The sequence below is a fragment of the Zalophus californianus genome, chromosome 7 (assembly GCF_009762305.2).
Source record: "Zalophus californianus isolate mZalCal1 chromosome 7, mZalCal1.pri.v2, whole genome shotgun sequence".
Lineage (NCBI taxonomy): Eukaryota > Metazoa > Chordata > Mammalia > Carnivora > Otariidae > Zalophus > Zalophus californianus.
The window spans coordinates 2,381,880-2,452,878 of record NC_045601.1 but is presented as its reverse complement, the minus strand read 5'-3'; the positions used below and the strand labels follow the sequence as shown (position 1 = coordinate 2,452,878).

At 50.3% G+C, this 70,999-nt stretch overlaps 3 protein-coding genes across 3 annotated transcripts in view; 1 reads left to right on the top strand and 2 right to left on the bottom strand.

The window, feature by feature from the left end:
* LOC113926806 (centromere protein J-like) overlaps window positions 1-15,291 on the top strand; it is a 26,220-nt gene extending 10,929 nt beyond the window's left edge. The window contains exons 8-11 of the mRNA XM_027602132.2: window positions 1,991-2,075; window positions 13,091-13,208; window positions 14,018-14,229; window positions 14,825-15,291. Of these exons, the coding sequence (XP_027457933.2) occupies window positions 1,991-2,075; window positions 13,091-13,208; window positions 14,018-14,229; window positions 14,825-14,859 (450 nt within the window). The 3' untranslated portion in view covers window positions 14,860-15,291. The remainder of the gene's footprint in view (window positions 1-1,990; window positions 2,076-13,090; window positions 13,209-14,017; window positions 14,230-14,824) is intronic.
* An 8,708-nt stretch (window positions 15,292-23,999) lies between these two features.
* TTLL2 (tubulin tyrosine ligase like 2) lies at window positions 24,000-37,160 on the bottom strand. Its single transcript, XM_027602131.1, is given in 4 exon segments — window positions 24,000-24,701; window positions 24,704-25,766; window positions 29,157-29,301; window positions 37,000-37,160. Coding segments are annotated over 4 exon segments (1,914 nt in total). The 3' UTR covers window positions 24,000-24,156.
* Window positions 37,161-43,094: 5,934 nt separating this feature from the next.
* On the bottom strand, window positions 43,095-65,096 carry UNC93A (unc-93 homolog A). The gene is given in 8 exon segments (XM_027603310.2): window positions 43,095-43,718; window positions 53,587-53,718; window positions 54,787-54,922; window positions 56,847-57,058; window positions 58,569-58,694; window positions 60,293-60,522; window positions 61,494-61,675; window positions 64,969-65,096. Coding segments are annotated over 8 exon segments (1,374 nt in total). The 5' UTR covers window positions 65,059-65,096; the 3' UTR covers window positions 43,095-43,452.
* Window positions 65,097-70,999: the final 5,903 nt, after the last annotated feature.

The window sequence follows — 70,999 nt, the reverse complement described above, 5'->3', positions numbered from 1 at the left end:
TCTAGTTGGCGGAGGCCAGGGCTGCGTAGGATGCCCCCCATAACAAAGAACAATGGGGTCCAAATTGTCCATTATGTTGAGGTGGGGAAAACCCCCCAGAGTTCATCACAGGGACTACATTTAGAGCACTCAGTATTGCTCCGTACGTATGAAGTACTCAGTAACTGAGAGCGGTCAAGTCTCTGGCGGTAACTGCTGAGGGCAGGCGGTACAGGTGTGAATGTGAGCCCCACAGGACGGCGGACAGAGGGCCCCTGGATGCTGGGGGGTCCGGACGCATTTGTGACCCCAGGACATGCTGCGTGTCCATGTGGCGTTAGGCTGTTAGATACGGGCAAAATAGATGCCGCAACATTTGGAGCATTTACAGGCACGACTGCCGGAGAGGAGTAGTCCGGATAATTCAGGATTTAACGTGATTCTGAAAATTTGGTTGATTTACAAAGAATCATTGTAAATGAGGCCTGGAGATAGGATAGCTTTTAGTAGATTGATAATAGTCTTTTTAGTGCAGAAACATTACCAAATTGTATTCTTTACAAACTGTACTCATTTCTTTAAAATGTCTTTTTTTTAGAATAATCAACTTCATTGTTTTGTTTGTGGTTTTGTTTGTTTTACCAAGCTTTGGGATGAGAATTCAGAGGTTCAGGGCCCTGGGGGTTCTGAATGACCCACTTGTGAGGGCAGCTGTTAGAATCCTGGTGTAGATGCAGCCCCCGCATCACTGGCCCCAGATAACCCCATGCCCCCTTGTCTGCAAGGCAGCAGAAACACGGAGAGTCCAGAAGACCCCATGTACACAGTGGACTGTTATTATGTCACCGTCCAATTGAGTCATACGTGATACTGAGCTCATCGCCTACTTCAGTACTTTAAATTCTGAACCCGGAGTCTCCTGAAGTTGTTTCTTAGCCACGTCCTTGGAAGGGAAGGCTCCGCATCTTGGTCCTTGGCACGGTCCCAGGGCAATCACGGTGGCTTGCGGAAGCGTGGTGAGGTGGGGCTCCTGCTGAGTGAGTGGGCCGTGTTCTTCTCCACCGCGGGCTCTTTGGTCTCGAGGGAAAACTGAGCCCCGGGCCTGGGGTTGCACCTAAAATTGCTCTAATGATAGAGAAATAAGCACTCTCCACTGTGCCTCACTTTTGGACAAATTATGCACACAGGAAGAAAGCCTCTGGAACAAGAGGGTGGGCCAGTCCCTCGGCTCTCAGCACGGTGCTTTATCAGACACGTCCCCGCATGTGGTCCCTGTGCCTCCTTTCCTGATAGGCAGGTGGCGTTGTCCTTGTAGGTGACCCATATGAGGTGACCAGGGCCACGCTCCTCAAACTAGGAGTTGAGTGAAATGTCTGCCTTCCAAGTTCTCACTTTGAAAACATTAGCATGAAAGATTTTTGTCTCCTTGCCCTTCTTCTGTTTAAAGTCTCCCCCCACCTGTACTGTTCAGGGCTGCTCAGCTTAGCCAAGAGGAACGCGTCCTCCTTCCCCATAACCACCCTTGTCCACAACTGCTCCTTCCCACACTCCTTCTCTACTTCGTTGGAGACCGAAGGGGTCACACTGATTTGAAACTTGACGATCCGGTGACCAGGTCCAGAGGCAGGGCTCCGTGAGTGTCTGAAGGATGCAGGAGCTTGTCTGTGTTATCTCGAGCTGCTGGTGGACACTTGGTGTGAGCTGGGCGGTTTGTGGTCGTGGGGCCCACGGCTCGTGCTCACCATGCCCGTCGTGAAATCACAGGGCCTGGGTAGGCTGCAGGTGCCCCAGGACTGTGAGGCTGGGCGGGCTTTGGGTTTCAGAGCCTAGCCAGGTGAAGGACAGGGCCTCCCCACAGTAAGTAACCTCTCAGACTAATGACCGGCCCCAGGATCTTCCCGTGGACAGGGCAGGCCTCTCCCACCTGCAGGAAGTACTTCACTAGGTTAAATCCAGGTTCAAAATGATAACACAAACAGCATCCCAACATGGGTGTTTCTGGTGCTTACAGGTTTACTATTATGCAGACGCTCAGATAATGCGCACAACCTATCCCAGCGGTTTGGACATCGTGCGGTTTCCTGACAAGCAGACAGGTGGGTGGTGCGTGGTTACATGCCGACTGAGTGAATACGAGGCGTAGCCACTTTATGTGCGAACATTAGATTTACCAGACATTGGAGCCTTTTATGCAAATTCTCCATGGCAGCAATTGTCCAGATAATTCGGGGTTTAAATTACTTAGTGAAAACCCAAGGATGCATTTGTTTTGGATTCTTATCAAGTAGCTCTGAACCCACTGCTCAGGTGTGGGGCTATAAATGCACTGAATGCCCAAGGAAATGCCATCAGAACTCGGTCTCTAGGTTTGTGCGTTCACTGTCTGCGCTGGATGGCTGAACACGATGAGCAAAATGCCGGACGAATGGCATACCACACTTAGCTTTAAAGCTGCTTTTTCTCCAAAGCTGTCGAATTCTTTCTCAAGTACTAAGAATTCCATGTTCTCGTTAAAATTTGAGATTTTTGGTTTTGTGAATTTGCTTCATCTTGTAACAGTTTAGTTTTATCCCTCATTGTGCTGAGTCCCTCTTTTTTCATATGAATGATTTTCATTCCCTGCGAGAACCCGCTCCCTAAATGGGGCGCCCTAGTTGGCGATTCTCCCATTTAGAGGCTACTCTGTTGTAGCATTCTCCTCAGCATCGCCACTGCCCCCCACCAGAATCTGAATGCGAATTTTGCCTCCGGAGTCAATTTTAGGAGAGTGCATATTGAAGTAGGTGGTATTCCCAGTGTCTCTGTGTCCGCCGTGGTCACCACCACTGTGTGTGTGTGAGATAGGACGCATTCCCTCTTCCCCAGTTGCTGCCCTCTTGGTTGAAACAGACAGAGCCCTGATCCTGGGCTGAGCTTTGTAATTCTCCAAAAGCCCGTGTACTTGGGCTGGCCTACTGCCGCGAGCAGGCCACCTCCTGACGCCTGAGCTGAGTACCTCCCAGAGCTGCCGTGTGCAGGAGGGCCTGGCTGCCAGTCTCCTTCTGGCCAAGCTGGCCTTCGCCGGGGCTGCCCCTCTGCAGGCCTTCCAGGCTGTGGGCTGTGCACACAAAGGGTGGAGTTTCGATCAGAAAATTGGACGTTTTCACAGATGTCATCCTGAGACTGGGTTGCGGCACACTCACTGACATTCACAGCCACTGCCTTGGAAAACCCACTTATTGGCAGCTCTTCGGCCAGTGACATTAGCACCGAGGATGCTTGCCGTGCAGAAGGCCGTAAGGTTTTGTTTTTGTTTCTTGTAACATGTTGTAATGAGTACATGGAGTCATTTAGTTTAACTACACAGTGGTTATAGTTTTTACACAAGTCTTATTTATAAAGTAGGTTGAAAGAATGTTCTAGAAAATGAGTATTTTTTAAAAAAAGATTTTATTTATTTATTCATCTGACAGAGAGAGAGAGGAAGAGAGCACAAGCAGGGGAGTAGTGGGCAGAGCGGCAGGCAGAGAGACGGCGCGCATGAGCAGGGGGAGCGGCGCAGGGAGAGGGAGAGGCAGACTCCCTGCTGAGCAGGGAGCCCGATGCGGGACTCGATCCCAGGACCCCGGGATCACGACCCGAGCCCAAGGCAGACGCTTAACCGACTGAGTTGCCCAGGCGCCCCTAGAAGATGAGTATTTGGGTCTGGATTTCAGTCTTTGGTTTTCTTCCTCTACTTTAAGAAGTCTAACCATCATTGCAAAACAAAACAAAACAAAACGCCTCAATGCCAAAGGAGTCACTGTTCTCTTCACCGGAGTGACGTTGGGTAGGGGGTGTATAGTCAACCCGACAGGGGTACTGTTAGTAGGAGATCATTTCAAGGGTGCTGACCTGGGGACCACAGTCGGCCCGCCGTCGACTCCTCGCTGAGTGACCCCAGGCAGGCTGACATCTTTGTCTGCGTTTCATCATCGATTATCACGCAGAGCCCCTTCCTTGCTGCTAGGCCTGCACTCCAAGTGCTAACCTTCTCTTCCAGCCTCCGCAGTGGCTGAGGGTTTACATTTTAAGTGAGTTAGCACGTTCATCAGAATGCCAAGGAGATCTGCCAACTCCAGTCTGCTGTGTGAAAATTCCTTGCAGCTGATTTCCCGTGAACTTTGGGGTGGCTTTCTGTCTTTTTGGCTCTGCAGCTTTATCTCTGCTCCCAGCCTCCCACATTCTCTACCTGGCTGTCTGCATTTGTGAAAAGCACTCTTCCCTTTGGGTTTTGTATTTTTGTGTTGTTTCCTGCCGCTTCCAGCAGCAAGAATGGTTAAATCTGGCTTTTCTTTGCACAGGAAAAAAATGTCGCTTCCTGATCTGGGGCCAGTTTGAAAATGGATCCCATGCTGGGCTGCACACTTCCTATGCAGCATTGCTAAATATCCTCCCTGACCCCTGTAAATAGTTTTGAAATTGCCTTTGGCCTGATAGGCAAGTCTGGAGAGAGGGTGAAATTCCAAAAGTGCCCCCAGCAGTGGCCAGGACAAGGGTCGAGTTTGCGAACAGCCACCAGCTGTCTCCGTTTAAAGATCAGCTTCCTTGTTTAATGCACAAGAGGGGGGCTCTTCCTTTCATTCCAAAGGCTTGTTGCTTTGCTCTCATGTCTTTAAACCACAAATGTGTTTCCTGCCGGTCAGGTGCCACACAGTGTTGTTTTTCTTTACGGATTCGTTTGGGTTGGGTCACTACTGTCCTCTGCTTTTCAAACCAAACAAACTGAAGTTTAATAAAACCAAGACTTCCCCACATGAGGGGTGGGGTCCATTTCTCCAAATCTGTAACCCACAGAATCAAAACCACCTTCAGCATGAGCCATCCTGTTAAGCCACTAGCATGCAAATGACCTCCGTTCACACCCGAGTCTCCTTTTCTCAGGACCAGGTGGTTGGTTGCACTTTCTCTCCAAAGGAAGTGGGATTAACACCCCCAGGTCAGGTGTGTCAAGTATGGTGGGTGCTGCCTGTGAATCCCCAGCAGTGGGCAGGGCAGCCTCCGGGGCCAAAGGAGCGTCCTGTTCTGTAGGGGTGGTACGGGAGTGGGTCACCATGCACCACGGGCACGACAACCCAGTTCTGTCCGGCTGGTGTGATACCGGAACAACCCAGTTCTGTCCGGCTGGTGTGATACCGGAAGTCAATCTGTCCTTTCCCCTTCTGTTTCAAGTTTGTTGATTTAACTTCCTCCTGTCAGTGGAAGGTGTATGTACCATATTCAGAAAACACGGTCTTCATGGGTCCAGTTTCTCTTCAATATCAACGTATTCCGTGCCCTGCTCCTGGTGAGCTGCAGAGAAGGGACCTTCTCTAACTGCTGGGCATCACGTTCTGCATCTGTCCATTAGTGCAGACTTCAGCTGTGCTGTTCCGTTCGGTTATTTTTTGTTCAAAATTAAGAAAGATTATAGTTTATTTTAATGTAATTTCAGACTTCCAGACTCCTGTATGCCCTTTACCCAGACTTAGTTTTTCACTTTTTGCCATATTTGCTTTATCATTCTCTCTCTGTGTGTACACATGCATACATGTACATATTATATATATATGTGTGTGTATATATATATATATATATATATATAGACAATCACATTTTCTGACCCCCTAGAGGGTAAGCCGCACATATCAATACCCCTTTCACCATTCATATGAGATCAGGGCCCACCCTACTCTAGTGTGACCTCATCCCAACTTACTTTGTCTGCAAAGACCCTATTTCCAGATGAGGTCGCATTCTGAGGCACTGAGGGTTAGTACATCAATACAGGAATTTTGGGGGAACACAGTTCCACCTATAACATATCCCTAGAATTTCTTTTTATTTATTCTGCTTGGAATATGTGGTACTTCTTACACCTATGGATTTACATTTTTTCATCCACTCTAGAAGGTTCATAGCCATGACCTTTGACGATATTGCCATTCTTCTGAATTCTCATTTCTTCTTCTGGAACTCCCGGCCCATGTCCTTCTATATCGACTTCTCTGTCTCCTTGAGCATTCCCACCTACAGAACTCAGGGCTTCCACCTGGCCCATCGCCACCCTCCCCTGCCTCTCCAGGCTCTCCATCATCTGCTCATTTCTCCTTTTGTTTGTTTAGGGAGGTGGTCCCTGGATCTTCGGTACATTTTCCACTGTGCCTCATAGACCTCTGAGGTCTAGTGTTAGGGAGTGAGAGCGGTCCCTCGAAGTTTCTAGCTAATGAAAGCTATATCCCTAGTGATTTAATAGTAAGAATCACAAGAATAGCTCTGAGTTACTGGTGCTCATTGTGTGGCCGGTGTTCTTCCAGGCGCTCTCCACCTGCACACGTAACCTTCAAAGAATCCAGTGCAATAGGTGCCCTCACTGTCCTCATCTTAGAGATGAGGAAGCCGAGAGCAGCAAGCTCAAGGTCTGTCCGCTCTCACGTATTGGCTTCCTTCGTGGTCTGGCTCCGGAGCCTGGGGTGAAATGGCTGTCCCTCAGGATCCCAGAAGTCAGGCATAGCCTAACGCCTCCTCCAGAGTGTCATGCGCATGCTCCTAGGTCTCTGGTTCATCTGTGGCTGTAGCCCCTCTCTCCTTCTTAATACCTCTTCCTTGACCAATTTTACAGAGGTCTTTGTGGTTATTATTTATTTCGAATTACTGATTTCTGGCTTTGTTGATGCGTTGTACTATAGCTTTCTTTTTTCTCTTTCACAAAGTAAAGCTTTATATTTATCATGTTTTATGTTTGACTTTATTTCCTTTTTAAATTCTTAAGGTAGAGGGGTGCCTGGGTGGTGCGGTGGATTAAGTGACCGACTCTCGGTTTTGGCTCAGGTCTTGATCTCAGGGTCGTGAGCTCAAGCGCCACATAGGGCTCTGAGCTCAGTATGGAGTCTGCTTGAGATTCTCTCTCCCTCTCCCTCTCCCTCTGCCCCTCCCTCTGGTGCTCTCTCTCTCTCTCTTTTAAAGTAAATATCTTAAAAAAGATTCTTAAGGCAGATATAAGTGCTCATTAATTTTTAGTTTTTGTTCCCTAATATGAACATTCCAGGCTATATATTCCCTCTCAGAACCTTTTTGATCATATGCCTCAAATTTTGTTAGCACTTATTTTTCTAATGCAGTTCTAAGTTTCTCTTATTTTTTACTATAGTTTGATTTTGTTAGCACTTATTTTTCTAATGCAGTTCTAAGTTTCTCTTATTTTTTACTATAGTTTGATTTTGTTTTTTGCTCATAAGTTATGTTTGAAAGTGTTTTGAAGTAGTTTCCAAATGTATGGTGTTTTAGTTTTCCTTTTGCTATTCGTATTCATTTATCTAAGTTGTGTCAAACCATAGCTTACATTATTACCTTTTCTTTGATATCTTTTGTCTTCCTTTATGGCCTAGAATATAGTCATTCTCCCCCAAATGCCCAATATGTGCTTGATAGCATGTGTATAAATCTATAAATGCCTTTAGATTAAGATTTTTAAGAGTGTGTTTTCAAGAATAGAAAACCCAGAAATGAACCTACAATTATATGGTCAATCAATCTTCAACAAAGCTAAGAAGAACATCCAATGGGAAAAGACAGTGTCTTTAACAAATGCTGTTGGGAGAAGTGGACCTTCACATGCAGAAGAATGAAACTGGACCATTTCCTTACACCATACACAAAAGTAAATTCAAAATAGATGAAAGACCTAAATGTGAGACAGGAAACCATCAAAGTCCTAGAGGAGAACACAAGAAGTAGACTCTTTGACATTGGCTGTAGTGATTTCTTATTAGATATGTCTCCTGAGGCAAGGGAAACAAAAGCAAAAATAAACTACTGGTACTATATCAAAATAAGCTTCTGCACAGTGAAGGAAACAATCAACAAAACTAAAAGGCAACCTACAGAATGGGAGAAGATATTTGCAAATGATATATCTGATAAAGGGTTAGTATCCAAAATATATAAAGAACTTATAAAACTCAACGTTCAAAAAACAAATAATCCAGTTAAAAAATGGGCAGAGGACGTGAACATTTTTCCAAAGAAGACATACAAATGGTCAGCAGACACAAGAAAAGATGCTCAACATCACTCATCATCAGGGAAATGAAATCAAAACCACTATGAGCTACCTCCTCACACCTGTCAAAATGGCTAAAGTAAAAAACACAAGAAACGACAGGTGTTGGCGGGGATGCGGAGAAAGGGGAACCCTCCTACACTGTTGGTGGGAATGCAAGCTGGTGCAACCCCTCTGGAAAACAGTATGGAGGTTCCTCAACATGTTAAAAATAGAGCTATCCTATGACCCAGCAATTGCACTACTAGGTATTTACCCAAAAAATATGAAAACATTAATTCAAAGGGATACAGTCACCCTTATGTTTATAGCAGCATTATTTACAATAGCCAGATTATGGAAGCAGCCTAAGTGTCCACAGACTGATGAATGCATATAGAAGATGAGATATATATACACAGTGGAATATTACTCAGCCATAAAAGAGAATGAGATCTTGCCATTTTCAATGACATGGATGGATGTAGAAGGTATTATGCTAAGTGAAATAAGTCAGAGTAAGACAGATACCATATGATTTCACTCGTGAAATTTAATAAACAAAACAAATGAGAAAAGGAAAATAAAAGAGACAAACCAAGAAACAAACTCTTAACTACAGAGAACGCACTCATGTTACCAGAGGGCAGGTGGCTGGGGATGGGGAAACAGGTGATGGGGAGGAAGCAGGGCACTTGTGATGAGTACCGGGTGATTTATGGAAGTAATGAATCACTATATTGTACACCCGAAACTAATAGAACACTGTGTATTAACTACCTGGAATTTAAATAAAACCCAAAAAATGCGTTTTTAAATGTTTTGTGCTCTTACTAATGTTAAAATCAGCACGAGCTATTAAATAATGAGAGTGCGGTGAAAATCTGTCATGTTGACTATGGATTTATCACAATCTGTTTGTAATGTTTCTCTGTCTTGATCGTTGGGCAGTGACGCCCACACTTAGATCTGGTGACATGGCGGTCCCACGCGGGGCCATCTGGTAGTTAGCGCTTACCGGGTCTGTCTTTCCCCATTCTTTTCCTTTGGCTATTTTAAAATCTGTGTGTTAAGGTGTGTTCTTATTGGCAACATACAAATGAAAAGCACACAATCTGAAGATAATTTTATTTAACCAGAGGGTTTACTTCATAAGTGAGGGACTTGTCAGTAGGCTTGCTCTCCTCCTGGAGAAGCCTTGCCTCTCACGCCCTCCTGCAAGCTCCTGACAGTATTTTAATTCTCCTTGTTGTTGTTGGTTTTTTTTATCCTCAAAATTCGTCATGATTATCACTGTTTATACAGTAGAGGTTTACTTTAGATTTGTTCACATTTACGTAGATTTGTTGGCTCACTCTTCGTTCGTGCACGTTTTGGTACAGCTCCCTTCAAGTGTGTTCTTCAGATGGGGCAACTGACTTGTTTCGCTTCATCTGAAAACTGCCCTTGATTTCACCTTTGCTCACAAATGATCTTTTATCGTGATGTACAATTCCACACCATTTGTTCAGTAGACCTTCATTACGTGCCTACCCTGGGCCAGCGCTGTTTTTGGGCTGGATGGACGACAGTGAACAAAACTGTAAGATGTCCCCATCTCGTTAAGTTTTATTGGAGGGAGAGAGACAACAAAGAGATAAAAATAAGTAAAATAAAAATCAACCCATATTAAAAGCTATAGAGAAAAGTGAGAAGGTAGACAATGGAGAACGGGGTGTTGTTATTTGACACCTGGCTGTTATTTCCTCTACTCTACCTATAGGCTGATCTGGGAGGCCCTCCCTGAGGAGGTGATACTTAAGGAGAGGCAGGATGAACTGAGAGGGAGCTACGTGCCTCCCAGGGGAGGAGCATTCCAGAGAGAGCAGAGCAAGTGAAATGTCTGAGGAAAATCACGGAGGCCAGCGTGGCTGGGGAGGGGTTAGAGCCATGCAGAGCAGGTGAGGTCAAAGTGTGAGGAGCCGGAGTGTGTAGGACCTGGACTCTTTATGCCGAGAGCAATCACTGGAGAATTTCAAGCAAAAGGATAACACGCAATTTTTCTCAGCCTGTGGAGGATTTAATGCTGCCCCCTGTCGCATCTGTTGGAAGCTCTGACATCCACCTAATTTCTTCCTTTGAAGGTGAATTGTTTTCTTTCTTGCTGCTTTTAGGAAATGTTGTGTCTCCAGGTCCGTTACGATAGGGGTGGTTGCAGATGGGACTGCATCTGCCGTGTTGGGGACTGTGTGCCCCTCAGGTTGAATGACTCATGTCTTCGGAAAGGTAGGGCGCCTGGCGCAGCAGAGGCCTGAAAAAATGTGAATTTCAGGGAAACAGTGAAAGATGGTCTAGTACAAGCACGTTCCATGCAATACACACGCGGGCATCCTTACGCTAGAAACCATTAGCGGTGCAACGTACCGGGGTGCCCTCGACCTCACCCGGCGCTCCTGTCCGAGTTCAGCGACGTCCTTGGCTGTCGTCCTCACCAGCGTGACCCTCCTGCATTGTCTCTCTCTGTCCCTCCAGTCACGAGTGTGGGGCCCCACCTGCGCCCTACACTCCCCAGCACTCCTCACACTACGTTTTTCTTGTCTTTGTTGAATCCTGGGTAAGTTCTTTACAATTACCGCCCGGTTCATCATTTTTCTCCTCAGCTGAATATTACATGCTCCTCAATACACCTTTTACCTTTAATTTTAAAGATTTTATTTTTTTAATTTTATTTTTATTTATTTATTTATTTATTTATTTATTTATTTTACCTTTAATTTTAAAGATTTTATTTTTTACTTCCATTTTGTTTTTTTTTCAAATTTATCTTTTTTTTTTTTTGCTAATATCACTTCTTTTTTGTTTTAAATTTCTTCCTTCAATTCTTAAAATACACGCATTGGCTGTATGGTGTGTTTCCAGTAATGAAGTACTCCCGGCATTCGTGGTGGGCCTGTGCTGGTACCCCCCCGGCGGTTCGCCCCCTCACCGTTTTCGTGGCTCCATTTGTCAGCTTGTATTGGGCGGCAGGCCCAGGGGCCCCATCCGGGTCTGTCAACCCAGAAAGCTTTGTGCTTGCTTCTGCCGGGGGCTCCTCTGGGTTGGCTTCCGGGGCTGGGGCATCCCCCGACTCCCCAGATTCCTCCAGGGGCTCAGAACGGGACAGTTTCCCCGGCGCACTCGCCTTGCCGGAGGTGGATGTTTCCTGGCTCATCCTGGTCACGGGCAGCGTGACCTCTGAGCGTGTCATCTTTAAGCAGGGATGAGCTCTGATTCCCCCTCGGAGCCACGGCGAATGCAGTCTGGACACCATCAGCACCCGGCAGCGAGACCGCTCTGGATCTATCTGCTTCTCGGAGGCCACTGTGAGGTCTGGCCTTTGCCACGAGTGTGGGAGCTCATTGAAGTGGATTTCCAGTGTTATTTTATCGAGGATCATACTTGGCAGTGGGAGTGTTTTCAGAGCGTCTGACCCGCTGCGTGCCGAGAGTCAAGGTCCTCATTAAACAGATCGTCATCGACGGCTCGAAGGGCCCCTAAGCAGGCTCTTTCCAGCTGATGCTCAGGTGTATCTGGTTGGACGTTTTACCTTCACAACCTGTCCTCTGGGCTCTGACTTGGCAAGTAAGCGGAGAGGTGGACACGAGAGCAAGTGCTTGCTTCGGCGACCTTAAGCCAGGTTTTGACAATGGAACATTACACTTGCTAGTTCCCACAGGCCATGTCAGGTGACTTATTAATGTTAGGTCAGGTCATCTGGAAGAGAAAGGTACTTTGTAGACCTGTGTGTTGTTGCTGTCCCCAAACCTTGAAGCCCTCTGAGTCTTGGCTGGTCCATGCGGATGTCTCCCACTCACCGCTTCACCCTCTCGCCTTAGAAACTCCAAGTCCTGTTATTGTCCTGGGAGGCATGTCCACATTCTCAAACCTGCTACCGATGATGGACATTTCGGGAGCAAAGTCAAAGGCCTCGTGTTCCACTCCTGCCATTTTATAGATGCAACTGTGTGTCACACACACGTTCTTGTAAAATTCATACAGATCAGCAGACTTGTGCTCAGAGTATGCACCAGGAGTCAGTGAGCTCAGTGGTGCTCACAGGAATTGTTCCGAAGGAGAGCCTCCCAGTTCCTTCTGGGCGTTCCATCAATATACCACATAACAACAAACTTTCACAGTTTTTTGCTAAAAAATATTTCAATGGGTAGAATTTTCCCTCCGTTGTAAGATTTATCTTCACATTTATTTTTCTCATGTATATTTTGTGTTGCCTCTTCCAGCAACAGCTAACAGTTAAAACAAAAAGAAGCACATGAATATTTTAAAAAAGAAAACAGAAACTAATCAATTAAGTTTAACATCTTTTCTTTTGTTCACATTCACATGCAAACAGTGATTTACACCACATGCGTGCAATAAAACCATGCCTTTGATCCTGTAATAACATTGGATAGAGCTGGGTCTCAGCATTGCACAATGAACCCTGTGGTTTTAAAGGTTCTGTCTCGTTCTCTTTTTAAATTTTTTTTATTTTAAGTAGACTCCACACCTGACGTGGGGCTCAAAGTCACAACCCTGAGATCAAGAGTTGCATGCTCTCTATTCATTGAACCAGCCAGGAGCCCCTAAGGGTCTGTCTCTTGCACAAGGTTGAAAGTCAGTGTTGTTTCTGGAGGCTACTGCGGAGGGAGGCCTGGGTCTTCACCACATTACCTGGTCTGACACCCCAAGTCACCGTGAAAAAGTAAAAGTGAAGGTCAAAGGCACATAGAAGGCCAAAGTCCCCTGCTGTGGGATTGACGATGACCTTCCACGTTGAAGGAGCCAGAGAGCATATGGAAGGAAAAGAACATTTTAGTTAAGGGGATAATTTGAGCAAAGTTGGAAGAATATAAATTTTGTGTTCTAATGAGATGGAAGATCAGTCTGCCTAGAGCAAGATATTCAACTATAAATAAAAAATGATAGAGCAGGATACAAAACCAAGTCTTGAATACCAATGCTTTATGGAGTGGGTCACTGTGAAATACGTGTGAGCAGCTGAGAGATGCAGCAGGGAGATTAGGGAGATGCATTTTTAAAACGTGTAATCCACAGAAAAATACCACCCTGATGGTTCAAAGGAAATCGTGTTTCCGGACGGGACAGTGAAACGTCTGAGTGACGGATGTGAAGAGACTGTGTTTCCTGACGGGACAGTCGTCAGGGTGGAAAGGTCAGTATGATGAGAGGTGTGTGCGGGCAACAATTTCTTTAGATTAATTAAACTTTTGTAAAAGAGTAGGTTTCTGTGTAAATGGAATAATAGAAAATAACGTCACTGACCCTGAGGTTCTGTCCATGACCCTGATCCGGTTCCTACATGAATCTAAGCGCTGACTTGCGTTCTCTCCCCTGACCTTGGTCATGCTCCCGTTGCAACCTAAAAACACTTGTGGCCTTCAGCGAATGTCCCGTCAGCTCCTGTTGGTGGAAGCCCTGGATAGCAGGATATACGGGAACAACAATTTGAGACACGCCGGGAAGGTGCTCCCAGAGCCTGCTACCTCCTGATGCCCTGTGTGAGCAGGGGAGAGAGGTGAGGCCGTCCCCACCCGGCCGGCCGCCCACGGCCCCACAGGTGCTCCTGGCCGTCGTGGTAGACTTCCAGTTGTCCCCACAGCACAGTCCGCAGGAGCTCTGCGCCACTTGAACGATTATACGTTGCGGTCCCGTCACTCCCCTGCAGTCCCTCCCCTCTCCCTCTGAGTAAAGTTCCCAGCCCTGGACCCCATGGGCAGGCCCCCCGCCCCGTCGTTCTCCCACGCTCTGCTCCTCGCCGGCCTGCGTTTCTGTCCACACCCTGAACCCACTGTGTGCCTTCCCTGCTCTGGCCTTTGCACGTTCTCTGCCGTCATCCACCGAGGTCTGGAATGAGGATCCAGGGCCGGCGCTCCTGCCATCCCGCCCCCCCCGCCCCGTGTCGCACGCGGGCAGCGCCGGCCACCATGCGGGCCACCTGACCTGCTTGCTCTCCCCTCCCAGGAACGGCGACAGAACCATTGTGTTCAGCAATGGGCAGAAGGAGATCCAAACGGCTGGGTTCGAGAGGAGGGAATACCCCGACGGTACCGTCAAGACTGTGTACTGCACGGGCTACCGGGAAACGCGGTCTGCATCCGGGGCCGTGAAGATCAGGTACCAGCCTGGAAACGTCCTCCCGGACAGACGGAGCTGGGCACCCCTCAAAACCCAAGGTTACATGTGACTTCCCAACCCCATTTTTTTTTTTTTTTTGCTAAAACAGACACAAAAAAACCAATAGTATATTCATGGCCCCAAATGGTGGAGAACACCAAAACTTTAGGACACCCCAAGTCGTCCAGAAATTGTGAAGGAAGAGATGCTGCAGACCCCAGGCTTCCTTGGTCAGGACAAGCGGTTAGAGCAACACTAGTTGGAGGACGGGGGGCTCAGCAAAGGATGAACTATGGACGCTTTGCTCATCACAAGAACCAGCTCTACCCTGTGACAGGCCCGGGGGAGGCTCAGCAGGGCCATCCCGTTGGGCCGCCCGGGTTAACAGACACCGACTCCCCTTCCTCTGCATGAAGCTTGCCTTGTGCCTGCCCCCGCCTGACCGATTGCCCTCCATGACCTCTAACCCCCATGACCTTGCCGGGTCAGATAGGAAGAGAGCTCTAGTCTCTCCAAGTGACCCATGGGGCGCCTGGCCAGGGTCAGCATGATGTGGGTCTGTCTCGGGGCCGTGGTCCCCTCCTGAGACTCAGGATCTTCTCATCTCAAGGTCAAAACAATGACCAATTATCTGCTTATTTTGTTGTTTTGTAGGCCTCCCAGAGAATAAGCAGCACGTTGGAAGTTAGTGGATTTTTATGCTCACGTGGAGAATCCCCCGATCCCAGGGAAGGAATACCTTCTTGAACAATCTTATCGCAAGATGTGGGTTTATGTATGTGTTTTTGATATGTACTCGTGTTTTTATTTGCTGGACATGAAAGATCTTAGTTTAGTAGCCGTAATTATTTGTCTACTGTGGCCACGTTACGGAGGTCGTCAGTATGTCGCTAATGCTGTTTAAAGGGACCCAGGGACAGCGTGCTCTCAGCTCTGAAGGAAAACAGAGGCACTCCCCGGGCAGCTGACCTGGACGGAGACTTTTCCTTTCCGATGACTATGGCCAGGTCACTTTTCAGATTAACAGGTAAAACTAATCTGTTACGGAAAAGCTGCTTTTGGTTTGGCTAAAAAAAAAAAAAATGAACTTGCCAATTGTTTTATGTTGAATCGGCTTATCTTGCGAATTTTCACTAAAGCAAACAGGATGCTGGGGTACGGATAAAAGGAATGGAGCTTCTGTGCGTGGACAGCGAGCAGAAACTAATGTATAATTTTGTCAGTAAACGGTGTTCAGGTGCCAGACGACGGCCTGGCTGGCGGTTTCACGACATGTCACCTGCCGAGCTCCTGAGTGGTCTGGTGTATGCAGTCAGGAATCAGAGCAGGATGGGTTCAGGGGGCCATGGGGCACAGTGGCAATCAGGACATGCTTAGGACAGCACATCCCATGCTGCAGCTGCGAGCTGCTGGATCGTATGCCAGTCCAGTTCCTCGCGCCTCCTCAAGGCTCCACGCTGCATGTGCAGTCTGACGACAGGCAGGACATTTGCAAGCAGCATATACACTTAGTTGTTCAAAATGGCAGCAGGAAGAACCCCCAGAACGACCATCGTGAGCGTCCAGGGCTGGGAAAGGGGGCGGCTTGGCCCAGGTTTTGAGGGGAAGGGCCTGATGAGGACCCAAAGGCCTCCAGGGGCAGAGGGGGATCCCTACATCATTCTGCTGTGCGAATGACACTCGGGCACCTTTTTTCCCAGGAATGCTGTGGGGGTGGGTGACACAAGACCAGTGACGGATTCCTCTCCTTTGTGGCCTGGTGTCGCCTCCCATGCAGGATCCCCGGGTGCCTCCAAGCGCTCCAGAGGAGAAGGGTCTGGGTTCAGAGCATGGCGCCCCAGCTTCAGCACACTCCAGCCCCACTGGTACCACCTGGCTCTGCCCTCCCCCCTGCCAGCGCCCTTTCCCAGCACCCTTCACCGGGACAGGCCCCTTCCCCAGGACCAGCCCCGTCTCATCCAAGGCGCCTCTCTTGTTCTTCCGAGGCCTGCACGGCCACCTCTGCTCTAGAAAGACTTCCATGATCCCCACTCCCAGCCGTGGGGCAGGTCCCCCAGTGCTCTGGCCCCCTCACCCCCTAGGCTCATCCCCAAATGCGTTCCCACCACCCACTTCCCTGTGTCCCTCCCAGGGGCCTGGAGCAAATTGGGGTGGACACCAGGCCTCCTATGTCTTTGACCCCCCCCCAACAGTGACAATAGTACCTGGAGGTTTTGGAAATTAATTCTGGCATAAATGAGCGGGTCCATAACATGACAGGTCATTATAACTCTGATTATTTTGTTGACTCTGAAAATCAGGGGCACTTTGAACGGGGAAGGCTAGTCACAAAAATTATCACTGTTTAATGCTCAGTTTATTGAAACTACTTTTTCTTGAGCACATGAAGATGGATTCTAATTAGATTAGACTTCCTTAAATAACTAAACATTCATTTATAGATTTAGTGCTGCTGATTCTTTAGAGCAAACACCCCATGCAAAAGACAAAACCCAATGATTAATGACCCTACATTTTACACACTCACACCTTAGGCCTATCCTACAGCCTGGATTAATATTTTATTAGTCCATAATTAATTTTCATGCCTTCTCAGGATTGTTACTATATTCATTTTGTCTTTAAAAATTTATTTATTTAATTGAGAGAGAGCACGTGCACAAGGAGGGGGAGGGGCAGAGGGAGAGCGAGAAGCAGGCTCTCTGCTGAGCAGGGAGCCTGATGCAGGACCCTGAGATCATGACCTGAGCCAAAGTCAGATGCTTAATCAGCTGGGCCACCCAGGCGTCCCAAGAGCAGCAGGGTTTTGAAGACAGAATCTGGAGAGCAGTGGTGCAGGGAGCTTAGAATCTGGGTGAAGCGCACCTGCTGCTAGGTACCGTCACTCAGAGCCTGAAGTGACATTTCTTCTTTAGGTTGTGGATGTATACAGCTTTTCCCAAATATACTTTGTTGTTCTGCTTTACCTTAAACAGTTCCTCTATCCACTAGAGTGTTTCCCAAAATGCCACGGGCCAGGTTTTGTGGGGGAAGGGGATGTGTCTCTCCCTCCCGTCCTGTCTGTGGCCCTGAGCTCCGTGCATGCTGTACAGCAGGGACACACATGTGTACCGTGGGGACGCACACCTGTACCTCGGGATGCACACCTCTACCTTGTGCATGCACACCTCTACCTTGGAGACACACACCTATACCGCAGGGACCCACACCTGTACCTTGGGGACGCACACCTATACCACAGGGATCCACACCTGTATCTCGGGGATGCACATCTGTACCTCAGGGATGCACACCTGTACCTCGGGGACGCACACCTGTACCTCGGGATGCACACCTCTACCTTGTGCATGCACACCTCTACCTTGGAGACACAAACCTATACCACAGGGATCCACACCTGTATCTCGGGGATGCACATCTGTACCTCAGGGATGCACACCTGTACCTCGGGGATGCACACCTGTACCTCGGGGATGCACGCCTGTACCTCGGGGATGCACGCCTGTACCTCGGGGACGCACACCTGTACCTCGGGGATGCACACCTGTACCACGGGGATGCACGCCTGTACCTCGGGGATGCACGCCTGTACCTCGGGGACGCACACCTGTACCTGGGGGATGCACACCTGTACCTCGGGGATACACACCTGTACCTTGGGGACGCACACTTGTACCGCAGGACACACACCTGTACCTGGGGGATGCACACCTGTACCACTGCAATGTGCATGGTCTCACAGGTGTGCAGGCTGCCAACCACCCAGGTGTTAATCCTAAACCCGAGAGACAGAAATTCTGAGGGGGGCCGAGCTGACTGCCTCCCATGCTATGCGAGCTGATCTTGTTTCTGTTACACTTCCACTAAACAACCATATTAGTCCGGGTTTTGTTAGTCTGTGTTTTCTTATTTAGAACTCAACACTCCACCTCCTGCTGCTGCTGAAACAAATCTCTACCAACAACAGCTTCTAGTTCCGGAAGTCAGAATTCTGAGATGGGTTGGCAGGGCTGCATCCCAGCTGGGGGCTCTCGGGGAGAACCCGCTCCCTTCCTTCCGCCAGCTTCGACAGCCTGCCTGTCCTTGGCCCGAGACACCCCTCCTCCACCTCCAGAGCCAGGGATGCAGATATGTCACATCTCTCTGACTCTGCTTCCGTTACCAGCCCTTTGCTGTGAGCTGACATCTTCACGGGCCCCAGAATTAGGATGTAGATGTCTTCGGGGGGGCAACGCTGCCGACAGCAACGCTCGATGGGAGAATACAGTTCAACAGTATTCTCTCCGTGTGAAAGGCGTATGCTGTCCTCACTGTCTGGATTCCTACACAAGTTTCTGATAAAGTGTGGTGAATCTATGAGGCTAAAAACGTCCTTAGCTCTGTCACTCGCTTGGTGGTCACCTATGTGTAGTGAGAGGCTCCGTGCCTTCCCTGTCCCTTAGCAGCTAGGCTTCTGCTGATGGCACCGTGTGCACAGTGTCAGGATTTGCTGCTGGATGCTGTCCTCCCAGCAGCTGGGTTTCCTGCCCAGAGCCCGCTACCTCCTAGCGACACCCCGGCACTGCTGAAACAGCCCTCAGCCTTCCACACGCTCACCCGCACCTGGGCTTCTCTGACCCTCGGCCACTTGTACCCCTGCAAGGACCCGTCGCCCCAAACCTGTCTCCTCTTGCCAGTGACTTTCTCCACGGGATGTGCTCCAAGGTTCTTCTTGTTGTTATTTATACAATCTTTGTTTTATTTTATCTTACTGGAATTCAGTTAGCCAACATATAGTACATCATTTGTTTCAGAGGTAGTGTTCAGTGATTCATCAGTTGCATAGAACACCCAGTGCTCATCACATCCCGTGCCCTCCTTAATGCCCACCCCCCAGTTACCCCATCCCCCACCTCCCTCCCCTCCAGCCACCCTCAGTTTGGTTTCTAGAGTTAAGAGTCTCTCGTGGTTTGTCTCCCTCTCTGATTTCTTCCCATTCAGTTTTCCCTCCCTTCCCCTGTGATCCTCTGTGCTGTTTCTTAGGTTCCACGTATGAGTGAAACCACATGATAACTGTCTTTCTCTGCTTGACTTATTTCTCTCCAGGGTTCTCAGGAACAAAAATACTCTCTCTCCTGAGAGACCTTCCTTGACATCACAAAGTACATCAGTAAATCTTGCATATCCCAAACCACACGGTCTGCCAATGTGTGCGTGTTTCCAGATCTTGAAAATGAGAAATTAAAAACATAATCTGCAGAACACCAATACAGCAATTTGAAATGTGATTCCAGCATATTTATTTCCTTTATTTTGTTTGGATATATAGATTTTATTTTTTTTTAAAGAAAAACTGACGAGGTGTTTGGTTAAATTAAAGGCAAGATAGATACTGAACCTTCCAGTGGGAATGTCGGGTCCCAGCCACCGGCTGAAGGCGGCGGTCTCGCGTGGCCCGGGAGCCCCAGCCCAGGAGCACTGGGGACCTGGGTCTGCTTCCCAGAGGCCAGTCAGCAGAGACCTATGTGAAAATGCTTGGAAAAACAAAATAAAACGGAAACATCTCTACAAACCTGAAAAAGGTCCCCATCAGCCTTGAAGGTGTCCAGGTTTTGTAGGAAGTACAGACCTGATGATAGAATATTCACTAAAACCAACCCCAAATCAGTTTTTTAATGAAAATGATATTTTAGAACTTAAATTTTTAATGAAAATTTTATTTTAGAACTTAAATTTCTTGTAAATGAATCGTGTCCTTTATTTTGGGAAGCCGCACCGGAGAGGAGGAAGGGGGCGCCCCCTCTTTGTGATACCTGTGTTCTTTACCGCCGCACAAGCCAGCCTGCTGACCTCTTGCTGTCGGCCCTCGGAAAGTTCTGGTGTCTTCGCTTGTTAACAGGCGCAGTCTGCTTGTTTAGGCTTCGGAGTCCTTCCATGTTTCTGCAAGGTGGCAGCGCCGCAGAGCCAGGGGCCGGGCCAGCCACCAGAGCCGTGCCCAGAGCCAGGGGCCCCACGGCCAGCCCCACTGCCCAGGACCCTCACCGCCAGATTCCTCCCAGTTTGCCAGCTCAGAAGTGGGAACGGGGGTGACTACGAGGGTCTCCGGAATGCCCATTCACCCCAGTTAAGGCACTGATCTGTTCTGCACGCAGCTCTGGGTCGACAGACACCCGTCACAATATGCCAATGGCTAGGAAGGCCCGGCTCCGAGCTCCCCACACACTCACACTCCCGGGGTTGGGGGTCTGCTGGGCTCCTCCTCCTCCCGAAGCCCAGGGCCGTCCTCCGGGAGCGGCTGTGGGTGAACATGGCGCAGAGCACCCGAGGTATAGGAGGGTCCAGGAAGCTCCAGGAGGCCAGACCTCTTGTGTAGCCCTGACTGGTGCCGAAAGCCGCTGCTTGTCTGTGTTCTTCCTGTCCTATCCGGTCCTGACCAAGGGTGGAATCCTAGGCCGACGCTTCTGTAACTTTCTCCTGCAGCAGATGCTACCCAACATCTGGTGTTCACCTGTGGCCTCAGGGCGCATCGAGGCCTCAGGGACTACTCCAGGCCTCAGTCTCCCTGCAACTCCCCACCCTTCCATTTTCACAGGCGAACGCTGCCTGTGTCTGCCGAGCACCCCTTCTTCCGAGAACTGTACCTCCACGCTTTCCTCAAGGGAAATCTTCCTTCTGCTCTCCAGGGGCTCTGGGGGGCCCCCAGGGGTGCACCCGACCCCCCGTTCCCTGGGATAAGGGGTACCCATGTGACCTAGGCCTGCCCTGTCACCCCCCCCCACTGGACAATGTGGGTCAGGGTCTTTTTCACAGAAGGAAAGAGAGAGAAGGTATTTCTTTACCCTCTGACCCTAAAACGAGAAGTCAGACTGAACCTAAAAGAGACACACAGGAAAGCAGAATGTAGCTGTAGGAGGAGTGAGCCAACTGCGAGGGGAGCCGGGCCAGGGGAGGGCAGAGTCCAGCAGGGAGCGCAGGGGCCCCATCCCTTCCTGCCCGAGCCAGCAAGCCTCCTTTATCCCTCAGCTAGCCCGTCTAATGCATCGTCCCCCTGCAGAGTCCCCTGGGAAACTAACCCTCGGGGAGATTGTCTCGGACAGTGATTTCAGATGGTAACCTGCCTGGGAACATCAGCATCTCAGGATGCTGAGGATGCGGGGATGTGGCTTACCTCCCACTGTCCCTTCCTGACAGCGTCCACCCTGCAGGGGAGCGGAGATGCCCCGGACGAGCCTCCTCCGCAGGGGGCTGTGCCATCAGCACACACATTTGCAGGTGGACATGGGGAGTCTGCTCAACAGACAGGAAGAGTCTCAAAGGTCAAGTTTTGAAGATCGTGCGGGGGGCTGCCCTCCTTCTGCCCGTGTCCACCGGACCCCCTGCATGTCTCTGAGGGTGGCGGCGGCAGCACGGCTCTGAGCCCTGCCTGTGGATCTGTCTCACGCTGGCCGGCCGCTGTGCACCTGCCACCTGCCTCCCCGGGCGGTCCCACCACTTCCTGCTCAGGCTCCGCCCACTCAGGGGGCAGGCTTGGTGGGTGGGGGCCATACTCCCCCCACTGCTTTCCAGCCCAGGGTGACCTCAGTGTCAGTGAGCACACTTCTAGCCTCCCCATTCCTTCCAGAAGGTTCTCAGTGTGACTTCCTGTGTCCCCCGCTGTCGGTTTCTTCCAACCTCGAGTCCAGGGGAGATAGAATGCAGTTTGGAAATGAAGTAAGAACCTTCCCCTTCAACTGTAAGACGCTTCCAGCTCCCTGGGAGATTTCTCAGAATCAGTGACCCCATTCACGTCCCAGGCTCCTTTACTTACATTTTCCTTGAGCTGCTCCTCTCCTGGTCCTCTGCTCGGAGAGGAGTCTTGGTTCTTTGTGTCCACTTGCATTGTCAGCTACTTTAGCGCCCAGTTTGGAGTATGAGGCAAACCCGACCCACAAATCCTCAAAGCCAGGAAACCCAACACCCTATTTTTTCTTGGGGTCCCTAGTGGTACTGCCTTCTTTCTCCCCTCTGTGACTCCTCACGCTTGTCTATTTGTACAGGCCAACGTGTTCAGTGGTACTTAGTGAAGGTATGAGGAAACGTACGCCTATTCCATTTTCCCCAGAAGTGAAAGTCCAAGGATTTTTTTGAAGAATTACCACATCTCCTGGAGAATTCTCTGGACTCTGTAGTTTTGACCGTTCTACCTCAGCTAGACTGCACTCCTGTTTTCCCTCCATGTCCTTTACACAACTGTGCACCTGCATGCAAATTCCATGCACAAACAGTTTCCTGGTGCGTTTGAGGTTTACCTTACTCCACTATGATTTGTGTTTAATTGGCCCACATTTTGCCATTTGAGAGATAATACTGCCCAGACTTTGCATGTTTTTCCTGACAGACGGCCCAAGGCTATTGCTGTAAAACTTCAAATGCTCCAATAAAATCCTCTACCCTTAATGGCACAAGCTCCACTCCTCTCTGCAACGTCCATCCTCCCAGCTGAGTCATTAAAACCTGGCTCATGATGAAGGAGTGAGTATTTGAAGACACGGAGAGAGTGAGAGCTAATCTCTGGTTTTCCAGCGATGCCAGCCTCATGGTTTGGTCTTAGAGTGCACCTCAATGTCTGTGGAAAAGAACCTTTTCTTCATCTGCCAAATACTATAAAGTGGAAAACTGATGTAAAAGATCAGAACAATCCTGATGCACTTACATTCCCACTCGACTCCTTTAAATCTTTCCTGGAACAAGACTGGGAGCAAATAAATGGACTTATGCATGAAACCAGGCAATGAACAAAATAGGCATTACAGCCTCATGTTGAGAGTGCTGGATTTTTTCTCTCCCCCTTTCTTTCTGAACCATTCAGATCAAGCACTAGAATTTCGTTAGCCATTGAGGGCACCTGCAGGTGCAATTGCAGTATGTAATCATATGCTGGTACTGAGAGCAATCTCTCCCTGCGTTCTCTTTCTATGGTTGCATCACCTGCCATGCGTCCTGCGTCCCCAGTCTATGTTTTGTCCTGCCTGTCTTAACTTGTGCTTTAACTTTTTCATCGTGGGAAAATAAGCATAACGTGAAATTTCCCATTAGTGACATTTGGCACGTTCATTCATGGTGATGTGCAACCATCACCAGAACATTCTTGTCTTCCAAAAGGAAAGCCCCTATCCACTCGCGGTCGCTCTCCCGTCCCCCACCCCGGGCCCTGCAAACACCAGTCTGCACTGTGTCTGTGGATTTGCCGACTCCAGACGTCGGCATGGAATCCTGCAACATGTGGCTTCTTGTGTCTGGCTTTTTTTCACTCAGCATAATGTTTTCAAGTAAGTGCTGGAGACTTTGTGTTTTAGGACTCGTCAGTGTTTTCTTATGAGGCAGGAATGGTAACATGGCTGCATCTGGAAGGCTCTGAGGTCATATGCTGGATGGTAACCTATCAGTGAGGGGACAAACCCAGAGGGGGCCACCTTTTGAATATGGTTGATGGGTGTCCCCAGTGGGAAGCTATGTGGCACAGTGTCTGAGTTAGGGCCCAGGACCTAGGACTGAGAGAGTCATTTGGGTATTTTGGGGGGAGGTTTTCAGCAATTGGCCTCACCCCGGATGACTGTTTAATCATTAAGTTGACAAAAATAATTTTGAACAAAAAAATGGTGTGTTAAAAAACAAAAAAGTTAACCCTTGGTCTTTTTTTGTATTGTTCTCACGTAAGAGTCCTTAAAAATGTTCTAATAATCTTTTCTTTTCATGTTCAAATAAGTGCACTGTATAATTGTACTAAAGCATTTCCAAGTGCAGGCAAGAGCCTGGGTGGTATTCTCCCAAGAAATCGGAGCAAACAAACCACTCATGTCATATAATTTAATCCCCGCCTGAACGTGTCCAAATTTGCAGAGTCGCTATATTTACATACGCAGCCACTCAGGGGTCCCAGTGACGTGGTCGATGTGCTGCATGCAGAGGTCAAGGGCTGAGCCATTGCTGTCCCTGGCAAAGGAATCCCTGGTTTCCCCGAAACCCTTTCACCTTCTCTTTGCTCCCTTTTCCACCAGGTGGGGATGTTGCTTATTCATTAGTTTCTGGAGCTCCTGGATTATTCTTTGGACATTTAATCCATTCCTAGAAACTCCAAAAGTAGCTTCATTGAAAGGAAAAATGAGCACAAAGTTCCCTGCTTGGAGATCTGGCACCTTGCTGTTGTCCGAGGGGACGCACGGGGAGATGCTGGTCTTGCCCACACACGACTGAATGAGTGACATGAATGGAAAGAGCGTCTTATGGGTCAGGTGTCTACCCTTTAGCTTTGGCTTGGTTTTGGGGGGTTCTTTTGTTGACAGAAGTAGGCCCTTCTTCCTGCTCGTCATTTCCCTTGGCTGGGAGGCATGTTTGTTTTCAGGGCGTGTTTTTACGGCTTTCTTCACAGCAGATTCATCCTTAAATGTCTTACCTGTGAGCTGTGAAAGGGACTCACGGGACAGAGTGCTACAAGCCTTGCTGAGTCTCCCCGCGTCCGGCTTGGCGAGGGAGACGCTGCGGCTCCCCTCAACACCGTCACGACATCTGGCCTCTCGTTTCTTAGACCCTGCAAGTAAATCAGCTCAGTGGTGTCATGGATAAGCTTCCTCTTCACTGATACGTCCGCCGAACAATCTACGGACAGGGCGGGGCTGAAGTTGACCTCTAGAAGCCACGGTTTCAAGTTTTCATCATTCAAAACGTCAAACCCAGAGAGCTCAAAGCAGTTGGTCGCGAAGGGGACCGAGGGAGCAACGGCGAGCACCGTGAGAATAACCATGTGGTTGATTTTCTGCCACAAAAGCAGATCGTCCACATCCCAACTGCGAAGGTAGGAGAAGAATCTGCTGAGGGTCCACTTGCAGCCGTGACCAATCACTTCTTTGATTTTCTCATACGAGACCCCAGATTTATTGATGCTGCTGTTGGCCAAATGGGCATAATTTTTCTGCACATTAGTGAGGTCAGACTTTTCCGTGGCAAACCGCACTAGCCCTTCTTGATCAATATAAATGGTCAAAGGCTTAAAGCCGGTGACACAAATGTAGATGCGGAGGTCACATTTCTATCTGCCCACAAGGAGAGGGTTGCAGATATAGTCCTGTACTACGTATGTATCATCAAAGATTAAGTCTTTAATGTCACTGAAAATGATGACGCCCCGCCCGCGAGAGAGTTTGGCAGGCTTGCAAATCCAGTAGCTGTGCTTGGCGCCCAGCACGTGCTTCTCCCTAAAGTACTCGGCCACAAACTTGTAGTCCTTGGGCATGATGAATGTCAGGGGGATGAACTCGTACAGGGGCGTGCCGTACATCTTCTTCATGTGCTTCAGGTGTTTGGCCAGATGGTCCTTCCTGGTGAGCTTGGCGGTGCCCGGGTGGTGGTTGAGGTGTTGCCCCGGCTTGATGTTGCTGCGCTCGGTCATCCGGAAGGAGGAGGTCCTCCAGTACAGGTTCCAGTCCTCCACGTTGTGCTCTCCTTTATCGCACTTGTCCCACTCACGCTCCAGCAGGACACTCTGCACCACTTCGGGTGTGCTGTCATCAACACGAAATACCGGCGGCTTCAGGATGGGCCCCGGAGCTCTGTCCTCTGCCATGAAATATGGTTTTCTTTTCTAAAAATTGATGATTGGAAATGCGTTAGCAGGTGGGCAGGGGGGATCGCCATCAAGAGGAGCTTACCCATAAAAGATTCCACGTCCTATGGCCAGTCTTTTGGTCTGTGCCTTCCGCACATCAGACGGCCTCACCAGATACCCACCTCTCTGCTCCCTCTGCAAAAACAGACCCAGCCCTCCCTGTGCAGTCTGTCTCTCCAGACATTACCTGCCTATTTCTCCCTTTTAGAGACATGTTCAAAGTGTTGGCAGTTCACCATCAATACTCCTGAGGGCTACTCTGCTCTAGGGCTGGAGGTGCAGTGAATCCTGTTGGCCTAAACCAGGAACATTCTTTAGAAAAAGCAGATGTCAAGTTGTCTATAGTTAGATGAATTTGGACATGCAAAAGCATGAAACACTGTTGTTAATATGATTAGCAGGGGTCTTATTGGCCCAAGAAGCTTAAGGAGTTTGGATCAGACACCTGTGATGGCCACCAGTAACTCCCCCATATCCCTAGTGGTCAGAGGCTGGGTTCCCTCAAACACATGGTAACTTGCAAGAAAAATAGTTAAGAAAAATCTTAGTTTTTAAGACTTTCACATTCTGTGAAAACAAAGATCATGTGAAGATTGTGCCTCGTGGTTTGCAAGATACACAGAAAGTGCATATTTGGCATTTTTCTGAAACTTCAAAGAAAGAAAATAAGATAGCTTTTGAGAGAATCAAAACTGATGATGAGGCATGGCGTTTCCTTATGACCTGGGGGAGACAGGGTGACAAAGTCAAAACCTGTTGGGGGGGATGTTGGTATTCCAAAGTCCTAAAACAACGTGCTCATCAAAAATTCCAAGTTCAGGCAATTTGGACTTGTTTCTTTGATAATGTTAGTACTGCTGGTGCACAATTTATCATTTAAGGAGGCATACGGAGCTTATTTTGGTGGAAATTCTGTGGTGTTTGGGAGATTCTGATTGATGCCACAAGAGGAAATTTTGGTACTGCATTTTCAGTGAAGTCAGTCTGGCCAGAGCGAAAGTGGTCAGGAAGGACAGAGGGAGGGACAGAGGTCCAGCTTGCTCACTCACCTTCTTCTCCAGGTTTGAAATTGGGCAGAGTCAAGGAGTGAAGGAGACACCTTGTTCCCAGAGACCTTGTTTCCGAATCTGAAGCCAACCACAGAGTATGGCTGGCCTCTGATCCCGAGGCTGCTAACAGGCTGGGCGGTGGCTCCAAAACTGTGTCCAAAAGAGCTGTGAACACAAGCAGATGAATGAGCACCTTGTCAGTGCTGTTACTGCTATGACCAGGAGGAGCACGCAGAATTTACAGATCTGGCACGGTGATTGAGAAATTCAATCTTTGCAATTTATAGCAATGTTTTCAAACTATGTTTGACGATGTTAACAGGTATTACAGCAGAGACAGTGTGTGTGTGGGCACGCCTGTGTGCGGGGGGGAGGGGAAGAAGATTCAGAGTCAAAATAATTACGGAAGCTGGACGAAACACGGTTGAAAGTGTTTTTTTCTCTTTCTAGCTCCAAGAAATATGCCGTCTTTCCCAAGCTTGTTTGATCATGAAACCCTCTTAAAATTTCTATTCTGTCAGCTACCATTTCACAAAAGCTGTGTGGGAAATATTGAGTCAGACAAACCAAATTGAATGGCACCCGTCCACCCTCCCAGCCTTGGAAATAAACCTATCAAGAGGAGACAGTGTGGTGTTCTGGCTAGAGCCTTGTTTCGTGGGGGGTCAGCACTCGGTGCCTCTAGGAGCCTGGCTTTCTCCCAGCTCCGCGGGTCAGTGCACAAGGACAGACCAGGAGATTCGGCTCTTGAGGGCGGTCTGCAAACCTGGGTTTCCTCTCACCACGGAACCAAGAAAGCCAGTCAGGTGTCCTGTTGAGAGGTGAAGAACATGGTCTGATGAGGCTGTGGATACTTACGAGGGCCGCTTATGCAGCCATTGGCCCTGGATCCTTTTTCAGCTGAGTATCATCTTCCTGTTAAAATTTCGTTGAGAAACCAAATGCATCATTACGAGTTTTCTCTGCTCAATAAGACTTCGTCTGGAGAGCTACTGAAATTTCTTTCATCCTGCCTCTTTCAGACTTACCGATGCTCACAGCAGCAGATAGTTCTGTCTGATTGAGGAAAGCATGTGGTGGGGGGAGTAGGTGTAGGGATGGCAAATGGTCAGGGACCAATTCGGAAGCCCTCCCCAGGAGGAGAATGTCAGGACTGAGTCTCTGGCAGGAAGAGGCCACCGTGGGGGAGATGACACGGGTGGTGATGACCGAGTGGGGAGGAGCCAACAGAGGACCGTTCCCGTGGCAAGGCATACCATCGGGGCCCGCACACAGCATTACGTGGTGCTGCTGGTGGTTATAAAGGAGGAAGTGCTCGTTTTAAGGGGCGTGAGGATGTTCTCGTAACTAGATGAGGCAGCGACACGTGCCTGTGGGGCAAAGGCTCTCTGCTGGAGGAAACGGGACAAAACCTCCTCGGCGTGCTCGTGGGTGCTGGAGCCACACAGCCTGGGCCCCTTTCTGGAGCGGGGCAGCCGAGCCAACAGTCACCCTTGTCTCATCTCGGAAGAGACTGTCTGTCTTCCTCGTGGGTAAAAGTGAAGTTATCCGTGGAGATTTTCATAATCACCCATTTTCTTCCTTGGTCTGAGCTGAGGGAAAAGAAATCCTCTAGGAAGGAGGAAGGTGACAAGGTGACACCACTCATGGTCACGGCAGGACCAGCCACGGGTAGGCTCTAGCTCCGGGTGTGGCCACGTGGTCCATGGACATAGAAGGAGCAGCCATGAAACGCACGTGTCTTTCCCCTGTGTTAGGGTGTCCAAAGGCTGGCCTCCTGCTGCTGAAGGAGGAGGTGAGGGAGGAGCAGAGGGGGGGAGCAGATGGGGAGGTGAAGGGGGAAGTGAGGGAGGAGGGGAGGGAGGAGGGGAGGAGTATCAAAGCCCGGCAGAGGGTTAGACGTGCCCCCTACGCGGGGTGATCAGCACCAAGGTTGTCCGTGTCAGTTGGGTGGTGGCTGCTGGTGTCCCTGTCCTTCATATGTTTTGTATGATTAAATACCACGTGACCTTTTTAGGAGAAGGAGCAAGTGGCCCCAGAGGGTCCGGGCCTGAGTGGTTCTGGACGGAAGCCGGGGGGCCCTGCAGAGGAGGCAAGAAACACCCACGAGCACCACTGGGGTGCACGACCTTCGGAGGAGCCAAGAGTGACCGGCCCCCGGCGGTGGGGCTCCGGGTGGCGGGCGGGGTCAGGTTGTGTGGGCTGCCGTGAAGCAGCATCACATGCCTCTACAGTTGTGAGGGAAGGAGGCTTTGCGTCTAAGTACCGTGCGGGTCTGACCCTTTCTGTGCTGGCCCCGAGAGTGACGCTCGTTTACCCTGAGGAGCCAGCCGGCCGGACTCGGCTGTCGGCAGGATGCGACTGGAACGGAGTCCGCACCCCCGTGCTCCGGGCGCACCTGCAGGGAGCCTGCTGGGGCTGCCGGCGGCCCGTCCGGTCCAGTGAGCGCGGGGTCTGCGTGTCTGCGCTCCGAAGGGGAGGTTGGGGTGCGGGGTCGCCAGGTGAGTCTCCCCCTTTCCAGGGGCTGCAGGCCAGCATTGGGACCCCTTAAAATGAAAAAAAAAAAAAAAAGAGCACTTCCTCCTTTATACCCGCTGACATGGCCATGCGTCCGCCTCACCCACCGAAACACGAGTTAAACCTCAGGGCTGCTTTTTAATCCCTGTTCCCGAATTGGGTGCCCTGTCTGTTGGTGGAATAAATGAATGAACCAGCAGACCAGTGCGGGGTTGGGGCAGGGGAGGACATGGGGGTTACATTTTTTTCCTGTAAATTAGAGGAATACAAGATGTCATACATTTTTCCTTCATTTCAGCCGCAGGTACATAACACTGAGCACAGATAGACATAGGATTCCTACTCCATTGCTCATTTCTGCCCAAGATTTCCTCTCCTTTTTTTATAACATTATAACATCTCTTTTATCTAGGTCAGAAGCCAAGAGGTTCATGGCTAATTTACGTTTCTCAGTCTTGAACCCAAAATTCAGTGGAAATTTCTATTCCCAATTAAAATAGACATCACCAAACCTGAAATTGTACCGAATAAACACTAGACCTCTCCACCTTTTCTCCAAGTGCTTGAATCAGTAACTCTATGTTTATTTGGGTGTTTGGACTTGTAAGACTGTGACACATAGGCTGTACCAGTGGAAAATTGAAATGACCGCTATTACAAGGAAATTAATTAAAGATAAAATAACTTCTATAATTAAGGCAGTGCTGGGTATTTTATTTGCACAGGCAGAGAGCCCTGGCTATTTCCCAAAGGCATCAATTTATATTAATTGACATCTATAATAAACAATTAAAATATTAACTTGGGCTATACTAAGATTTAAAAGGCAAAGTAATGTGTCATGCCAAGTATCATATGCAAACACACATGCATAACATGAAAACAGAATATGACATGTTAATTATTTTAAAATATGTGCCATTCATCCCGGATGGAAGCGGAGGTCCTGGTCAACCTAACGGCTGTGTTTCTAAACCGGAACGTAGCTGGAGCTCCGGTTGGAAGAGCTCTCAGGGACCACAGACTTTCTCCTGAAGAGAGACCATTAAATATTCTCTTCCAGCTTGAAAACACGTTATTTGGAATACAGTTCTCAGCCTCCTTGGGCAGTCACACGGACATATCACGATTGGCCCAGAAACGTGTCCAAGTAATAATAATTACTAACAATAGGTACTCTCCACCAGTGCACTACAAAGACATTATTATCTATACACAGTCATGTCGATAGAGTCGTGATCTCCCGCCTGCATTTCCACATGCTCTTTCCATGGGATGCATGTGGCAGGTGCATGGCCACAGACCCGAGGACACTGGAAACAGCCCGTCAGCCAATGAGCCTTGACAGATGAAGAGTCCCGTGAGGCATTCCAAGCTAAGGTCAACCTCCACGTAATAACTTCCAGAAGGAAACCAGAACGCACAGAGCTACTCCCTGAGGGGAGGGGCATACCCCGGCCCGCAGGACGAAGTTCATGTGCTTTCACCTCCGTCAGGGGAGGGACGGTCTGTGACTGGGAACGTTGCTGGAACATTCCCAGGCTCAAAGGCCTCGTCTGGGTGGAGAACACGCCACACGCTGGGACAGAATGACTGTCTGACACCGTGTGTGAAGCAGGAGCAAGTAAAGGCCCAGAGAAGCTGGTGACGCGCAGCCGAAGACCCACGTCTCAGGGCAGGCCATGCTCTCGTGTCTTCCTTGGCTGTGACTCAGCCGATGTCACACTCAGCTTCGGAGTAGCTGTAGCCTGATGCTGAGAAGCTGCGCCCAAACGTCTGTTTGGGTCGTTATTATAATCACGGGGCTTAATGATCTCTTAGAGCCTGGTCAGCCCTGGTCACACTCTGTCCTGGCTCATTCTTTCCCTTGCCGTGAGGATACTCCCGGGCCCTCGGGGCCCTGTTGCCATCGCTGAGGGCCCACTGCTTCTCCTGGAAGACTGATTCCTGAGCGGGAATTCTCTGGGAGGGGCTAGCTCCCAGCGTCCCAGCCCTGAGGACCGCTAGTTCTCACACTCTCTCCCTTCCAGCCTGGGACCCCGAGAAAGAATCGGGCACCAGGGCGCCCATTCTCTCTACGCACATCTCCTTTTCAGCTCGTCCACTCCTGTAGGACGAACAACCCCAGGCCACTTCTGTGTGAACTGGAATCCAGCTACGGTGTTAAACCACGTGACCGAGTGCCACGAATGTCAGTTGTCATTGGACTGAGGCGGGAAATATTTGGGGGTCAAGGAGAGGGATCCTCCTTGGATGACCCTGAAACCAGACGCTGCAAGAGCAAACACAGATTCCACCCATGCAGAGAACCCGTTTCTTAAAGAACCTCAGTCCATGTGTTCCCCAGTGGTTCTGTTTACATCGTATGCGTACAGATGAAAGGAATAAAACCACGCTTATTTCTATAAAAAGGTCTCTACTTTCAGAACCTCAACCATTAATTTCAAAAGCATCTGCCCTGCCTTCATTGGAATTACTGGGGATTTGCTATATGCAGCCTTGATGTTCATGTGTCCTGTGTGGAAACATGGTTTCGTTAACTTGTTTCGCTGTGCACAGTCTTGCCTTCAGCCCTACCGCAAATATATAAGAAGACACGCCGTCCTGCCGTGCACACAACGGACACGTCACACCGCTCATGTGCTGTTCACACATGCAAAGCACTCTGTTTATATTAGCTAGGGACAGGCGGTGACTGTGGGCTCCTGTGTAGTTCTAGGGGGCGCAGCCAGGTGCTGGAGGAGGGACCGTCCCCCACAACCAATTTTTTCTTTTTTGGAAACGCGTTGTTATTAACTTAAACTCAGAACAATTTTTAATTATTCTAAATCGGAGCCCATGCACACTATTTTTTGCATTGATGATAGGCTCTATTTTATCGCTAAAGCCATCAGTTCCCCGAGGGAAAGGCCACGTCCGATAACGCCTTACCCCAGACCCCCGAGCCGTGCATCCATCTGCAGGAAGCACCAATGGAACAGAACTGACTCAAAGAGAAAATGTCCATCTTCCCAGGACTTGCAGAGCTGAATTTGCCCCTTGGCAAACTGCATATAAGAAGGTGGTGGCTTTTTGTTTTTTGTTTTGCCTACTGCAAAGCCTTCAAAATGTCCCGTCTACGTCTGAAGGCCACACTTCTTAGCGTGGCATTCAAGGCCTTCCCATGAGTCCTCAGCCTCTGTTCAGTGGAACACACCTCCTGGCCCCGACTTCCCAGTTCAGCACGTGAGGGTCGTGAGCCCGGTATCCGGCACCAGGCCCTTGCTGTGGCCTCCGTGCATCCCTACTTCATGCGCCCCCTTAGCCCCCTTTTCTGGGGCCCACGCCCTTCACACTCACCTTAGGGAAAAACTCCCCCTACGTTGCAGTACCAGGTGGCGTCTTGCTCTGCCCTGAAGCTGTGGCATCCGTCAGATCTTAGAAAACACAGGCTGCTTGGGATGTTCGGCCTGACCGCCCCCTCTCACCATGGGGTGCCGCTGAGTTCCTTCCTTCGCCCACTTGTCACAGAATGTGCTTACCCTGTCTGTCCCCTTGCTGCAGATGCGCACACAGTAGGCAGTCTATGTATTTTCTGGACTGTTGAAGCAATGCAACCCAGCTAGGGACGGAGGGCTTTTCCTCCTGAGTCATACGAAGTCTGGAGCGCAGGGGCCCCCTGGTCAGAACGCACGCTGGCCATTCCTGGCAGCCCTGGCCCGCTGAGCTCTCCGGGAGGGGTAGGTCCTGGGATGGAGGCACACACTGGGGCCCCCTCCAGTGCTGGGTGTGACTTCCATGCACTTGTCCCTGAGCCCGGCTTGGGGTGAATGATTCCAAGGGGGTCTGTGGTCCGCCTTTAGCCGCTGCAGAGCCCAGCTGAAGGGGCAGAACTGGAAGGACCCATGCTGCACTCAGTGATGCAAACCCGCTCTCCTCACAAAGGGGGGCACATATCGTCTCAGAGGCAGGGGCTGAGGGCTTCAGAAGCCCTTCACATATGGACCCAGGCTCCATTTGCCTCTCCTCCGTCTTCCTCCCGAGGATCTTCTTCCTTCTGTGGGGACCACATTCAGGCCAGGGCTCCGGGGCCCCTGTCAGCTGCAGACCAGAGTTCGCAGAGGGGCTCGGGGCATATGACAGATGAACAAGAAGAGGCGGGTGGGCTCCTCTGGGGGGCTACCTGGGATCTCCTTGTGCTTTTCCCTGGTGGGATCTCAAAACAGATCATCTCCACACAAAAACAGTTGAGTTTGCAAAATGAATCTTTGTTTCTTTAAGCCAAGTTTATACCTGAGTTTCCAGTCGGCACCATCCTTCCTGTGAGGCTGTGCGCTTCCCCCATGCCCTTGTTCTGTCCCCCGGCGCCTGCACACCACACCTGTGGACTTTGGGAGGACACCAAAGAAAATCTGCCCAACATTTCAAGGCGAGGTACCTTGCCGTAGGATCTTTGTACTCGGCTCACTCAGGCTCCAGCATCTTATTACTCTGTTGATTAATGTTTGATGTTTCGATGCCAAGTGTTTAATTACAGACACTGTTACACCCTTGCAGGACCAATAAATTCCTTCACGTGATATAAAAAACTGCACAACAGAACAGCCAGAGATGTGTCAGGTGAAGGGAAATGCTGCAGATTTCCTAATTAGCAAACCAAGAATAAAAGTAATTCATTGTCTGTAGCCTACAAGGCATTTTTCTTTTCTGGTTTGACATGTTCATTCGTAGTTAATTACTTACTGTTACCTGCAGCCATACGTGCCGGTAAATAATGTAAAAACAGAGTAATGGAGTCCTTCCCCCAGCTGTCTTCACGAGCATCAGATGATGGAGGGTTTGGCCATGATTTTGAGAGATGCACAGAGACAGGGTTGGCATCCAGACACAAGTAAGAATATCTGGGCCAAAATCATGTAGGTTAGAGATCTACACATTCTGAATTTGTTCAGTAGTTTAAAATTTTCCCCTTCAATTTGAGATGTTCACATGAGCTTCCAAGATGTCCAAGACTGCCGGTAACTCTCTGAGAAAGGGGGCTGGGATGTCAAGATCCAAGGACATTCGATGGGCATGCAAAAGGTAAAGAAGAATCAGGGCACACTTCCTGGATGGAACATGTTGGCTTCGTCCAAAATGAGCGTTCTTTCCCACATTCTTCCTCTGGGTGGTTCCTCTGAATGTCTCAGTGGGCTCAGTTCCCCAAGGCTCGGTGTCTCCTAGTGGTTGACCACACAGACCCTGGAGCTTGGGCTCAGATGATGGAACCAGAGGTGCACTCACGCGCTCGGCCATGCCTCTCCCGAACCACTTGCTCCTCTACTCCAGGCTGGAGCCAACAGCTTTGGGGTTCGCGATCCGTGGCTCTGGAGCCTCATGAATGTCCATGTAATCTCACCTTGAAGTGCGAATGCTCCTTGTCCAGGACGCACTTACCTCTTCTGGTAGGATCCAGAGGAAGTTGGGCTCATTATGATGTTTAATTCTAGAACTTTGGTGGAGTACGTGAAAACACTGAACCAATATGTAGAATTTTCACTTTTTTTTAACACCTCGGTCCTACCCACCAAATGAGCACCGAAACTCATACCCTAGGTGGTTGATGGTAAAAGAATCCCCTCTACCATCTACTGAACCCAAGGGAGAGCGATGTGAAAAACAGCACAATCTACAGGAACTTGGAAATCTTTCCTGCCCCTGAAGATCTTTCCAACCAGTGACCAAGCTCTTGACACTTACCAGTTAAGATTCACCGAAAACTACACCAAGCATAGCCCTTGGTTCACTGGAAGGAGGGTGAATGTTTATTGAGAATGGATTTTTATTGATTACCAGGATCACTTCAGTACTCCTTGAAGGACATTTACAAACATAATACTTTTACAATAAAAGCATAATCAAGAGAGAAGTACAAATAATTAAGAACAAAAAAAGAATCGATGGTTTTGGAAGTTGTTGCCCTTAGAGGAAGCCATAGCCTGGGTCCCATGGGGCTCCACGCAGGTGTTCTGTTTCCTGGTCTGGAGGTTGGTTATATGGATGTATTCAGTTTGTGAAATTTTATCAAGCTGTACTCGTGCAATTATACATTTCCTATCTTTATTTTACAATTCAATAGAAAGCTCCAAAAAAATTAAGTGCATATATCTCAGTTGAAGAATACCATCTGGAGTTACTCTCATCAGTTACCGTTTTAGTAGAAAAACGACCAGGAGTTAAGAAATCAAGTTCTGTCCCATTTCTTCAACTAACCATCTCTGTGACATTAATCTTATTGACTATTCTTGCTTTTCTCATCATGATCCTGTAAGGAATCTGAACTAGAATAATCTTAATGCCCAACATTTCAGCCACTTAATGATCCTCGACCCACACCTCAGACTCCAGCCACTGCCTTGTTTCCAGAGAAACCTTCCGTGAAGGGCTGGAAATCCTCCCTGAATCCACTTCTCTCCTCTTTTTGAGACTCTTTGCCCAGGTCTTCATCTCCAAGATGCCACTGAGCTGCTCTGGCCACAGACACAGGGGACCTCATTGTGCCAAATTGGGGATCCGTTCCCCGCTGTCCTCTGACCGCACAGCCCAGCAGCCGACGTCAGAACTGACCCGTCTCTGGGACACGGTCACTAACAGGGCTCTGCCGTGTCACTCTCTCGGGGTGCTCCTTTGTCCCACTGGTCACTTTCTTCCAGGCTCCTCCTGGTCGCCCTGACCTCTAAGACTGGAAGGTGCAGGGATTCAGACCACAGGGCTTTGCTTTCCCCAGGCCCACCCATGGGGTTGGTCTCCTTCCACGCCATGACTTTAACATCCTCTCTGTGGTGCTGATGTCCCAGTTTCTGTGCCTCCCTATAGATTCCAGCCTCCGATATCTCACATACTCCACCCCAGGCTCCCGATTGCTGCCCCATGAACCCGCTCCTCTGCCAACCTCCCCAGTCTAGGAAAGTGGCCACTCGACTCTTCCAAACTTCTGGAGTTTTCCGTGGCTCAGCTCCTCTGCCTCAGCATGTCTCCTAGACTCTGCCTTGCAAGCCCGCCCTCAGGCTGAGCCCTTCACACCTTTTCCACTCCCTGCCCCTGGGTACCACCCTGGTACCAGCCACTGTCGTTCCTTGCTCGAACGATTCAACAGCTTCTCAGTTCAATGGCTTGTAACCCTCTGTCTTACTCCTGTGCTGACTAGTCGTCTTTGCAGCAGCCAGAGGGAGCCTTTGGAAACTAAGGCATACCATGTCACTCCTGTCTCTTGTGGGTTTTGTACTGGGGTGCATAATGTCCTCTGGAAATTCATATCCTTCCCAGAACATTCTGAGGTCATTTCAGGGGTAGTTAAGACGAGGTCAGGCTGGGTAGGGTGGGCTCTCACTCAATATGCCTGGGGTCCTCATCAGAAAGGAGTAAAGACACAGACAGACAGACAGACAACACAGACTCAGGGAAGCCCACCACATGATGCATCCACAGGCCACGGGACATCCAGGACCGCAGGCAACACCAGGAAGGATTTTCCAGTACAACCTTTTGGGGGGAGATCGGCTGTGCCCACACCTTGATTTTGGACTCCCAGCCTGTAGACTGGGAAAGAATCAATTCCCACTGTTTTAGCCACTCACATTTAGTTTTGTGGGCTTTATGGCTCAGAATAAAGTCCAGAGTCTTACCTGGCCCGTAGGCCCTCCGTGATCTGCTCTGCTTTCTGGCCTTGAGTCCGGCCTTTCCTCCCCACACACCTGTCTGGCCCCTGGGCTGCGTTGGGCTGTTGGCGGCTCCCCGTGCCTAACTGGGCTGTGTTCCGCTGGGCACCCCCGTTTTCCCTCCTCATAGCACCTGTCAGAGAAGCAGGACCCTTCCACCGACACAGAGGAGCGACTTCCCTCCACGGCGGCACCAGCATCACTCCTGATGCCCGTCCTACTGCCCTGCTCCTCAGACAGACTCTCACCCAATGACCTATTGTATGTTCTCGGCTTAGAGCAAGTTTCTTGAGAACGGAGGCTTGCTCTCAGGGCCCCTGCTGTGCGGAGCATGTGTAGAGCAACTTCGGGCACTTAGCAAACACTTGCTGAGTGCATGAGTGAACGCCTTCAGGTTTGCTTCCTTGTGTGGCAAGAGTTGCTCCGGGCAAACTGGGGCTGCTTGGGGTTTATTGGGGTCGAGAATGGAGGCTGCACAGATCGGGTTAAGTCTTGCGCAGTGTTTGCTGGAACAGCAGAGATCAGGTTGTCATCTCTAGGAGCATGTGGAGCAGAGATGGGGAGATGCCAGGCGGGGGTCAGCGAGGGGCAGAGGGACAGAGCAGTGGGGAGCATTTGGCTGGTGCTAGCGGAGGTTCTCGTAGAATAAGATCCGTGGCCCTACAGTGGATGCAGATCTGCTTTTATTTAAGGGCATCCCACTCACACTGGCCTCAGAATTTCGTCGATGGGCTCTACAGCTCGCTGTGGGAGTGGACAGGTCCCAGGGCCCCTGCAGCTTGTCCCGGGAAACCCATGTGGGTCTCCGCTAGGTCTCTGAGCCCCTGCAGGGCGGTGATGGCTGGAACAGAAGAAGCTTGTGACCCCCGCGGCTGGAGGCTGGAAGGAAAGAGTCCCTCGGTTATACAAATGCCTCGGACTTCAGGAAAACATCTGGGGGACACGCAGAGGCAGCTCTGCTCCATGGTTTGAATTCCTAGCCAAAGCGCTGTACCTTCCGGAGCAGCCTGGCGGGGAAGCTTCCTGGTGTTTCGCTGTGTTTTTGTAAGGAAGTCGGGGGGCAGGCGAAGGGGCATCACACGGAGTCAGGTTATGGCTCTCTGTGAGAGAAGTAACCAGCAAGGCACCGTCCACGGGAAGGCGGGTAGCACTCCAGAGAGGGGCCGGAGCGGGCTCCGAGGGCCAGGCGAAACAGGTGAGCAGGGGTCACCCTCCAGGGACCGGGTGACAGGCCCTTCTCTGCCCACACGGCGGGGAAGGCGGCGGTGGCCTCCCCTGCCCGCCAGGGGGCACTGTGTGGCTGCCATGGTGCCCTGCTCCTGCCCGGGAAGGTGGAGCCCCGCGGTGGGGTCAGAAGGTGGAGGACCTGGGGTTCCACACACTGGGCTCTCCGGCGCTCAGCGGGCAGCACGTTCTCATCCCGCGCCGTGCGGGAGGGAAGAACAAACCGGGAAGGGAGCGAGGCAAGGGGCCTGATTGCCAGACTCAGATACCCTCCAGCTGTGGGATCCGCCCCCGTCCCGCCCTCACACAGGGAGGGGCCAGGTTGTCTTAGGTGCCAGCAGGGAAGAGAGGACAGAAGGCGCTGGGAACGCGTTGAGAGGGCACCTGAGGCAGGCAGGCTGCTGCCTGCAGGGAGCAGGGCCGTTTTATAGGATCTCCCCGAAGAAGGGCCCTCTAGGCTGAATTCTGAGCACTCAATCGGCCAGACAGAGGAGGACAGGGATTTTCGTAAAGCTATAGCGATAACTGCAACATCGCGGAGGTGCGAGAGGCATTTATGCTGCTCTCTGGGGAAGGACGGGGTGGGGGGCCAGGGTGAGGTGGGACAAGCTATGGGGAGCCCTGTATGCCAGGTGAGGGCGTTGGGACTTCATCCTGAAGGAGAACAGTCATTGCTGGTGGATGGGGAGGGACAGCCATGTGTCACCCTTACACTCTGAGGGTCGGTCGGTCGGGTCACCCACCAACAGAGGCCACAGGGAGAGACGGGGCTTGGAAGATTCCCAAATAGCAGGTGACCCAAACAGGGCTGGTGACTGGTGGGGGGTGACAGCTGGGGTGCAGAGGCATCTGGGAAGAGCCCCCAGCAGTGGGCCTGATGCCTGTGGGTAGCTCTTCGTGGGAGGGGGACCAGAGCAGCAGGGTGGTCACTGGATGGGCTGGACGTTGGGATGCCCACCTGCCTGCAGGAGCGGGGGACACAGGTCATGTGGACCAGAGAGGGAGGGAGGGAGGGGCTTCTGGGAGAAGTCTGGAGTTGGACCAGTGGAGGTGCATGGAAGTGAGCCTGGAAAGGGGCTCAGGAGGAAGAAGAATCTCTGGCTTTGATGTGGACGTGAAGCTGGAAGTGGGTGTCAAATACCTTATACTCGCTCAGCTCTCATTTGATGGTACCATGTGTCTTCTCTCTGCAGGTGTCATGCCCTGAACAGGAAGCCTAGGCTTGAAGCAGACCCTCACCAGCCAGAGTTAGAGTTAGGGTTAGGGTGAGGGTTAGGGTTAGGGCTGGACCTCCGAAGGCCCTTGGCCCTAGCTCTGGAGTAGAAGCTTCTAGTCTCCTGCAGGGTGAAGCAGAGAGTGACCAGGCCCTCACTGAGTGCTGCCCCCCTCCCCGGCCTCCTAGCCCCCCTCGCCCCACCTGTTCACAGGACCCCATTCCCACGGCATGCCCTCCGCCTCTGTCAGGGGTCCTGGATGTCAAACTGCCCTAAAACACACGGATGTCTGCTGGACTGTGCTTGCCCACATTCTTCACTGAGCATCCCTTTATGTTTTAGGACCCAGAAAATGATTCTCTTTGAAAACACTGACAAGGCTTCTTTCATCCAATAATGATGATTATATAATCTGTGGGTGTTTTTATTGCTGTGGCTGCCCATGGACTTGGGCTCGTTTTAGCAAATTGGAGGGACTCTCTAGATTTCTGACCACATTTCTCTTTTTTAGGTGCTTTTTAACTTTGTTATTTCTACATTTAGCATTTTCTTTCACATGTATCTCCAATTTTCAGGAAGTTTTTTATGATATATCGTGACATACATCCCTACATTATAGATTTTTTAAATCTTGCCCCTATTAATTACTCTAAGCAAGTAACACAAGGATGCATTTATTGCTGAGCCCTGGGAGTTGGGCCAAGACAGTTAGGGTTGTTGGATCAAATCCTAGGGATGCTTGGGAAGCACTGTGTTTTAACCTTCATCCAGGGGTTGGACACCCCATCGTACACAGCACTTCACAGACGTTCACAACAAGACTTTGTCTTAACGATTCCTTATGAAATGCGAAGATTCTCACTGTAGAAAAGGAGTACTAAAAGCAAGATGAAATCACTTACTTTCTGCTACAATCCAGTACTGGTGTGGCCTCAGGCGCTGGCCATTCATCCTTCACCCGCTGACCAGGCAGAGGCCAGAGCCGGCGGGGAGGGACTCTCTGTCCAGGCCCCACACCAGGGTTCTTGGGCACATTCTCAAACTCTTCTCACCAAGAAGTTCAAAGCAGGAAGAGAAGAGAGAAGGCCCTCGTGCTGTAGGCGATCTTCCAGGGAGAGCTGCGGGTGCAGCCACGCGGCTGGCTGGGCAGATGGGAAAGCGCTATCCGCCGAGACCCTCTGCTCGCACCAGCCAAATGCTCCCCAAGCAGCCGCCGCCCGTGTCTGCATCAGGGCCGACCTACAGGCCTCCCGTCCCTCGAGGAGGCCTGGGCTCTGGGCAGCCCTGGCATCAGGCACACTTTCCCATGTGCATCAACAGGAGCAGACAGGATCATGTGCTCAGCGAACACTCAGCCTCGAGTGAAATCATCCGAGGCAGCAAAATCCCTGCCGCGGGGGCACTTGGAGACGCCGTGCTATCCCTCGCAGTCCTGACCGAGGTGGCCTTTGCTCTCGGTGTTGGGACAAAGGTGGTCTTTGGGCCTGAAGTTTGAGACCAGGCCCCTCTGCCCATGTTCTCATCTTCGAGGGTCTAACGGATCAGGGAGACCCCTCTGGGCGGGGAGGGCCCGAGCACCCCCAGCACCAGGACAGAGTCCAGCTTCTGCCCTTTAAGCCAGGTCAGCCCATGCCCTCCCTCAGACACTCAACAGCAGGCGGCCCCTGGGTCAAGAAACCGCGATGTCGCCATTCACAGAGGACACATCCCCAGCCTTGCAAAAATAATCATTAAAAAAATAAATAAATAAGATAAAATAACATAAAATATCAGGACAGCTTGCGTCCCCTCTGTGTCTGGGCTCTGATGCTGGACGTGGACTTGGACTGGTGCCCCCCGTGTTCTCTGCAGCGCTTTGCCCGTACTTCCTGGCCCTGCTCTCAGCCTGTGGGTCCTTTTCCGTGGACCTTTGGCTCAAGGCACACTCCTCAGTGCCATCTATGTCTCAGCAGATGCCTAGTGGGGTCAGGAGAATCTGGCCCGTTATCTCTAGGATAATCTTCAAGGGCCTCTCTGGAAGGTATGAGGGATTCTTAAGTAAGTGAAGGTGTCTCACTTGCAAAGGCTCTGAGGTGAGAGAGTAACCAAAGATCAGTTCCAGATCAGTTCCAAATTATCCTGATTTGCATCCAGGAGCTGCACATCCTTTATGTCCGGAATCCTAAACCTCTAAGTTGGAGGGACCATGCTAGTCATCTACCCCTTGTGGAAGGCCTTCTATACAAATACCTTGGAGTTTTTGTGAAATAACCGAAACTCCGCGTTCAGAGATGGTCAAGAGTTCTTACGGACAAATGCTACGCAAAAGGGAAAACAACATGACAAGATTCAGAGAACATAAAGACTCCGTTTTGCTGAGACCACGGAGGGCTTCAAGAAGTCACGGAAGGCAGGATGGGAGGGCAGAAATGGTTCTGATGGAGACACAAGGGGAGGCCCGGCCCCTCTGTTCAGAAGCGGAGGAGACATGAGGAGGATGCGAGGTGGGCGGAGGGTCCACAGAGGCCGTGGAGGAGCAAGTGAGCCAGCGGTGGCGGGGGGGGGGGAACCACAAGACCATGCTAACGGGCCCAACTCATATTGACTGCGGGAGTGGGTGAGGGGCAGGGTTTGGCTGGAATTTCATGGAGAGACCAAGGAATGGGTGAATAGTTCTTTGAATTATTGATGGATTTTCTTCACTCAACAAACACTCACTAAGTGCCTGGTGGTATTGTATCCCAGACATGGCAGAACTCAAGGTTCAGTTGAGGGAGCTGCTCATACAAAAAATAAATACAACAGAATATAAGTTGCATAGGCTTGTGAGGACAGCCACATAAGCTGGGTGCATTGGTGTGGAGGGGCAGGAAGGTTCTCAAGGTCGAGGAAGCATGTGAGCCAAGGTCTGGAGCAGAGTGTCCTGGAGAGGAGCCTGGCAGCCTCCTGTGGGCCCTGGGACTGGAGACACTTGCCTTGTTGAAGGGAGGGTCCATGAAAGGGTTTTAGGGAGATGATAGGACTTTGTTAAAGGCCCGGAGGAATGCTGGGCTGGGGTGGAGGCTGGGGCCAGAGGGGGGCTGCCCACAGGGAAGCAGGAGGTGTGGGAATGTGCAGAAGGGCCACCTTCATGGGACACAGATGGAGCAGCCTTGGTGAAGGGCAGGGACCAAGGATGAAAGATGGCACCTCAGGGTAAAGGGGGAAAAGGGGAACACCCCAGGGACACTGTCAGAGGTGCCAGAGGGTGCTGAGCTCCCGGGAGAAGGAAGACGTCTCAGAAGGAGGCAGAAGCCAACATTAGCACGGGTTGCACACAACAAGGATGGGAATAGACTGTTGGTGGACGTGGGTTCTGATAGGAAGGTGCACGTGTAACAGGTAACAAATCTGCCCACGGTCCAGGTTTATCATGTTGTTAGCTTTACGCATTGTAGTCGCAGGCATGCTAACTCACTTATCTGATGGACCATGGTGTGTGTGAGCTAGGTGAGTATTTAGAATAAAAGTATCTGAATGGGAGATACGACCATAATATAGTTGCATTTATTTAGAAATTCACAGTCTGTAAACTTCAAGGGACATAAACTCTCATCTGGCTTTGTCACTCACTGACTCTGGGAGGGAGTCAGCTGACTTGCTTGGGTGTCATTTACCCATTTGTAAAATTAGAGTGTCCGACTGATTATTTTCACATCCTTCCGATTCTTACAAACAACAACAACGAGTACAACAGGGGGGAGCTCTTGGTTCTACCTAAGCAACTTGCCGTTGGCTGACGATGCACTCAACTTTCTTCCTTTGTGTCTGACATGAATGGATTCCTTCCTGCATGCTCTCCATCTCCACATGGTAGACTGAAAACTTGTTAGAATAGGAAAAAATTTTACAAAAAAATATATCTATGTTATGTCTTCAGGACAGCTAAATACTGCTGACACCGTTGTGAAGAATCAGCTATAAAGCCTGAGGCCCGCTGGGTAGAGCTCTCTGTGACACCCCGTCACATGGCTGTCTCTGCTTCCGCCCCCTCCGCTGGCTTTGTCTGTTCTGAGGCAGCTGGCCTGGCCAGGTTCTTGGCCTCCAGGTACTCCACAGCCCCATACGCCACCATGGTCAGACTCAGGACTCCCAGGAGGATGTAGAGTTTGATGTTGACGCACAAGAATGTGCTGTATCCAAACGCAATGACGAACCCCAGCGCTTCCCACAGGCGGTAATTCGCAAAGGCAGCCTCCTTGTTCTTCTCGAACAGAATGCCGTAAAGAACTGCAGAGGACACACGGCATGAACATGTTGATGCAAAACCTCAAATGATTTTTTTCAATTATTCCTGAAAGCAGTGCAGCTTTTCCACTGACCAATTTTCTCAATGAAGTCAGGAACCTTTCCTTCTTAAAAAGACAGAATTATTTTCCGTTGGGCATTATGGACGTCTGGAGACGTTCATTAGCAGTGAAGAACCATCATACATACAATTCGGAACTCATGCAATGTTAGCACTGGAGGGAGTTAGTCGAGCCTATCACTCGGGGAGTGAGAACGTGGAAAAGTGAAGTAGAGCTTAGAGGCCTGGCCTGTGTCAGATGAGGCCTGGCCCTTCGCTGGAGTCCAGAAGCAAAAACAAACACAACCAATCGAACCCCAGGACCTCAGGCTGTGACGGTATTGCAGAGACGGGGCATTTAAAGAGGTGATTAAGGCAAATGAGGTCATTAGAGAGGGCCCTCATCCCACGACTAGTGTCCTTATAAGGAGAAGGGGTCAGGACACAGATACACACATAGGGACGACCATGTGGGGGGCACAAGGAGAAGACCGCCGTCTACATGCCAAGGAGCGAGGCCTCGGCAGAGGCCAGCCTGCCCACCCCTGGGTCTTGGACTTCCAGCCCCCCGAATCGTAAGAAACAGAAATGTCTGTTGTTTAAGCCGCCCATCTGTTGTACTCTGTTGACACAGCTCTAGCAGGATAGTACAGTCTGGTAAATGCTTCTAGATGAAAGTTAATGATTTTTGTTCCAGTTTGTAGGATGGTAAAAGATTTGATATACCTGGGTGAGAACCAGAAGCTCCCCATCTCCTGAGCTGAGTGAGGTGGCTGATGTGTAGATAGGGTTAAGGGCTAGGAAGCTGAGGCCCAGCGCTGGCCCATCCTGCTCTGTCGTCCTGAGCTGCCCGGGGCCACCTCCCCTCCCCTCTGGCCCATGGCATCGCCTCTTCACCCAGGACACCTCTCCTTGTGCACTCCACCCACCGTAGCCCAGAAAAGGCCGTGCACAGAGGCCCCCCCTCTGCTACCGTCCCTTCGAGGACTTCACCCCATCATGGAGCCCCTGTCCTGCACCGTCAGCCTGACTCTCTCTCTTACTGCCTTCTCTTCAGTCTAGAAACAAAGCCGGGTCTTTCCCACATGTCACACAAGCTGGATTCAGATCCCTTGTCCCTCTGTCTACACTGCTGTCTGTCTACACCTACTACATGGCAGGCACAGCACTGAGTTTTGCAAACGTGAAAAGGCATGACGTCTGCTGTCAAGAAGCCCACAGCCCATTAGTGGATTTGGACTCCGAACATTTGGATTTCCTCTCCATGTGACCCACCTGTCTCACCTGGACTGTTCACTGCCTTGTGTCTCGTCTGCTCCATACTGACCTATTTCCTCCTTTCTTGTCTTACTCTGCTCCGTGTTACTCCCCACATTGCTACTAGGATGATCTCTGCAAAGTGTAAATATGTCATGTCACTCCCACTCGGGGAAGTCTTCGGCGACCCCGCCCACAGCTCTGGGGAAGAACAAGCATCTCCTCATGGGGGCAGGTCCCTCCGTGACCTGACCTTGTCACTCCAGGGCACCGCCTGTCACTGTGGAGCATGCCCCCCTACTTCGGGCCCACTGACCATGCTTCTGGGCCTTGTGCCTTTGCGCGTGGCAGGCTTGGTGGGAAGTGCCCTTTGCCAGACTTCTCCAGGGATGGCCCCCCTGTGGTTCTTCTGCCAGGTTCTCCACGATGCATCCCACCAAGTGTCCCATTCTTACCGGAAATAATTCCAGTGCTTTCATGGTGTCAGCCAAAGTACTTACTGAATGACCAAGTGGACCAGTGGATGGACAGTGACTTCCTGAAGTCAGTAGGGAGCCAGCGGGTAAAACCCCAAGCCCACATCCTGCCAGGTGACCATGAAGAGAGCTGTCTGTCTTCTCTCCTTCTAGTTATTACCCAGAAGCCCACCCCGGGAGGGAATCTGCAGCCAGAGCAGAGCACAGGCAAAGATGCCATGTTTGCCCATGAATGAGCCAACAGGTAAACCAAAATATCAGTGTGGTCCTGTAGCCTGGGGGCGGGGCGGGGGGAGATGAACAGCAAGCCCTACGTCTGCCCTTAGCCTCAGGGGCACCAGCCATCGTCTGCACCAGAGACTGTTCTTTCTGGGGCAGCTGGAGTCTGGAAAGTTGTAGGGATTTTGCTAGGACTGCCCGTCCGGCAAGCTGGGCCGCGCGGGAGGGAGAGCCCACATGGAACGTTCGCACGCATTCCTTTGCCTGCTCTCATCGTGTTCTTACCCTTTGCCCCTTTACCCCTCCCTACATTTCACCGGGGAGGGATGTAAGAAAGAGGAGCTTCTCTGGCACTGGTTTGAGGCCAGCAGCCAGGTCTCCTGCAACCCTGCCTGGAAATGTCAGCACTCAGAAGGTTCTTGGCATTTGGTTTCTCGGCTGTTCGCCTACCATGGGAAGAACTCAGGAGGTTGAGGCCGTCAGAAAGATGTAAGACCAGATGTACATCATAAACAACATTCGTGTGCTTGGGAAAGCAAGGGGCTGTTTGGAAGGCTTAGAAGAAGGTGCCCTTGTGGTCTGAGGCTGTAAAGTGCCACCTTGATGAAAGTACACCCACAATGAGAGTCGAATAACAAGATCTGGGATTTAGTAACTCCTAAGGTTATTTTAAAGATTTCTTGTCTTTCTACAGATGGCCAACAGATACATGAAAAGATGCCCATCATCAGGAAATGCAAATCAAAGCCACGATGAGATCCCACCTCACACCCGTCAGAATGGCTAAAATCAATAACACAGGAAACAACAGGTGTGGGCAAGGATGCAGGGAAAGGGGAACCCTGGTGCACTATTGGTGGGAATGCAAACTGGTGCAGTCACTCTGGAAAATAGTGTGGAGCCTCCTCAGAAAGTTAAAAATAGAGCTACCCTAGGATCCAACAATTACACTACGGGGTATTTATCCAAATAGTACAAAAATACTAATTCAAAGGGGTACATGCATCCCTATATTTATAGCAACATTATTTACAATAGCCAAATTATAGAAACAGCCCAAATGTCCACTGACTGATGAATGGATGAAGAGGTGGTGTTTATATACAATAGAATATGATTCAGCCATAAAAAAAGAATGAAATGTTGCCATTTTTGGGGGGCAGGGGAGAGGCAGAAGAGGATGGAGAGAGAGAATCTCAAGCAGGCTCAACACCCAGGGCAGAGCCCCATGTGGGGCTCGATCTCATAACCCTGAGATCATGACCTGAGCTAAAATCAAAAGTTGGATGCTTAGCCAACTGAGCCACCCAGGCTTCCCCGAAATCTTGCCATTTGCAACAACATGGATGGAGCTAGAGAGTATAATGTTAATTGAAATAAGTCAGCTGGAGAAAGACAAATGCCATATAATTTCACTCATACATGGAACTTAACAAGCAAAACAAATGAGCAAAAGGAAAAAGAGAGACAGAAAGAAAGAGAGAGAGAGAGAGAGAAACCAAGACACAGCCTCTGAACTATAGAGAACGTACTGATGGTGACCAGAGGGGACGAGGGTGGGACGCTGGTTTAAACAAGTGATGAGGATGAAGGAGTACACTTACGATGAGCACTGGGTGATGTACAGAAATGTTGGATCACTATATTGTACACCTGAAACTAATATAACACTGTATGTTAACTAACTGGAATTTAAATACAAACTAACTCACTAAATAAAGATCGCTTGTCTTTTGTTAGAGGGTGACATTGAAACCGGATCCAAACATGAGATGGTAGTGAGGAAGATCCATGTTTGAAACACAATGACTGTGAGCGGGAGGTGTTTCTGTGATCTGGGGCCAACAGGAGTTGGGGTGCCCTTAACAGGTACAGCACCAGAGCAAACACACCCCAATTCCATGAATATTCTAGAAATATGGCAACACTAATTTTAAAGTAATGTGTTTGATATACAGTTTGGCAGCTTTAGATTTCAAGATTAAATTTAGATTGTGATGATTATAAACTACCGAGTCGGGCTTTTCAGGAAATTACTCATGATCTGGATCCTATTTTAATCCGAACATAAAGAAAGCAACACATTAATTGTGTCAAATTCCAACAGTTACTTAGGGACATAGTGGGCAGAGGGGAAAGACATTCAAGAGGAAAACAAAGTAGGTAAAGTCATATTTCAACAATTCTGAAGTCATTTCACATGTAGACTAGGTTTGAACAAATAAGCAATGTGGCGCGCACAGTGGGAGCCGGGTTTCTCCTTGTCAGAGAGGGAAGTCACCGATCAGCAGGGGGAGGGCCAGAATGAACCCGTGGTGCTGGAGGGGAGTCGGGGACCCCAGTGTGGACTTATCCTCACTTGATGTCCCTACAGACAGGCAGATACAGACATACAGACATACGTGCACGTGGGTCAGCACGCACACATCCATCTCCCCATCTGGCCCCAGAAGCCTGTGATCTCAGATGCAGTGAGCATGCCCGGCACTCAGATCTTATTTTCTATAGCTGTTATTCAATCAAATGAACCCAGGGTCCGTGGGGAAACGGGTGATGCTAGTGCTGTCCCAGGAGATGGATCTGGAATAGTTTGTAGTACCAGGAGGTGGGGAAGTACTAAAGCAGAAATAAATGGCCAGAAGAAGGACACAGGCGCCGGCAGAACATCCCGGTGGCCAAAGCTGGAACAGTTAGAGCAACAGAACAAGTAACGTCGACTGGACTGTGACCCAAAGGACATAATACGTACATGAGCCCATAGTAATGAAGACAAATGGTTGAGTAAATAACTAAATAAACTGGGAGAAGGGACAAATATTCCCAATGAGGGAATTATACATGATTTTTGTAGACTCCCCCTCTGGCAGGTGGAGATTAATTACCTCCCCCTTGATTGTTGGCTAGATGTGGTGACTGGCTCCCCAAAATTGGCTATGGAAAGGGAAAAGCAGCAACCCTTCTCTGGAGAGGTCTGGCAGATACCGGGCTGGCCAGGGGTCAGGGTTCACATTGTCAGTGATGGATGTGATGAGAAGAGCACTTCACTCTGGGGCCTTTCTACCCAAAGCCCATAACTCCAGCCTAATCATGAGAAACATCAGATAACCCCAAACTAGGGACATGCTACAATACCTGACCAGCATTCTTCAGAAGTGTCAAGGTCATGAACAACAAGGAAGAGAAACTGTGACAGCTCAGACCAAGGACATGTGGCAACTCAATGCAGTGGGGACCCTGGGTGGGACCCTGAGAAACACTAAGTGGGAAAACTGGAGAAAGCCAAATAAAGTCTAAAGTTTAGTTGAGTCATGTACCAACATTAATTTCTTAGGTTTGACAAACATACCACTGTTTTGCAAGATAGTAGCATTAGGGGAAACTAAGAAAATGGTAGATGGGAACTCTCTGTACTGTCTTTGCCACTTTTCTGTAAACTCAAATTATTCCAAAATAAAAAGTTTATTTAAAAAGAAAAGAAGGCTTGCTCCCAGCCTCGTCCTCTCCGGGAGGGCATGTGTGGGAGTGACCAGAGGCTGACCCCCGTCTGCGTAGGAGGGATGGACTTGTCATCGGGCAGTCTTGTTTACTTGGAGAGGACAGGTTCAGTGAACTAAGCGTGCAACACAGGCAGATTTTCTGTGTGTATCAGCCTGAGACCGCCCCTCTGGCGGCTAGCAGGGCAAGCGAGCATTTTTAGACCAGATACTCTGAATCTCGAACGCAGCACCTTGGCATGCAAGGGTTGCTATGGCAATGGCACCCCTCTTTGCCAAACTGTCAGAGCAAATGAACAGACTGGAGCCCGTGGCCCAGATCCGTGGCTCCCAAGGCTGCCGGCGCCCCGAGCCCCGTGGGAACGTGGAGCAGCGGTTCCACAACGCTGCCCCAAGACGGAGGGCCAGGGTGCTCGGGCATCTGGTGTGCTTCCATGCCAGGCTCTGAACTGAGAGGCAATGGAGAGAGGAGGGTTAAGTTGCACCGAATCGTATTCGGCCTCATTAATTTGGAAAGGGCATGGCCCCCCTCACGTGTCCTCCCAAATGAGAGACACACGTTCCGGGGGAATAAGATGACAAATCCAACCCGGTATTTAAAAACAAAACAAAACAAAACAAAAATGAGAGAGAGCTGCTCCTGGGGGCTGTGGCGGGAGCTACGCAAAATTTGCAGTCTCTGTGAATACAAGGAGCCCGTGGACACGCCACGTGGCTGGGAGCCCGGCACAGTCAGCCCGCAGGGGATTCAGGGATGAAAACATGGCTCCCCGCGAGGATGACTGCGAGCTTAGACTCCAAAAGAAATGCTCAGATAATGGAAAGAACAATTGCCCCCAACACCAATGTTTCCTTGAAAAAAGTTACTTTTTGTCGGCACATAAAGACAGAAATAATTCATTTTAAATTAGTACCCTTATTCCAGGGAGTCTTTCTTCAGCCACCCCCTGTGCTCGACTGTCCCAGGGTTTGCGGGACCTCACCTAACCCCGTCTGCACACCCTGGACAAGGCTCTGCCTGCCAGGCTCTTCTGTCCTCGGCAAGAAAAGGACAGTGAAAACCATCATCATTCCTGCGTCTTGGGGAGAAAGAAAGCCAGGCATGGTCACAGCAGTCGTCTGAAACATCTAGGGGATTACTGCATGTGGTACTATGTGACCCCATACCCCAGTCTGCTGCCTGGCTTTTAATGTGTAAATGCTTTAAAATTGTCCGTGAGCTCAGCGGCCTCGGCTAACGCTGTGGGAGGCAAGACGGTGCGCGTGTGCACCCAGGAATGCACGGCGTCTCACTCCTGCACACAGAGGCTGAAAGAAATTCTCTCCCGATGCTCCCCGGGTGACGTGACCTGTCCCTGCTTTACAGTTCTGGACTGCCCAAAAAGCTAAGGTCTTTCCGATTACCACTCCTCGTGGAATCGGTACTTCTCTGGAGTGACCCTGCGGGTTTCTGTGACCACTGCAACTACATTCCATCATGGCTCGGAGTCACACACCCATCTGTCACCCGCTTCGGGAGTTGATGAAAGCCACCTGCACCCCTGAGGCTGTAGGGAGCCCATGAAGCCCGGACACCTGAATCCCGCAGACCGGATTTGTGCGAAGATGTTTTTCCAACTGTTCTGTGAGCTGGCCACAGTGCAGCTCGTGAGGAAGGAGCCACCGCAGGGACACCGAGGCCGCTGTGGCCGAGGTCCTGTGTGCTTCTCCTTGGTGGCAGGGGCAGTGGCCAGGCCCCGGTCCTCGTGCTGTTTGTGGATTGGCCTGACCCACTCTCCAGCCCCCACATGTTTCCCAGCGCGGGGCTGGCCGGTGATGTCACGAGGGGAGGAGGCTCTCTTTGGAGCCAAATCCTGGGGCCCCCAGCACCCCCTTCCCATCCCAGGCTGGAGATGGGCCTGTGGGAAACTCAGGGCTGTCAGTCTCAGTCACGTCCTCAAATGGAAGCCCTCGGTCCGCGGCCTTGCATGCGTGCCACCCACCCCCTGCCTCCGGCTTCCCTCCTAGTGGTGGCGCCTCGACACCCCTCAGCCACGGCTCGTCTCACCATGGAGAGCGTGACCCACGGCTGACACAGGCGCCCCCCAGACACCCCAACCGCTCGGCTGCCGCAGACTCCCACATCAGGCCCCCCGCTCCGGTCGCCACCGGGGCTCGCCGGCCTCCTGCACGGGACCTCTGCTCTGAGGCTCCAGCCACTCACTGTGCACCTGGAGCACCGCTGCATGGTGACCTGGACGTCCCTCCCGCAGGTGGCCCCCCGTGAAGCGGGAGTGCGCCGCTCCGTGCACAGCACCCCATCCAGAAGCCTTAGATCCGGCAGCCCAGCAGCCCTCCGACCCCCTGTGCGGCCACCCGCCCCTCCTCCCCTGGGTCTATCTTATTGCCCAGCCCCATGGGGCCTTGTGTCCCCCACACAGACCCCCATCATCTGGTTCGACCTCGGGTAGCCTCTGTCCCACATTGTGCCCTGTGTAAGCTCGCTGGTGGCGTGTCACCACCTCTCGTCCTCTGCTCTGTGGGCGGCTGAGCCTCGGGGGCACCAGGCGGCTCCACACGGGCTCACCGCCCCCCCCCCCAGCCAGCTCCCGAGACTGCCCAACAGGACGGAGGGGCTCTGGGCCTGCACCCAAATCCCAGTTCTGCCCTCAGAGCCCGGCCCGTGCAAGTGCCCTGGCATCGGCCCTCTGCTCTGCGGCCCCACGCGTATGGGGAAGAGCGTGCCTGGCCGGCAGGCTCTGTCCGCCGTGCCCACGGCTGCCCGTGTAGCTCGGTAATGCAGTCTGTCACGGTTGCCACTGCCTGGCACTCCGTGGGAACCCTGCTGACTCCTCTCCCCATGGTGACAAGGCTTCCCGAGCTTCTTCCTTCCTACTCCTTTCCCTTGGTCCCCAGAAAAAGGGCAGCCCTCCTCCGGGCCAAGGGGGACCCCTCTGTGCTCTGTCCCCCCATTCCTTGTCCTCATGCCCTCATTCAGCACCCCCACCTTGTCCTTTACCGGTCCCATCCCCCCATCTCCCCTGTCCTCACTGGGGTCCCTGACTCTGCATCTAAAGCAGTCATGGTGAGTGGTGAACCCTACAAACAACCACCTCTCAGAGCCGAGTCCCCCAGCAGTGTCCCCTCTCGGCCTCCGCTTGTCTGCCCTTCGTCCCCCCACCCTGGGGACTCTGCAACCGAGGCCACACGCCCCGACCAAAGCCACACGCCCCGCCCGCCAGCTGGCCGGGGCGCATCCTGCCTGGACCCGCTTCCCCTGGCCCCCTGCTCTGCGCCGCGCCGCCTCGGACGGCTCTGTTTTGTGTTCCCCAAGTGAACCCGCAGCCCCTTGTCCCCCCATAACCCGACGGGGCTGACCTTGTCGTGTCCCCCTGGACCCTTGCTGCTTGCACCAACGCTGAGCAAAGCTGGAGCCCTCCCCAGGCAGCCTGGGCCCCCCTCAGGCCCCCATGCTCTCCACCTCACCCCCAGCACCCTGGCCCAGCCCGTCCCTCGGCGTGTCCCATCTGCTGCAGCCAGAACACTTGTGTCCCCCAGATTCACAGGGGGAACCCTAACCCCATGGTGACGGTGTTAGGAGGTGGGGCCTCTGGGGGTCTTAAGGCGGAGCCCTTATGAGTTGGATCTGTGTCCTCATGTGCGGTGCCCCGAGCACTCCCTTGTCCCTCCCACCACGTGAGGAACAGCGAGAAGACAGCTCTGTGAACCAGGAAGCGGCCTCTCGGGACACAGACTCTGCACCGTGGTCTCAGACTTGCAGCCCCCTCCCGGCACCAGGCCCCCCTCCCCACCACCCCCAACGCTGCGGCCTCCCACACCGCAGCCCTGCCCGAGGACAGCCAGCCGGGGCCCGACTCAGGCCTGACCTCCAGACAAGCCCTCGCTGACCGCCCCTCCCGCCCCCAACTCAGTTCCCCAGAAAACTGCACCCCAGCCCCCGTGCCCCTTGCTTGGTCACTGTCCCAGTGACCTGCCTACTCTTCTACTCAGGGGTTGCACACCTCTCTCCCCATCGGGGCCGACGGTACCTAGAAGGCCTCTCCAGCCCCGTGGTTCCAGCATCTAGCATGTGGGCTGTGTCACTGCTCAGGGACGCTCTTCAAACAGAAAGCCACGAGGGGACCACCATTCTTAGGGAAGAAAGTTGTACCCGCGGCTGATTTTCTTCTTCTGTGTTCTGGGTCTGAATAAACGCTCAAATCCAAGTAGGCACCTGGAGCACCCTTGGCCCCCCGGCTTGCCTCCTGCTCTAGGCTTGCTGCGTGGCGCATCACCTCCCCCCGGGGGCCCCAGGATGGTGTGTCCTCTGCCCACCACGTGTCCCCCCCGCTGGCCTAGGTAGGGACCCCCGAGAGGAGACTCACCATTGTTCTGTGTCTGCCAGACAGCGTCGGCCACGCCCCAAAGGCCAGAAAACACGAAGAACACAGCCAGCTGGTGGGGGTGAGGTTTCCACAGCAAGAGGGCAATGATGCAAGACAGGTGGGTGACCGCGCCTGTGGGCACAGAGGGCAGAAGCCAGCAGGAAGTGAGCGCAGCCCTGGGGAGGCTTGGACCAGGTGACGCTCAGGGAACCTCTTTGTTTGCTTCAACATATAAGTAATGTTTCCTGGAAACATTTCCTGGAAACACCAAACAGCCTTCTTCAGCTGGACTTTGACACTGAACGTGCCGGCAGACCGGCTAGTGTGCCCTTCACAGTCTCTCACTGCAGGGTGCACCTGGCAGGGGGAGCCGCTCTGCTCATCTTCGGCCCCTCACTGTCCAGGCAGGGCTGGGGAGACGAGCCCCTGCACCTTGCAGGGAGTGTCATCGTGCCCCCGCTGAGGGGACCCCAGAGTGGCGGAAGGTGGGGTGGGTTGTAGCGTGCTGGACTCCCAGTGAGTGCTGGGGGCGTGCGGACGTCGCTGGGCTCCCTAGCAGGTGCTGATGTGAGCAGAGAGGTGGGCAAAACCACCAGGCTCCTTCCTCCTGACTTTACTCCAGTGTCAAGAGTTCTGGCCTCATGATTCCTGCAGACACTGGGGCGTCTATGACTACAATGTAGCATGGAACAGCTTGTGACGTTGCAGAAAGGGGAGCTGCCTACTGCATTCGCTGTGGCTGTGTGCCCCGGGGCCCCTCGCCACCCTCCTCCGTTCCCGAATTTCCTCATCTGTAAAGTGGGCAGTGTCCACCCACAGGGTGATTGGAAGGATGAAAGGGGAAAACCTATGCAGATGCCGAGGCCTCTGGTGGACGCTGACTAGTGCTTATTGCTCCCCCTGCTTGCTGTGTCCCGGCTGCAGACACGGGAGCCTGGACTGGGCGCCCGGGTCACAGTCTCGTCAATGCCCTCATTATCCACGCGGTCTCTGCTTCTTCCTTCTCCCCTTCCCGAGAGACACAATGGGTGAGTCCTGCTTAGAACGCAGTCTTGTCCCGCCAGGCGAGGACAGGAAGCCTCCCCACCTGCCGCGCACACTCAGCCAGCACACCCCGGCTGAGCCAAGCACGGCCCCCGTCCGAGCCCCGCCGTCCAGCCGCCACCATTCCCACCCGTGGGCGCCGTCGGGTCCGCCTACCCAGCGCGTAGAGAGCGATTCTGCCCGTGTGCTGGGAGAGCCTTCCGTACAGCACGGAGCACAGCGAGTTGGTGGCCGAGAAGCAGATCATCACGTACCCGACAAAGGGGATCCCCAGGGCGCAGGTGACGTAGGACTGCAGGGGAAGCACAGGGGAGGTTACCGGCCGCGCAAGGTGCGCTGGCGAGTCTGGGTCAGGGATCATGGGTGACACGCGTTCTGCGGTGGGATGGCCCACGTGCTGCGCTGGCCCGGACCTTCACCTAGGCCTCCCGCCCCCCGGGGAGGAGAACACGCCCAGGGTGGGTGGGCACTAACAAGGACAGACACTTGCACACCATTCTCCCCATGCAGCCTTTGCCGTATGTTGTGGGGTTCTTAGGAATTACGTGGAGCCCATTGGAGCAGTTCCTGGCGGAGTTGGTCATTTCCTATTCTGCTCGTTGACAATCAAAGTTGACAGAGGGTGGGGAGGGATGAACAGGAGGAGCACAGAGCACTCTCAGGGCAGCAAAGCCTCTCGGTGTGACACCATAATGGTGGACGCGTGTCCTTACGCACGTGTCCGTACCCACAGAACTCAAGCACCAGGAGAGACCCCTAATGTGGGCGATGATGACCTATCATGGCAGGTTCCCAGGTTGGCACAAATGTACCCTCTGGGCAGGATGTTGATAACGGGGAGGCTGTGCATGTGGCGGGGGGCAGGCACCTTCTGTCAACTTTGCCATGAATCTAAAACAGCTCCACAAATAAAATCCTAATAGAAAGGAAACAGTTGTGAAGAAAATGAACAGATCTCTGTGCAGACAAGAAGAAAGAGGAGAGCTCCTGCACCAGATGGTGGGGTACAGAGTGGCCTCAGCCTAGACCTGCGACAACACGTGCTACCGCAGCCCGCGCCCTCACGCCCACACCCGCCACTCCTGTCCTCGGGCAGAATCAGGACAGACACACAGACAAGGGGTTGGACAGGAAGCTCTGCTGCTTTGGGATGGTGGGGGCCGTGGCTGAGGTCACATGCGACATGGTCAACAGCAAGGCCCATGGGAGGGGCCGTGGCCAAATGCCGAAGGACTGTTTTGTCATTTTTGTCTTTAGTCTTTGGAACTCCAAGACTCTCCATCAAGACTGTCCCAGGAGCGGGGGAGACCAGAGAGAATCTAGGACGCACGCATCCTGCATGGAGCATATGTGTCCTAAAAGATATTTGTGGTTAACCTGAAATTCAGATTTAACTGGGCATCTGGCTAGTTCGGCACGTCCACCTGGGAGGGAGCTGCAGTGGGCACGAAGCAAGAGAAGTTTCCTGGTCAAGGAAGGGCAATCCTCGAGGAGCAGCCTTGGTCCTGGCTCTCCGGCCCCTTGGCGCCCCAGCTCCCAACCAGCACTTTTTGGAAAAGGGGGTCTCCACTCTCTACCACCCCTGTCTGAGGCATCCCTCCCATGGCACCCCAGTACGATCTTCAGGACATGACAGCACATGGGTGGGGAGCTATGGAGGCAGAACCTCCGTGAGCCTGCTGCAGCCGCGAGGGATGGTGGTGGACGGTGGCCTCGCATTCCTGCTGCGCTAGCCCTGGGGGACAGGTGTCTCTCTGCTGGCCTGCCCCCAGAGAGGACTTCCCTATGCACGACATGGCAGGCAGGCATCTAGGGAGGGACAGGGCGACAGTGCCCAAGAACCAATCCATTTCCAGATCGAAAGGCGTAATTGGAAAACTAGCATGGGAAGGAATGCCAGTGTTCCTCGTGGGTTTCATGTTTTTCCCCAAAGAAGGGCATAGCGTGAGCTGCAGGCAGGCCTAACACAAGGAAGACTTACAGGTGATGGCTCCCGGAGAGCTTTGGCCCTTTCCCTGAAGACGCCTCTCCAGTGAGAACTGGTCCCTGGAGATGATGCTGAGCTCCGGGGGCACGGGGGCAGTGACCTGGACACTGAGCTCCTGAACCAAAAGCTCCACTCTCCAGCCCCAGCAGCCGCGCCCCCCCCATCCGGCCCCGGGGCAGGGGCCCCGAGATGCGCGGGTGTGTGTGCGTCCCGTGCAGTTCTCTCGTACCCTGGTGTAGTCGCCCGTGAGGAAGGCTTGCTCGAATCCGCTGTACAGGGGCAGCAGCCCCACGAGGCACAGGCGCTTGTCTCAAAGAAGCCTGAGGGTGGACAACAGGGTGGACCAAAAAGGTAACTTCTTCTCTCCTTCACTTTCCTGCTGAACATCTTTGATGGGTTCGAGAAACGCGGCAATGAGCAGGGCCGCCAGGACGCCGCTCCCTGGAGGGAAGACAGAGGGCCGGTGCTGGGGGGCTCACAGGAGCTGGGAGCCACCGGCTACTCCTTCTCTCCTTTGGGGCATCGGTTTCAAATCCTGCTTTAAGTGAAGCGAGGCTGCCGAGCCTGAGCAGAGCCTCCGGCCTGCACCACACACCCTGCGAGACGCCGGGGCCCTCCACGCCCCTCACCGCCACTGTTCCCTCGTCCTCACCCTCAGGTAACTGCCAGCAAGAGCCAGTCTCCCTTCTCGGGACCAGAAGTCCTATGAGGTTATCATTTGCTGAGCTTTATGTTTATTGTTTCCCCACAACAGGGCGGGTGGGAACTGGGTGCATCCTGAACACGAGGGGATACCGCTCGTTGAAAGACAAGGAAGGAAGCAGCTCTTTATATGCTAAGGTGGGCAGTCCCCACGGGGAGCAGCTGAGGGAAGACCCGAGTGGAGCCGCTTGCGTTCAGAGAGGAAGGGCGTGAGGCGCGCTGTCACACGGGCCGCTGGGTCCAGGAACGACCAACCGGGGGTGGTCTCGGCCGGGCCGGCCAGGAGGAGGGACAGTGGGGGCTTTCCCTCTCCCTGGGGGTGCGTTTTGAACCACGTGGATGGGCTGACTATGCAAACACACTCCATTCAAGACAACTATTCACTCCCCCAGAGGGACATCTGTGCCCTCCTAATCCCACGGGTGTGACTGCCCCTCTTTCCGCGCCACGCACCCCTGTGTTATTTGGATCGAGGGCTAGTATTTACTCCTTTTCCTCTTTACCCAGAAGCCCTCTCAGTCCTCCCTGGTTTTGGGATACCCGTCTGTGTACCTGTGCCAGGTTCCCCTCTCTGGCAACACTAATGACAGTGCTCTGGGAGCCACAGATCAGCCAAGAGCCTGATGCTTTTCCCGCTTCTCTGAAAGGCAGTGAAAACCCCTCAGAATGGTTTTCAGCCCCCGTTTCTAGTCCGATAGCTTAGGACCGTCAACCTCTAAAGAGGACTTGAATTATTTTTTCTCTTTGCTTCATCTCACCAGCCTGATGTGACACCATGCCCGTCCTGCCGCGGCGTGCTGGCCGGGCGTTCCTGGGACCACCAGGTTCACAAAGCCAGCCCCCTCCCAAATTGTGGGCAGAGCTGGTGAAGGCACCCATGGGGAAACCGCATGCAGGGGGCTGAGGATGCAGAAAATGCATTTCCATGGCCTGGGCTATTCCTTGAGACCAACAATCCCCACCGTTGTAACTTTGGAACAGTATTTTTAATTTAGTTAAAAATATAAATAAGCACACATGGCCACTGGCTACTGTATTGAACTTTGCAAAAGAAAAACGATTCTATCATCACAGGAAACTGTTAGACAGCCCTGTTCTGCTGTATTTGATTTCATATGGAAAATACCTGAGTACAACCCAGCTGAACACATTTTGCAGGAATATTTACACTTTGGGAAGATACTGTTTTTCAACACAGGAAAGAGTTAGGTTTGCTTTCCCTGGGGTTCTGCCCTCTGTGAGCACGTACCCGTGTAGATGCCCAGCAGGGTGTAGATGAGCGTCTGCGAGGGACGCTGGGTACTGTTGGTGGACGCTGCGGCCATCAGGCAGTCACTGGCCCCACAAGACAGGAGCTGCTCCTCTGGGATGGCCTCTGTGCCATCAGAAGCAAAAAGGTGACATGAGAACACAGGAAATGGGTAGGACCAAGGGCATGAGGAATGAAGCACGTGGCTAACAGGAGCCTGGACACCCCACAGGCAAGAGTCACGATGGGTCAAAGTCAGGGGATGTGGGCTTGTGTGACCAAGTACCTCAAAACACACTTCCTCTTGGGCACACATCTGTAGGCATGATTTTAGACACTAGACAAATGTGCCATAAATGCTGGCTGCTTGTTGTATGACTTTCTGGACATAAGGAAAATGCTCGCCATTTCCAAACTAATCAAGAAGAAATAAGGTACATTAGCATTAGGATAGGCGTTAGAAATGGGGGGGTCTCTTTCAGATTCATCTGAAGCCATTCCGTGACCTTGGGCAGGTCCTTTCCTCCTTCTTCTGAGTGTTAGTCTCCCTATCTGCTAAAAGAATAAAATGTGCACCATCAACGACTCTCAGACCATGCCAGAGTCTCTGGAGAGAGGGGGGAGATGTCATGGGAGAAAGAACAGTTGTCATAATAGAAATCTCATCACACAGAACTTGGCTGGTGATATCTGCAGCACAGACAATGAGAGGCGGGTTGGAGGGAGGCGGAGAAGACTTGCAGGGCTCTTGGGATGCCTCACTCCTCGGAGTCTGTGTCTGGGGATGGCTTGGAGAATTAAGCTCACTTGCCTGAATGTCTTTAAAAGCACAGCTGTTCACTCCATTTCGCACCAGTCGTGTTGTAGAGACTGAACCTTAATCCCAGTTTCTGTTGTATTATTGCTGACTTTGATAAGCAATATTGAGTAAAAATGGGTATCCATCCACCCGATGGTTTCCCTTCCTCAGATGCACTTAGCAAGTGATGACATCACATGAGAAACAGGGGAAGGAGGGTTTTGGAGTCTCCCAAAGGTGGGACTTCATAGGGGATGGCAGGGTGGAGGTCCAGGACAGAGAGGGAGGGATAATCCTGGTAAGAGTCAGGAGTTAGGACCTTCCCCCTCACCCCACCCCATGAATAAAGGTTGCCTGTGAGCATTGGAGAGATTTATTTCCTCTGCCCTTGGTTTAAATAACCTCAGACATCAGAGGGTGCAGACATTAAACTGATACACACTTTACAGCCATGTCTGGGCAAGGTCAGGTAAAGACGTGAGTTAAGACATCAGCCATCGGATGTTGAAGTCAGTTAAGGGACAACTGGTCTTACGTGGAACATTTAAGACACTGGACAGTGGATCAGTTTTTGGGACAATAAATCAGTTGAGCCTGTTCTTGGTCTAAAAGGATAGTGATGACTCCATGAACCCAAGTTCCACTGGCAGTGGCCCTCCATTTCCGCCGGGCAGTGCTCTGCAAGCGCTCCCCCTGCCCCTGGGAGGGCAGGGTCAGAGTGGCTGGGGCTCTTGCGGACAAGACAGACCCTCAGACCTGCACAGACTGTCCTGGAGAACAGCTGGGAACCAGGAGAGGCTGGGGCACAGGCAGCTGAGAGCCATGTCTTTGCGTAGTTCACCTGACCAAGTCATGGAATAAAGATGTGTGTGAATGGGATCAGGGCCCCTCTCAGGGGCCATCACTGAGCCCTATTCCCTTTTACCTTGGGTGGGCGTCTGGCCAAACACCAGGGATGAGATCAGGTTGCCCCACACACCGGATGACTGGAATATGAGAAAGAAGATGCCAAAATACTGGTTCACCACATCTCTGCCAACTTTTCCCACCTTCTTTGCTTGTGTGTTTCCCATGATGGTGAGGTACGTGCATTGAGCGGACCACAGTGGGGCTGCTCCAAGACCCAGCAGTATGGAGGTGGGAATCAAGGTGTACCTGTAAAATAAAACACAGACAATGCCTCTCTTCCTCCATTCTTCCCTGCCTCTGTGGAGAAGGAGGCTCCACGCCTAGGGCATCATAAGCATTATTATGTTGATGGATTCACCATCCATCAGACTCAGATAAATGACCAAACCCAGTTCCCTTTCTGGTTCAGGTTCATTAGCAAGAGAGAAATTCACTGCCAGTGAACTTCTTTGTGTTTGAAAAGCAACTACAAGGAGCTGAGATTACAAGTAAGGCTGGGTGGTTTTTGAGTATTTCTAACAGCTGTACGTTTAAAATGATTTATTCATTTTTGAAACATCGATTGATTGATTTACCCTCTCCATTGAGGACTCTGTATGAAAACTCTATGGCAGTAATAAAAAGAAGAATGTGAAGTCACCATAATCATTATGTCCTGGATGACAACGGCCATCCCTCCAAAGAGATGTTTGACAGGTGTGTTCTTGGGAATGAGAGCGCGGGGCCCGGTGCTCTTAGAGCGTGGTCCCGGGGGATCCCTCTTAATCAGGGAGTAAGCAGGACTCAGGCTGGGCCCCTGCACCAGCTCCAGTTCTGCCATGTTCACTTTCTGTGATGGGGTGAAGGTACGGTGGGACCCATGGTCCATTGGTCACATTCTGCTAAATCCCCTGAAATTCACCCTGGACATCTTAGGGTCTAGCTCTCATTCCTGGGGCCACAAAAGTGCCCTGGGGCAGGGAGGGAAGCTCAAGGCCCACAACAGACGTGAGGGAAGGTCACGGCTAGGAACTGGTGGGAGGAGATGGGCCCAGCAAAAGGGACAGAGACATCTTGATGGGAAAAAATGGGAAGAAAACCTCCACATTATCCTGTCCAGGAGCAGAGAGGAATTTCAGGAAACAGCACTCATGTTAAAGTGGATGCAGTGGGGCGTCATCAGGCAGCTGAACCTGAGGCCTGACCTGGAAGCAGGGCGGGAGTTGTGCGGAATGTACCAGCTGGCGTAGAAGTTGCCCAGGGAGAAGGCCACGTAGCAGCACATGGAGATGACGATGGTCCGCTTGCAGCCAAACTTCTTAATCAGGAGTGGTGGGAGGAACATGGAAGACAGGAGCACCCCACCGTACAGCGTGCTGAGCGCCATCACCCCCAGGCCTTCCTCACTGTACAGGCTGCTCTGTGGGGGACAAAACCACCCTGGTCAGAGGGGCCATGGCCTAGGGGAAAGAGCTCTAGGTCAGCACTAGTTTCCTGAGACCATCAGCAACAGGCTTTCCCTGGCGGGTGCCCTCCCCAACCCCCAGCTAACAGGTGCAGTGTGGGGGGAAACTAGCACAGTCCCAACAGAGAGTCAGCTGCTCCCTCGGGAGGGGAAACCCGAGGCCCTCGGTGCTGGGGTCGTGGTGGGGCAGAGGGCCTCATGCCTCCTGTGGCATCTGCTCCAGCCTATAGAACAGCTTTGCATTCCTCCCCTTTAAGGCTGAGAAATGGGTGTGATTTTTCCCCCTTGTATTTTCATATGCACAGCTCTAGATAGATGATCTGGAAGCCGGTACTTTAATGCCTGGACTGTTCACATTCCTTCCTAGCTCGTCCCCCTTCTGACAAGACAATGTCCTGAGGCAAGGGACCCTGCAGAGTGCAGGTGCAGCCCCCTGGCACTTCCTCACTGTCCTTCTGTCTACTGTGGACCCCAAACCCTTGGGCTGAGTTCTGACTCTGCACAGCACCCACCACTCCAAGATTCTCTCTTCTTTCTCTCTCCTTTCCTGCCCCACCCCTCGACGTGCTCTGACCTTCCTTGTCCTTGCTCTCCAAAGGGTTCCCAGTCTTCAAGTGTAGATCAAGCGTCTCCAAGGGCCCCAGGATAACGTCATCCACAGAGACCACTGCTTTGATCCTATGCTAGAATTTCACCTGACTTCTAGCACATACCACCTGGTGACCCGCAACGTCACCCCAGCTGACAACGATCCCCCAACATGGGAAATATTCTGTTCTTTCCAAATCTCTCCCAATGCCTTGCCCAAAGCGGGTACATACTGTATTTGTGGATTATTTGGAACTGAAAGTAACCACAGCTAGACATGAAAATTCTGTAATCTGGTTGGAAGATGGAAATTGAGCACTCTGCTCTGACTTAGGGGTTATCTGGGCATTTCCGCTTATGACTCTGGTTGCTAGGAGTGTGGAGTGAGAGAGTTGGTTCAGCCCAAGCCTTTTGTTTCCTTAATACAAATGTATGAAATTCTGTGTTACTGAGCTCGGCTCCTCATATGTTCATGAGAAGCATACAGCACTTCTGTGCGATGGCATTTCTCCTCCACACACAGTGCTGCTGCAAATCAGCAAGGTATATTGGTCACTTATAATGAAATCTGACTGCAAACCACTGAAAAGGAAGACAGATTTCAGTAGCCAAAGTGGGAATCAAATTTTAAAAGCAAATTTCTTTTCTACGTGAATGCCGGTGTTCAAACACCTATGTCTGCATGTGATAGAAGAGCAGACCTGCAGAATACTGTATGAGGATGAGGACGTGTGCATGTGAAACTTGAATTATGCAAGACCTGCTCGCATAAGCAAGTAGGACATTCACTCAACTCACCCAACAAATACATCCTTAAGCACTTACCAGGAGAGGCTCCGTGCACTGCTCTAGCAAAACCAAAGGAAATTACAACAGCCACTGCCCTCCAGGAGTGCATAGTGGACAGGAGCTGACAGGGGTCAGTAACACCAGTGAACAGGTCATTGCAACTTGGCCTGAGTCCTGCAAGGGAAGCTAGCCCAGTGCAGTCAGGAAGACCTTCTAGAAGGAGTGAAGACCAAATCAGATCTGGAGGATAGGGGGGGTTACCTGAGGAAGCGGGGGGAGGTGTGGGAGGCAGGAGATGTGGGGGATGAGTTTGCATGGGCCTCATCCTGAGCTGAGAGGCAGAAGGGAACATTGAACTGCTGTGTCCAGAGCCGTGAAGCTCTTCTGGGGAGATGAGGCTGGGCAGCCTGTCACAATACAAAATGAGGAGTCCCGGCTCAGTCCTGTGGAGTAGGGTCGGATCTTTAAGCCCATGGAGAGCCTGGGAAGGGAGGTAAGCTGGAGATTATCATGCACCGCTGACTTTCATGCACAGAGTTATCCATCGATTGCCTCCTGTGTGTTGAGGACTGTCTTAGTCAGGGGGACATGGTCAAGGAGTAGTGACCATCCTTTAGGCATCAGGGACTCACGGGGTTACTGCAGAGCCTGCCACAGCACCAGGGGAGTACACACAGGTGTGTCCCATCCAGACTTTGGTTCCAGGCAGCAGGGAAGGGGGAGGGAGGGACATCCAAGTGGAGATCTGAATGACTAGTAGGAGACCATTAGCCACAGGAGTGAGAGGGCCGCAGCAGCGGGACGCTTGTAGGTGGGCGCCTGGGTCCCGGCGTGAGTTCGGATCACGGCTGGGACCCTGGAGACACCTGGGACCGTCTGTACCACCCCCTGGAGGCCTGAGAATGAAGCCGAGCAGATGAAAGCCAAAGGGACAGGCAGGTACCCCCAACATCGTGGAGACGCAGCCATGCCTAAGGTCACTTCTGTCCATGTCATTGCATTCTTTTGCTTAGGTGAGTCCTGACTGATGGAGACAGCCCCAGGTAAACCATGTTTACATATTCTGGATCAGCAAGCGAGGAAATATGTTGGGTCAGGGCTAGGACAGAAGGCAGAGAAGTGGGCAGTGGGAGATTGCCCCACGCCAGAGTTGGAGGTCTGGTTCCCTAACATCTTTGGTCTTCCCAAGGAAGAAGGGGCCTCAGCAATGACTGTGGGTGCTTCTACTCCCAGGAGCCCAGGCAGACTGGGGAGGACCTGGGTGTGCGGGGGGCCGGGGGTGAGGGTGGGGGGGGAGCCGTCTGCTCTATGCCAAATACACTTCAAAAAAAAAAAAAAAGTAACTGTCTGGGGACAGATATAGTAAATCTACTGCCAGGCACATGTGACCCCTGCAACAGCTGTTTAGAGAGGCCCAAGGAGGAAAGAGCACCATACCATGGGGTCAAACTTATAGAGACCACTTTGTCCAAATTCACTGTATTGCTTAAAGAGGCTTAGAATCTGTATAATTTAGTGAAACTTGATAAATTCACATTACTACCCCAACCACAAAGCCAAAGTCATGAAACCATAAAATTCACCATGATTCATCCTGAGTCTCTAACCATCCAAAGGTGAAGAATGTCTTATCACATCACTAACTCAAGACCCACACCCCGTGTCCAAGGGTCAAGCACACACTCTCTGCTGTGCAATCCTGCTGGCGTGGGTGAGGCTGCACGTTGCAAGCTCGCATATAGAAACCACTGTTTGAGAGGATTTGGGGGGTGAATTTGTTAATAAGAAATCCTATGTTCCTCGTCTTCTATGACCGTGGGGATTCTTGAAGGCCAAGAGACAGACGTTCACACACAAGTGTTCTCACTTACCTGCAGACTCTGCAGACCTCCGTAGGCTGTAAAGAGAAGCAGAAATCCAAAAGAAACCACAAGAACATTCTTCAGGCTTCTTTCCATCATGCTGATTAAAGGTGTCAACCGTCAGTGGACACGTAGATTCGTAGTTCCCTAAAAGAAACCAATCGAGGCACAGGAAAAGCAGTCTGTACCAAGAAGTCCCCTTCTCTCTCTCCTCTGCGTGAGAGGCACACAAGTCATTAAGGTCGCTGTGCGTTAATGGACTTGGTTATCACTGACGCCATGAAGCACCATGGGGGTTGTTACTCATTCACCTTCTCTGTGATCTACAATAACCACTTTCTAACAGGGTAAAAGATTAGGACTTTTATCAGCTTGTACGTACTTGCAGTTTTCCCCTATTAATTTCTAGATAAAGTCCTTACAGTAAAATAATGATTTTCATACACACACACATATATATTATATGTATATAATATATATGATGGTACCTTTCACGTTAAAAGAAATCGTCAATAGTACAGAATGTAGATGTACTTCAGTCTTAAAGAACAACGTATAGGGGCACCTGGGTGGCTCAGTCATTAAGCATCTGCCTTTGGCTCAGGTCGTGATCCCAGGGTCCGGGGATCCAGCTCCACATCGGGCTCCCTGCTCCGCAGGAAGCCTGTTTCTCCCTCTCCCGCTCCCCCTGCTTGTGTTCCCTCTCTCTTGCTGTGTCTCTCTCTGTCACATAAATGAATAAAATCTTTGTTAAAAAAAAGAAGAACAAAATATAAATGTGGGCTTCAAGATATATAGCATAACTTCTGAAAATGACAACATGATTAGAAGATCCAAGGGCCAAAGTTTTGGTTATCTCAAAGACTATGTGATTTTACAACACTGCAATAATTAAAAAAACAAAACCACAACCCCCTCTGAGTATAGCATTTTACAATTTGCAAAGGACTTTACATGCATCATTTTATGTTGTCCCAAAGGGAGCTCTGATAGTTGTCACTGGAACTCTCAGACCTGACTAGACAGGGAGCTGAGCTTCAGAACAGGTCACAGATTTGGGATTTTTTGAAGAGAGCTGTGCTGTCCAAGAGAACTTTCTGCACTGTCCATGGCAGCCACAGGCTAGATGTGGCTATTGAGCCCCTGAAACACGGCTCATGCAACTGAGGAGCTGAATTCATCACTGCATTTAATTTTAATTAATTTAAGTTTAAATAGCTACCTGTTGCAGTGTCTACCATATTGGGCAGCATCCATCTGGTTTTAAAGAACTTAACCATATCTCACAGCTAATAAGCAGAATCATTTATCCAATTGTTCGTTCAATTGTTCCATTCAGTTGTTAGTGAACTTGATGTTTGAAGATTGTTTCCAAAGTTCTGTGAAAGGAGCAATTTTTATTTAGTCTAGACTGATGATGACCTAACATGGTTAGGTTACTGGCAATACCCGCCATTTATGGGAGCATGTCATTCCGTTTGAAGAGCACGAGAAAGCCCTTGCAGCTTGATTTATTCTTGTGAAAATAAAATTTTTAGGAAAATAATGGTTTTACATACAGACAAACGTGGATTCTCATCTTAATACAGACATGCGAGCAACATCGTCCCTAAAAGACACTAACATGGAAACAAATGAGACCTGTGGGTGCAAACCCTAACCTGTCACTCCTCTGCCCGGGAGTCTCACGGGAATCGCACCACTTTCCAAACCCACTTTCCTCTTGAAAGGGGAGAGTTGCAAAAGTTCAGGAAGCTAACAATTGTGAAGTCCCCCCGAATGACTAACACATAGTCATCACCAGGAAATGTTAACTGGCTAAGATGACATTTTAACTTTCACAGAAAATACCACTTGGAACAGTTTTTAAAGAAATCTAATACTTAGCATAACATGCACTTTTTTACACCAATCTTATTGATCAATGAACTATGGTTTCGTCTTTATTTTCAGCAACATTCTAGCTTACTTCAGTGCTGGCCTCTTTCTAACTATTCACAATCAACTTTCACTCTGATCTTACAAGACCCAGCTGAGGTTCTCTTCTGTTGTCCACTGTTCAAACGTACCAGATCCACCTTCTGGGATTTGCTCACTGACTCTTGGGGAGCAACTCCGGGGAGCTACCCTTCTGGCTCTGTGCTTATGCCGCAAAGCCTCAGTCTGCTCCTGTCTTTGCAAGCCACGTCCGTCTCTGTCCTTCTAGCTGTCCCTCTGGTGGTCAGGAGTCCACAGGTAAATGATTGCTTCCATCCTATCTGCTTCCACTTTCCCTCCTGGTTCTGCCTTTTTATCCTTCATAATAGCGGCTTTTTATTTTTTTATTTTTTTTAAGATTTTATTTATTTATTTGACAGAGACAGAGACAGCGAGAGAGGGAACACAAGCAGGGGGAGTGGGAGAGGGAGAAGCAGACTCCCCGCTGAGCAGGGAGCCCGATGCGGGGCTCGATCCCAGGACCCCGGGATCATGACCTGAGCCGAAGGCAGACGCTTAACGACGGAGCCACCCAGGCGCCCCATAATAGCGGCTTTTTAAATGAACAGCATTTTACCAACTGCCTTGGCTCTCTAGCAGAACAAAATGCTCCCCCGACCCAGTTTTAATGAGAAATAATTCACATTCATCACTGTGTCATTTTGAGGTAGGCAGCATGGTGGTTTGACTTACCTTTGCTATAAAATAATCACCACAATAGGTTCAGCTACCATCCACCATCTCATAGAGATGCAATAAAAAGAAAAGGAAGGAAAGAGAAAAGAAAAAAAAACATTTTCTTGTGATGAACTCTTAGGATTTGGAAACTTCCCTGTACTTCCTAGACGTACATACAACCACCTTAGCTGTAGTTCTCTGCTCTGCTCACAGCCCTAGTAATTATTGATCCTGGGATTGGAACTGTGCACTTTGACCACCTTCCTCCATTTTCCCATCACCCTCTATCTCTGGTAACCACAAGTCTGATTTTTTCTATGAGTTTTTAAATTGTTTACATTTATTTTTTAAGATTCTACATGTAAGAGAGATCAGACAGTATTTGTCTTCCTTTGTCTCATTTCACTTAGCATAACGCCTCCAGAGTCCACCCATGTTGTCACAAATGGTAGGAGTTCCACATATTTTATGGCTGAATGATGTTCTACGGCACCCATATACACAACTCATCTATCCATTCATCCACCAATGGACACTTAGGTTGTCTCCATGTCTTGGCTATTATAAATAATGCTGCTATGAACATAGGGGTACAGATATATTTTTGAGTTAGTATTTTCATTTTCCTTGGATACACACCCAGAAGTGAGATTGCTAGATCATACTGTAGTTCTATTTTTAACTTTTTGAAAAACCTTGATTCTGTTTTCCACAGTGGCTGCACCAATTCACATTCCTACCAACAGTGTAGGAGGGATCCTTTTGTCAACATCCTGCCAGCTTTTGTTATCTCTTGTCTTTTTGATGATGGCCATTCTAACAGGTGTGAGGTGATATCTCATTATGGTTTTGATTTACATTTTCCTGATGACTTGAGGTAGTGTGCATTTTTTCATGTACCTGTTGGCTTTTGGTGTATCTTCTTCAGAGAAATGGCTATTCAGGTCCTTTGCCCATATTTAAATTCTTTTTTGTTTGTTTGTTTGTTGTTACTGAGTTGTATGCGTACTTTATGTATATCGGATATTAATCCCTTATCAGATACATGGTTTGCAAATATTTTTCCCCTTCCATAGGTTTTCTTTTCACTTTGTTAATGGTTTATTTTGCTGTGCAGAGCTTTTTAGTTTGATGGAGTCCCACTCATTTACTTTTGATTTTGTTGCTTATGCTGTAGGCGTAACATCCAGACATCACCACCAAGACTCATGTCAAGGAGCTTTATTCTTGTGTTTTCTTCTAGGATTTCAATGGTGGCAGGTCTTATATTTAAGTCTTTAATCCATTTTCAGTTAATTTTTGTGCGTGGAATAAGATATGGGCCCAGTTTCATTCTTTTACATGGGAATATCCAATTATCCCAGCACCATTTATTGAAAAGACTGTCTTCTCTCCATTGAGTATTCTTGCCTCCCTTGTCAAACATTAGTTAACTCTATAATGCTTGGGTTTATTTCTCACTTCTGTTCCACTGGTTTATTCATCTGTTTTTATGCCAGTACCATACTCTTTTGATGACTATTGCTTTATAGTATAGCTTGAAATCAGGAAGTGTGATGCTTTCTGCTTTGTTCTTAGGATTTCTTTGGCTTTGGGGGTCTTTTGTGCCTCCATATAAAATTTTAAGAGTTTTTTTCCTACTTCTGTAAAAAAATGCCTTTGGAATCTTGATATGGATTGACTTAAACCTATAGATGTCTTCTGGTAATACTGACATTTTAACAATATAAATTCTCCCAATGCATGAACATGGGATACTTTCCATTTATTTGTGTCTTCTTTGATGTCTTTCATCAGTGCCTCGTAGTTTTCAGAGTACAGATCTTTCACCTCCTTAAATTTATTCCTAAATATTTTATTGTTTTTGATGCTATTGTAAGTGGGATCAATTTCAATTATTTCCTTTTCTGAAAATGTATTGTTGGTATATAGAAATGCTTACTTTCCTATGTTGATTTTGTATCTTGCAACTTCACTGAATTCATTGATCAGATCTAATAGTTTCTTGGTTGAACCTTTAGGATTTTCTATATATAAGATAATGTCCTTTGAAAATAGAGACAATTTTACTTCTTCCTTTTTAATTCTGATACCTTTTATTTCTTTTCCTTGCCTGATTGCTCTGGCTAGGACTTCTAGTACTATGTTGAATAGAAGCTGTGAGAGTGGGCACCATTGTCTTCTTCCTGATCCTAGAGGAAATGTTTCAACCTTTCACCATTGAGCATGATATTAGCCATGGGCTTGTCATATATGGTTTTTATTATGTTGAGATATGTTTTTTCTATGCCTAATTTGTTGAGTTTTTATTGTAGATAAATGTTGAATTTTGTCAAATGCTTCTGCTTCTATTGAAATGATTATGATTCTTTTCTTTCATTCTATTAATGTGATGTATCACAATGATTGATTTATATATGTCAGACTATCCATCCTCGCATTCCAAATGGTAAATCCTATTTGTTCATGGTGAATGGTCCTTCTAATGTGCTGCTGAATTTGGTTTGCTAGTATTTTGTGGAAAAATTTTGCATTGATATTCATTAGGGATATTGGCCTGTAGTTTTTATGTTTGTTTTTCTGGTAGCATCCTTTTTTGGTTTTGGTATCAGGATAATGCTGACCTCATAACATGAGTTTGGGAATGGCCCCTCTCCTTACTTTTTGGAAGAGCTTGGGAAGAATTGGTGTTAGTTCTTCTTTGAATGGTAAAATTCACTGACAAAGTCACCTGGTCTTGGGCTTTTCTTCATTAGGAGATTTTTTTTTTTTTTTTATTGCTGAGTCAATTTCCTTACTAGTAATTTGTCTGTTCACATTTTTTTATTTCTTCCTTATTCAGCCTTGTTAATTTATAGATTTCTAAAAAAATTTCCATTTTTATTAGGTTATCCAGTTTGTGGGCATATAGTTGCTTACCACGGCCTCTTATGATCCTTTGAATTTCTGTAGTATCCAGTGTAGTGTCTCCTTTCCCATTTATAACTTAGTTGATTTGGGTCCTTTTTCTTTTTTCTTTGGTTGGATAAGGGTTTGTAAATTTTATCATTTCAAAGAATGAAGTCTTACTTTGGTTAATCTTTTCTATTTTTTTCCTATTCTCTATTTCATTTATTTCTGCTCAAATATTTATTATTTCCTTTCTTCTAACTTTGTGTTCAGTTTGTACCTTAAGGTGTAAAATTTGGTTGCTTATTTAGGATCTTTCTTGCTTCTTAATATTGGCATTTATTGAAATGAACTTCCCTCTTAGAACCGTTTTTCCTGTACCCCACAGTTCTGATACATTGTGTTTCCATTTTTGTTTTTCTCAAAAATTTTTTTTATTTCTCCTTTAGTTTCTTCTTTGATCCATTGGTTGTTCAGGTGAGTGTTGTTTAATTTT